General features: G+C 36.7%; 4 protein-coding genes and 1 long non-coding RNA gene across 7 annotated transcripts in view; 4 read left to right on the top strand and 1 right to left on the bottom strand.

The window, feature by feature from the left end:
• LOC126827675 (uncharacterized) overlaps positions 1-7,993 on the top strand; it is an 11,918-nt gene extending 3,925 nt beyond the window's left edge. Inside the window, exons 4-8 of the mRNA XM_050557125.1 lie at positions 1,398-1,530; positions 2,828-2,856; positions 3,344-3,380; positions 4,000-4,123; positions 4,954-7,993. Coding sequence (XP_050413082.1) covers positions 1,398-1,530; positions 2,828-2,856; positions 3,344-3,380; positions 4,000-4,123; positions 4,954-5,156 — 526 coding nt within the window. The 3' untranslated portion in view covers positions 5,157-7,993. The remainder of the gene's footprint in view (positions 1-1,397; positions 1,531-2,827; positions 2,857-3,343; positions 3,381-3,999; positions 4,124-4,953) is intronic.
• Positions 7,994-10,001: 2,008 nt separating this feature from the next.
• LOC126827873 (uncharacterized) lies at positions 10,002-12,618 on the top strand. Its single transcript, XR_007682893.2, has 2 exons — positions 10,002-10,135; positions 11,684-12,618. It is a non-coding gene; the product is annotated as an uncharacterized LOC126827873 (long non-coding RNA).
• Positions 12,619-20,170: 7,552 nt separating this feature from the next.
• LOC126827925 (uncharacterized) lies at positions 20,171-21,230 on the top strand. Its single transcript, XM_050557506.2, has one exon. It carries the CDS (start codon positions 20,171-20,173, stop codon positions 21,194-21,196), a length of 1,026 nt encoding a protein of 341 aa, XP_050413463.2. The 3' UTR covers positions 21,197-21,230.
• A 16,801-nt stretch (positions 21,231-38,031) lies between these two features.
• On the top strand, positions 38,032-51,628 carry LOC126827381 (eukaryotic translation initiation factor 4E type 3). Of its 2 annotated transcripts, XR_007682684.1 has the most exons (8): positions 38,032-38,213; positions 41,734-41,806; positions 43,120-43,214; positions 43,740-43,800; positions 44,995-45,061; positions 45,484-45,639; positions 46,441-46,732; positions 47,836-51,628. XR_007682684.1 is itself a non-coding variant. In XM_050556675.1 (7 exons), exons 1-7 carry the CDS (start codon positions 38,065-38,067, stop codon positions 46,491-46,493), a joined length of 654 nt encoding a protein of 217 aa, XP_050412632.1. In that variant the 5' UTR covers positions 38,032-38,064; the 3' UTR covers positions 46,494-51,628. The 2 variants fall into 2 exon arrangements, 1 of the variants encoding a protein (XP_050412632.1); XM_050556675.1 differs by having other exon boundaries at positions 46,441-51,628.
• A 1,703-nt stretch (positions 51,629-53,331) lies between these two features.
• LOC130010274 (cytochrome P450 2B9-like) lies at positions 53,332-65,292 on the bottom strand. 2 transcript variants are annotated; one of them, XM_050558799.2, is made up of 11 exons: positions 65,221-65,292; positions 64,467-64,698; positions 61,499-61,576; positions 60,892-60,990; positions 59,930-60,023; positions 58,943-59,098; positions 58,037-58,248; positions 57,716-57,841; positions 56,828-56,932; positions 55,952-56,092; positions 53,332-54,756 (listed from the first exon to the last, which is right to left on the bottom strand). In XM_050558799.2, the coding sequence occupies exons 2-11, from the start codon at positions 64,672-64,674 to the stop codon at positions 54,404-54,406; spliced, it is 1,572 nt and encodes a 523-aa protein (XP_050414756.1). In that variant the 5' UTR covers positions 64,675-64,698; positions 65,221-65,292; the 3' UTR covers positions 53,332-54,403. The 2 variants fall into 2 exon arrangements, with proteins under 2 accessions (XP_050414756.1, XP_050414755.1); XM_050558798.2 differs by lacking the exon at positions 65,221-65,292 and having other exon boundaries at positions 64,467-64,821.
• Between the last annotated feature and the right edge of the window lie 6,797 nt (positions 65,293-72,089).

Genomic DNA, 72,089 nt, shown 5'->3' with positions numbered 1-72,089 from the left:
TTCCCCTTGTCAGTGGTGCAGAACGGAGGGCCTGACAAGGACAGCTGTCTAGTCATGTGGATGAGACGAAAAACCGAGGTCCCGTGTATACATTAGAATGCACATAAAAGATCCCTTGGCAGTTGGAATTCGATATAAGAGTAGGCGATAGTGCCGCTGCCCGGGCAAAATTTCCCTCATAGCACACTGTATGGCATATGCCCGTCTTCATTAGCCCAGTATAGGAGCAGAACAGTAGGACGTTAAACCCCATTTCATTTCATTTATATTGACATGCCATATGCTATTGTTATATTCCATTCTGCTGTTTTTGATGTAAATTATACTATGTTGACCTCTATTCTCTTGTTTCATTGCTAGTATTATTTCTTGGTTGACAAATGAAATGAAATGAGATGGGGTTTAACTGCCTACTGTTCTGCTCTGACTGGGCTAATGAAGAAGTCCATACATCATACAGTGTGCTATGAGGGAAATTTTGCCTAGGCAGTGACACTATATGGCCTACTCTTATATCAAATTCCAACTGCCAATGGATCTTTTACGTGTATGCCAATGTGTACACAGATTTTGGGTTGATGAACACAAATAGTATTTATTATGAACTTATTGTAGAGCATTGAACAGTGTTAAGAAAGAATGTTAAAATAGCCTGCCTCAAGTCATTCCTTTTGTCTATTCATGGAACCTGGGTCTTGTTTCTGGATATTTTCATGGAACTTTGTACACACATCAACCTATTATAGTGTGGGCTTTTTTCTAATTCAGAAATTTCTCGAATTTAATAGTTTTTGTGCTTCCATTTTGCAAGATATCTTTATCAAACTTTGTACTTGCCACATGGAAAAGAATTAGACTTAGTTTTTGGGGTTACTAGCTAGGGCATCAAAAGAGTCTTCCTGATTGATTTATGGTATATTAGACTTTACAAAAATCTTAGGACTGTTATTTTTTTTTTTCCTGGTTATTTGGGACATCAGTCACATTTTTAGATATGCTTATCTGTATGAGGGGGGTTGGATGTCCGAATGGTTAGCACGTGCGCGCTGTATCATAAGGCCTGTCATTGAGTCAACTGGCATGGTTTCGAATCCCCGGTTGTACATGAAAAGGAGTAGTGTCACCTGTCCAACCTTGTGGGTTTTCTCCGGATGCTCCAGTTTTCCTCCCACTGCTACAGATCCCTACGTGCAAGCGAATTATTGAAATAAAATTAAACCATAAGTTAGTCCCAAAATGACCTAGTTTGTGTCGATTGGACGTTAATCCCCATCTCTCTGTCTCTCTCTCTCTAATCCCTCTCTCTCTCTCTCTAATTGGTAAAAATGTGCTCCTAATCTACCCAAAAATATGGTAGATCCATTCACGAATAAAATGTATATTTTGTCTATTGCCAGGAATTATTCTTCATACAATAATGATAGACGACCATTAGGTTATGATAAAGCTACAGTATATTTTGATAAAACAGACCATCCTGATCCATGTATTAAAGTTACTAACGCTGCTGGTAGAATGTTTGAAGTCATGGTGAGTTTTTGTAAAGTGAAATAATGTAACACCCTAAATTGCTGTCAGATTAATTGCTGTATTTTGAGAGATATTGAGGGAGATGTTAGTATATTGTTGTTTCAATAATTGTGTGTGTATGGGGGTTTTTAACAATGGGAGAAAACTGGTATAAACCTGAAAACAAATGGAGTAGACTTTGCGAGCGTTATGCGACATAACCATCTTCCAACCACATTAGAAATGAAATTGGGTTTAACATCCTTCTGTTCTGCAGCTCATGTAGAAGCAACCATATACATGTAGAGTAGAAAGAAATGGGTTTTAACAGGCATTTGACACAAACTAGGTTATTTTGGGACTAACATACGGTTAGATTTTATTTCAATAATTCGCTTGTGCATAGGAGTCTTTAGCAGTAGGAGGAAACCGGAGGACCCGGAGAAAACCCACAAGGTTGAACAGGTGACCCTACTCCTTGTCACATACAACCGGGGAATCGAAACCATGCCATGACTCAATGACAGACTTTATGATGCAACAAGCACACACTAACCATTCGGTCATCCACCCCCCACCATACATGGTAGATTGAGTGTCTGTTCTTCAACAGAAATTTGTTTATATAGTTGTGTGGGAGTGGGGTGTATGGCAAATGGCTTAACATGAAGCTGTAGAACAGTTCTGTCATCGGCATATGTTATGAGTGCAGTATGTATCAAGGAGTAGGTATGGCGGTCAAACCTCGTTGATAGTGTCTGGAATCCTCCCACGTCTGATCACTATGGAATATTAATTACCATATATTAATCCTGGAATGACCTAGTTTTGTATTAAGAGCATTTTATGGTCAGTTTTTGTCCAGTGAGTAAGACGTTGGCTCTGCTAACCTGGAGGTCCCATGTTCGATCCCTGAATTAGCTAAGAAAGTTCAGCAGGATTGTCATGTATGACTCTCTTTGGTCAGTGGTGCAGGGCAGAGGGCCTGGCAGAGGAAAACATGTAGTTGTTCTGATGGGATGGAAAACAGAGGTCCCGTGTACACATTGGCATTCACATAAAAGATCCCCTGGCAGTTGTAATTCGATATAAAAGTAGGTCCTAGTGCCGCTGTCCGAGTGTAGTTCCCCCATAGCAAACTGTACGGTGCATGCCCGTCTTCATTAGCAGAGTAGGACATTAAACCCTGTTTCATTTCATTTCATTGGTTGACTTGTAAGCCAAGGAGCAATGTGTAAAATGGATATCATTGTTTATGTGTTTAACAATTTGACTTGGCTCTGATATTGTGTAATTATTTATATTTACTTATTTTTAGATTGAAACTGTGCCATCAACAAAAATATGGTTAGTTTATACTTTAAATTGTTTGATAATCAACTTACTTTTTATCAGAAAATTATAAACATTTTTTGAAAATACCAATCAAAATACAGAAAAAAAAACAAATCAGTGCCTCATATAGGGGAGGTTCGTGTGTTTCCGGAGTCCAAAATGACCACTTTATATAAATGAGAATTTTGTTAAATACTAACCCGAACCCTAACCCTTTTTTAGAAGACTTAACTTGGATTCAATTTACCTATTACCCCTCTTAAAAGGGTTAAGGTTCAGGTTAGTATTCCCCAAAATACTTATATATAAAGCGGCCATTTTAGATTCCGGAAATTACCCGAACCTCCCCAACCGGTCTAAAATTAGAATCTCCCTATAATTTAATGACAAGTACAAGAGGGATAGTGCCTAATAAAACCTGAATTTATGTCAGACATGATTTTTAACCGGTGCCTTATTTCTACGCTTATGTAATTCGCTTTTCCTTTTTATCTTTCAGTGTGAAGGAAAGGAAAATTGATGAGCCCCTGTGTGATGTAATTTTATTTTCTAATTTTTCATCTTAATTGTAATGGGGTAGATTTTAAAGTGGTTGATGTTGACCTTGCATTTTTCATACCATATCTTATTTTTAAAGCTTACTTCATGTTTAAATGTACACAAAATAATTATTAACATTTAATTAAGAAAACAAAGCTCGATAACTTGGAGGTTCCTTGTTCGATCCCTTAGTTGACCAAGAAAGTTCATCAGGGTTTTCTGTCATGGTTCCCCCTTGTCAGTGGTGTACACATTTGCGTGCACATAAAGGAACTCTTGTCATTTTGAATTTGATTTAAGCGTAGGCCGTACTTCCGCTGTCGGGCTAAACTGGAGGTCACATGTTCAATCCCATGCAGTGTTGACCCAGAAGTTCATCGGGATTTTCTGGCATGGTTCCCCTTTGTCAGTGTTGCAGGAAGAGTAGGCTATAGTGCCACTGTCCCGGAAAGTTTCCCTGATAGTATACAGTATGCAGTATGCCCATCTTCATAAGCCCAGTCGGTGCAGAACAGTAGTATGTTAAACCCTGTTTCAGTTTCATATCTTCCGAACATATTTATGATTGTTTTTCTTATCGTGCCTTTAACATAATATTTTACATGTTTATTATAGGAGGGTTTTTTACGTAAATGTAATACAGCAGTTGGTAATACAGTATACGTGGAATTATTATGTGATAATTGTGAAGAAACGGATGTTGATATGTGGTACAGAATAAGAATGAGTGAAGTTGGTGGTAAGTTAGCTTTAGAGTGGAGCAGAGTGTCTCATTCTAACCTATCAAAACAAACAAGGGTTGGTGGTGGTGGTGTGGGTGGGGGGTGGGGCGATGGTGGGTCTCTCTGTCAATACAACCATTTTGTTTTGTGGACAAGCATCTAGTTTACAAGTGTTCAGAAAACAGCAGTTGTGTATTGAAATTATTACATCCACCATTAGTTTTCTAAAAATTTAAATCCATCCCATTACAATGTAAATAGTTTTGATGGTTCATTCCCATATCGACGACTCGCCGAGTTTTAGGTGAAAAATTTTGGTCGGTGTTAAGGGGTTGAGTGGCAAAGAACAATAGACCCAAGATGAACGATAAAACTAATTAAGAAGATAATATTGGGAGCATTTATTTTTTAAAAATTTATAACAACCTTTAACACATAACATAACACATAATTTTAACTTTTTGCACGCATAAAGTGTCCAATAAAGTGTCCAATATAGTCCAAAAATTCTAACAAATTCATTCTTCCTTGTTCATATCTATGTTTCGAATGTGAGTTGAATTCTGACAAAATTCAAATTCATGTAATTTAAATGAAATACATGTATATTTATTTTATTAATTAGTGAGTGAGTTGAATTCTGATAAAAATCATTTTAAGTGAACTATATTAATAATGACTGGTCCCTGCCTCATTAACGCTTTTAATCCGTTTTTAACCCATCAAAGAGTGCCACGGTCGACTTTCGAAATTCTGATGAGTCAGCGATATGGGAAGACCCCGTTTGGATAAAGTAATTCTTTTCAGGAGTACTGAATACATATACCATAATTGATTTTATTTTCAGATAACGATATTGAAAACTGGTGTTCAGTTCTCGAAACAGAATATCCAAGTAATCTTTTGGTTGGAAATTTACCGCCAGGAAAAAATCCATTTCAAAAGAAAGATGACGGAGATAATGGCAGTTCTTATGTAAAAGTAAATTTAAATGTCATGGTGTTTTTGGTGATGATTGTATTAGTAAAGATAAAATTTTTACTGGAGTAAATAACCTTGTGTTCATATACAAACTGTATTGTCACTAAGCACAAAATTATTTAATTATGCACCAGACTACATTTCAGTTGAATTGAAATCATATAACTATGCACAAAACTGCATGTCAGTCGAATTCAAATTTAATCTTTATTGATGATGGAAATCCATATTAAGTATTTTTTTAATAATTGACAACTTTAATAACTATTAGATAAGCCTACTGTCTTGGTTTATCAGGGTATATTAATATACGGGGGGTTGGATGGCAGAATGGTTAGCATGTGCGTGCTGTATCATACAGCCTGTCATTGATTCAACTGGCGTGGTTTTGATTCCCCGGTTGTACGTGACAAGGAGTAGGATCACCTGTCCAACCTCGTGGGTTTTCTCTGAGTCCTCCGGTTTCCTCCCACTGCTAAAGACCCCTACGGGCAAGCGAATTAATGAAATAAAATTAACCATATGTTAGTCCCGAAATGACCTAGTTTGTGTCGAATGGACGTTAAACCCCATTTCTCTCTCTCTCTCTCTCTCTCTCTCTCTCTCTCTCTCTCTCTATATTAATATACAACGTGTACGTTGTGTCACTGTGCAATGTATGCCATTTAGAAGTAAGTCCCTAATATATATACCCCCAATTTTGTACTCTAAATACATGTACCTTATGAAGGGACAAAATCAATCTCCTTATTACAATAACACTCCTTATTATGATATAACACTCCTTATTTACAAAATCCCTCACCATGTTCAAATTGGGATAATTGTTTTTAGGAGATCTCTTTTTAGTTAACCAGCAAAAATATAGAATTGACAACAAATTGATACAAAAATTAATTCCTTTTTTTTTTTTCTCAACAAAACATTAAATTTTTATATATTTACCAAGTTCAAAGTATCCAACTCCAAGGTTGTTAATGAGTACAGTAATAGTTGACAGTATTTAATTTATTCACCATACATGTATTTCACTAAAACATCGACAATCACTAGTATTTAGAGGAAAATGGCATAAGTTGTGTATCTTCATATTAAAATAAATATTTGTACGAAAAACTGTAGCACTATGGCCCTTGAGACAATTTTGGCTCTTTATAAAATTGTCTCTTCAATTTGGTCTGTAAAGTCAAATCATAAGTACTAAATGAACGTGGTTATAGTTGTTTGTAAAAAACAGTGATGTTTTAGTTAAATTATAATCATTGTCAAAATAGTCCACAAATTCTAGCTGTTTATTGACCTATGGTCGGTTGACCAAAAATAGGTAATGTTGCCTGTCTTGGTTGTGGGAAATATAGAGTTTTATTCCTTATATGGCGTGGAAATTCACGTCAAGGTTATTAAAGACCTGGGAAAGTAGGGGGTATAAATTAGGGTGTAGGGGAGAGCTAGATTAGAGCTCACCCAGAGATTCTTACCAGTCATTATATATTTGAGAACGAGGAACCTGCAAAGTTATTTCCAGTTTACTAATAAAGCTGTGAAATCATTGTTGCTGTAGTAATATTTACGATCACAAGGAACACAACAAATAAAGAAGTCCGGTAGTACTACAAAACATTCATTCGGAAACCCAATTAATAGTGTGTATCTGTGTTCAGATGTCTTTACGGAGGATATGTGTTTTAAAAAGATGACAATAGATCATTAAAAATTTCAAATTGAAAACAAATTCTATAGTATTGAGAGCCCATTTGAAAGTATAATATTTTTATATATTTACCAAGTTCAAAGTGTCCAACTCCAAGGCTGTTCTTCAGCCATTGAAATAGATTACTTCATACAGGTTATTTCTGAATTGACAGTTGGAAACAAGTAAAGCCTTCTCCCTGTTTAAAACCCTGCTGTCTCTCTGTTAAACACTCCCCCCTATGCAAAACCCTTCTCACTGTGTAACCCCCCCCCCCCTCCATCCTACTCTATAATCCCTATGTGAAATCATTCCCCCAAATTATTTCCAGATGGATCAGCTCACTATATAGTTCTAATAACTTAAAAAAGAGTTTTGTACACATACATATAGTTTCATGATCTGATTTTTTTATACATTGAATTGATATTTTATTTAAATTTCATTAAGTATTTTAGCAGTCGAACTGTATCTGTAAATATATAGGATCCTACTAAAATATCTGGGGATTTTAAATGTTGTTCAGGCCTGGAAACTAAACTTAGTTTTATTTTTGAATTGATTCCCAATAATTGATTTTTTAACATAACATTCAATAAGCTTATATCCTATTTAAAGAAGGCTGGTCCTTTTTGTTTTTATAAAATATCACACATTGAATTTATTGTTATTGAATATATTTTTTATGTCATTCCAAAACTGTTTTTACATTTACATAATTTTGATTCCATTGCACAGATCTTATATATCTATGGATATATTACTGATAAACTCATTATCTAATTCCTTTCTTGTGCTCACAAACCTGTTAAAGTTTGATTATTTTAGTTTGAAATGTTGTTACAATTGTGATGCAAATTAGATATGTTTAAAAGAAGTACATGTATAGTATAATTTGTCATTTTACCTAATAATGTTAATTATCCGAACATTGATATGTATATGTACATAAAAGTTTTAGAAAAACTTATATTAACTTTATTATAAATTATATCAACATTATCATAAATTATATCAACTTTATCATAAATTATATCAACTTTATCATAAATATTCACTTCATTATTATTATTATTAGTTTGTTTATTACTCATTGATGCATAATATGGTCAATTTGATATTACTTGTTGTGTGCAGTCATATCTCCTAAATTTGTTTTCATTTTTTTTCGGTGACAAAATAAATTGCAATTTACCAACTTTTTAAAAATAATAAAGCTCAGTATTTTTTGATATTTTTTTAGGTGTGTGTTGTTATTTTAAACATAAAAGTTTTAATTTTGGATATACCTTTATTTGATGGGATAAGATTCTGCTAAACAAAAATTGTCGTCGCCCCTGTCCGTCCGGACGTCATTGCACAATTTGTTTGTGGTCACTCTACAGGTCACAACTTTTATCAGATTTTGCCGAAACTTAAAATATAAGTTTATATCCCAAAGATCTCGGTTCCATTCGATATTGGGGCATATTTGACCATAATTTCCTGGGTTATGATCGCTGATTGCATTAAAAATCACGTTTCTAGCTTGTGGTCCCTCTTGAGGTCACAATTTTTATTCCATTAAAAACCGTTTAAATATATTACCGTTACAGCATAATGACGGCTGAGTTCGAATTTCGTGAAAATCGGACCGAAACTGCCCGACAAAATGGCCGCACCTTGTACGCAAATCTGAATTTGATGAAACTTAAAATGTATGTTCACAACCCAAAGATCTCGGTTTCGATATTCGCGCATATCGGACCGTAATGTCATGGATTATGGCCCCTGATTGTTTGAAAAATCGCATTTTTAGCTTGTGGTCCCTCTAGAAGTCACATTTTTTATTCGATTAAGTATATCACCATTACACCATAATGACAGTTGAGTTTGAATTTCGTGAAAATCGGACTGAAATAGTATTTTGATGAAACTGAAAATACACGTTTACATCCCAAAGATCTGGGTTCCTTTTGATACTTGGGCGTATCGGACCACAACTTCCTGCATTATATAGCCCCTGGTAGTACGAATAATGACAGTTGAGTTTGAATTTCGTGAAAATCGGACTGAAATAGTATTTTGATGAAACTGAAAATACACGTTTACATCCCAAAGATCTGGGTTCCTTTTGATACTTGGGCGTATCGGACCACAACTTCCTGCATTATATAGCCCCTGATAGTACGAAAAATCTCTCTGTTTTGCTTGTTCTCTGTCCATTTCTTGCAAAATGTGGATGTATCTTGAATGACAACCACTTGTTTTTAAACACAGTATTGCAAATATAAGTAACAAATTTTTTAATTAGAATAACAAGCGAAATTTTTTAGTTGGGTCAACTGATTTCTGCCCCAGTCAAAAAATCCCAGGAACCGGGGATAGTAAAACGCTTTCATTCTTTAGATATTGGATGATCGAGTCCATAGCTGTAACCCAGGATTGTTAGGGTCAAGGTCAACTGCAGATTTCGTCGAGGTTGCGAGATGTAAAACATTTAAACACCAACTTTTAAAGCTTTCAAGACGTCTCTGTTCAAACGTTATTCTAATAGTATACTAGATTATGGTTTGTGTTCGTGTAGCCACTAGCTGATTCATTACTGGGAATTGCCGATTAGAGGGGTCACAATCTGAAAACACGATTTTTCGTACAATCAGGACAATAATCCACGAGGTTACGATCCGATACCTGTCAAGATCGAACCCATCAGAGATCTTTGGGTGACCTGTAGAATGTTCAAAAACAAATTTAAACGGCCGGACGGACAGGGACGACATCATAATACGTTCACGTGAAAAATGATGGACCATCCCTTAAAAGAGACAATTGAAATTCTGGGTCTAAAGGCCGATCGGTGTTACATTGCATATGTCAAAATCAGATGTGCGCAAAATGTGAGACAAATCCGCCAACCCATTCCAGAGATTAAGTGTGGGATAAAGCACGAGACTGAGGTTATGCTGGGGAAAGAAAGACTGGAGAAAATAACCCGAGAAAAAGAAAAACTGAGGGTTTTTTTTCTGAAGTCTTTCTTCCTCAGCATAACCCAAGTCGAGGACTTTATCTTGCTATGTTTAAATGTTCGTAAATTGAGAATATCCCAGAATTCCAGTAAGAAAAACCTTATATCATGTTTTCTTATGATTTCGGGACTATATTTAAAATATAAAATTTCTAGTTCCCAAATTTGCTACGACCAAATTTCCGTCTCCTACGTTATCACACGTGTTACCGAATGAATGGATGACGCATCACTGGTCTATTAATAGTTACATGGGTTTAATCGAAATTGAAGACATTACACGTAGAAACTGTACAAAGCATCATAATATTCGTTTATTCAACCAAATCAATGTTAAAAATGTCACGAGGGGTAAGTACGATACATGTTTTCTTCTTTATGTCTTGTTTTAAATCAAAATCGACGCTAATAACATTTATGGGGTGTTGCACGTTTATGACGCTTTGGAGTCCATACAGGAAGTATTTCATACTCCGTTCAAGGAAATTTTGTTCTACTCTGAAACACTACTATGATATTCCTATTCACTTTACTTTGGCAAATGAATATTTTCACCAAAACAAACAAACAAAACGTTTTAATTAAATATAAACACACCAAACCCAATTGAATTACATTCGCAACAGTGTGTTAGGGAAATCCCCTCATTTTCTACTGGGTATTCCCGTTTAGAAACATTCAATCGGAAAAACCTCGGTATTTTCCGTACCATTGCTGTACCATTGCCGATATAAACGAGAAAGCTTATTATACTTTACTTTCGAGTGATGCTAATTCAACTGAAATGGGGTTTAGCATCCTAACTATTCTTCACTAACTGGGATAATGAAGACCGAATGATGGTCAATATAACGCGGTATTAATTATGAATAGTTTAGTCAATATCATTTTGCCACCAAACGCCCCTCGAATGGAATTTTTGAAGACCTTATATAACGAACATGGTCTGCTCATTACCACCCCTACTCTTGATAGTAATTATGGGCGATGGTTTTTATTTGATTGTGTTCGAATAAGCAAAAGAACCATGTAACTTCTAGTGGTTCTGCTTCTTGCCATTATTAACCCCGTAACCATAAAATATCGTCAAAACGGACATCAATTAAGCGTTTCGTATATGCAGGGTATTATAAGGATCAGAGTCCAGTTTCAGAAAGCAAAGTAAATCTTACGTATATGTAAATCGATTTTACAATGAAACTGGGAGTAAAACTATACTAAGCTTACGAGTACCAACATTTATGCATTTCATCAAATGCGTCCCTAACGTGTGTGCGTTTGATCATAAGATCTGTCATGAAGTTAAGCGGCATGGTTTCGATTTCCTCTTGTATGGCAAGGAGTAGGGTCGCCTGTCCAACCTCCTGGGTTTTCTCCGGGTCCTCCGGGTTTCTCCCACAGCTTAACGTGCAAGCGAATTATTGGAATTTTGTTATGAACAAATTAAAAAATATCCTACAAGACAATGCGAAAGTAATTAATAGTGCCCGATTCACAAATGACAAAATAATAATTGAACTGTTCATGTATTTCGCCGAATATAATTGGTTTGAAAGTGCAATAATTTCTTTTAAAATTGAGCGCAAATCATTTTATATACATTCATATTACATCAATATGTGCTTCAGACCAATTTTCGTTTTTTTAAAAAAGTTCCAATAAATAAAGACATACGCCCTTAAAGTGCATTTTGAATTATGTACTTCGTTTATCCTATGAGGAGCATGAGCGCGATGATGATAAGGGACCTTTGCTTTTACTACTGTATCTGTGCATGGCTGGGAAAGTTCTCTCTTGAATCAAGGCTGTTATAAAAAAAAGTAAAATATTAAAATATACAATCTTTTATCTTTTATTGTCAAAGCATTACATCGAATAATTCTTCTTGTTTTTTTTCAGATTCAGAAAGTAAATATTGATGATGACAATGATGATGTTGATTTTATGGAAATCGATGATGACGATGATTCTGATAATAAAGAACGAGATTATATGACCATTGAAGAGCTACAGATTCGACGATTTCTGAATGAACAAAAACGACAAATAGACAAAATAAAACAACAACACGGTGGACTGGGCAAAGCGATAGGTGAAATGAAAAGAGATTTGGGGATAGGGAATGACCAAGATAGTATGAGCAGAAGGGATGAAAGGCGCCAAGATTTAGAACTATTGCATCGCAAAATGGCACAACTTGAACAGCGATTTGGAAGTAGGGGCGAACAGCAATTTAGAAGTAGGAACGATCGGCAATTTAGAAGTAGGGACGAACGGCAATTTAGAAGTAGGGACGAACGGCAATTTAGATGTATGATCGAACGACGATTTGGAAGTAAGGACGAACCTGAAACAACAGGCTGATGATTCAAGGTCTAAACATCTTGACTTGTGTGCCCTAATAATACAACTTAGTATCCAGAGATATAGACAAATGTTATTGTTTACTGCAACAATTTTAAGTTACTTATTCAGTTGCCATATTTCTTTTTGTTTGTGTTAGCATGTCCCAACATTTAGTTAATTTTCTTAAATATTAGCATAGCCCGATATTTAGTTAATTTTTCTTGAATATTGGTATCTTCTGATATTTAATTATTATTCTTCAGTAATAAAATTACCCGGTATTTAACCGTTTTAAATATTGGTACCTCCTGAGATTTAATTAGTTTTCTTAAATCATAAATTCACCCAGTATTTAATCTTTTTAAATATTTGCATTGTCCAATTTCTGCTCAGCTATAAATTCGTATAACCAAGATGATTAAATTATTAGTATATAAATTTTTATATGGAAAATGTGTATGGTATATAATAAAATATAAAATCTTTAATATATTCATTTATACACAATATACTATGGTCACACAGGAATCGAAATGAAATGAGGTTTAACGTCCTGCTGGGCTAATGGAGACGGGTATACGACAGTAAGTATACTATGGGGGAAATTTTACCTCAGCAGTGGATCTTATTTAAAATTCAAACTGCGAAGGGTTCTTTTACATACAAGCTAATGTGCACAAGGGACCTCGGATTTTCGTCTCATCCGAACGACTAGTCGCTGTTTCTTGTCAGGCCCTCCGTAGGAAGTGACTCCATGTTTCCAAAAAATTGTATTTTTAACCTTTAAAACCAATATTTTGATTCAATAACCATTATTTGTTACCTTTTCAAACCTTTCATTTTGAACCTAGAACAACAGATAGCACAAATAAAACACACAACAAACACATATCAAACATTAAAATTTTATATTGAATTGTTGCCGAAACATAGCCAATTTATTGACGACAAATTAACGTTTGTTTACACTAAAGCGACGTTTATTGAGAGATAACCAATGGCCATGAATGCCAATCAATCCAAGAATACCATTAATAAGTAGCCTACCAGAGCTTAGACTGTTGAATTTCTAAAGCTGAAATGAAATGAAATGGGGTTTAACGTCCTTCTGTTCTGTTCCTATACTGGGCTAATGAAGACGGGCATACGCCATACAGTGTGCTATGAGGGGAATTTTGCCCGGGCAGCGGCACTATCGCCTATTCTTATATCGAATTCCAACTGCCAGGGGATCTTTTACGTGCATTCCAATATATACACGGGACCTCTCGTATCATCCGAAGGACTAGACAGCTGTCCTTGCCAGGCCCTCCGTTCTGCACCACTGACAAGGGGAAACCACGTCGGAAAACTCTAATGAACTTTTTCGGCCAATGCAGGGATCGAACACCCGACCTCCGGGCAATATGCATATTCAACAGCTAGTATGATTAAGTTCAGATAAATGACGAGCAATACTAGGCTTATATGCCTGCTTACATATCATTAAAATTCAAAATAGTGCATATCTGTGGTGGCATCCGCAAGTAGATTAAAGTAGATTTTTCGGCCAATGCAGGGATCGAACACCCGACCTCCGGGCAATATGCATATTCAACAGCTAGTATGATTAAGTTCAGATAAATGACGAGCAATACTAGGCTTATATGCCTGCTTACATATCATTAAAATTCAAAATAGTGCATATCTGTGGTGGCATCCGCAAGTAGATTAAAGTATTTTATTTGATTTAAATTGCAGATAAACAAAATTAAAAGGTTTCTGGTCGTATTCGATCTTTAATACTTCACGGTAGAATATTATGCACTCTTGGTTGACCATTTACATTAGAGTTATGCACAATAAAAGAGTCTCAGGGCCTATTATATTATGTGACAAAGTGATCTGTACATCTCATCAAACTGAACGATCATTTGGGTACATAGAACTTAATGAACTCTGTTAGTTTTGATAATATATGATATTGACGTTTCACCTGTGTATAAACATCTAATTAATTCAATATGTCCTTTACAAGCTACACATGATCTGTGTATAGCACTCGGCATAACTTTAAAGAGAATGTAGTAGTGGTCAGTTTATCATACCTTGACCTGACTATATGATGATCACCCTTGTCTCTTCCCTAATTGTTGAACGCTATATAAGCAGGCGTTTACTGACAGTAAGTCAGACTTGGAATAAAGCTCCTCCCGAATTATGTCTATTTCATTTTCTTAATAAAGGTCTTATCAATTATGCGGATCATCTGTTATCTGTAGTGTTACATTTAACGTACCTACAGATCCGTGCTTCGAGACTCTAAAATCCGTGTTTTGAAAAAAAAATGCTAGGTATCCTTATGAATCTGAAAAGATTTGTTTGGAGGGGGAAACTAGAAGGTTAAAATTTTGAAAAACAGACTCCCGGCCCGGAAATGCAGTCTGGTAGTATTTCAGGCACTGATTGTCGAGGTAAATAGATCTGACTAGATACCGCCTGCCGTCTGACCACTAGTTTATCCGATCAGAGTGAAACGTGTCAAACGAAGGAACTTAATTCCCAACATCGGCGTAGCGCCATCATGAGCGCCAAAGTATCGAGCCCTTACGGTGGGTATGGGGACCTCCCCCAGAAAATTTGAAAAATGCAGTCTTACAGTATTCAGGCACCGATTGTCGAGATAAATAGAGTTGACCAGATACTGCTTGTCGCCGGATCACTAGTTTGGAACCCCCTTTTTTTTAAACTGGTTTATTTGCGACACCTTTGCGTTTAGAGGACATACTCAAGCAGGCTCAAAGATCATTGTGGTTTTTAAATAATCACACTATTAAACGGTCACCATGATATAAAGTTCTACCAATAAAGATAGTTGATCAGGCACAACAGCTGTGATATATATATATGAAAATCTATGATGATACTACTATTTCATACATTCACTAACGGGATAGTAACAAATACACAGGTAAGTAATAAGCCTCAACATCCTTATTGAAATATTTGTGCTTTTTCAAGACTAGGAGACATTGTAGGCTTTTCTGTTAAAGTGACTTTGCATAAATTGCATTTTTAGAAAAATATCAAATTTCTCATGGCTTAACCCACGCCAATATGTACCCAGATTAATTACATAGGCCCATATTTTCGAAAGTAGATGAGAGCTAATCATAGAGTTATTCTCCGATTTTCTGGCCAGTCTTATTCTGGAACGCTGACTAAATTTTAAACTAAAATTTGATTGGCTGAATCATTGAGTTAATCTTTGTTAGAATACCATAAAATGTGATATTCTGGAACATTGACTTGTACTTAATCTTTGACTAAGTTACCCCAAATATTAGTCATCTGGGGTGGGGGTGGGGGGGTAGTTGAAGGGAGGATAAAGTGCATGGATATGTCATTATGATGCATTTAGTTATGCAGTTATGAACCAAATAAGCATGAAACAACATTTATTATGAAATGAAATGGGGTTTAACGTCCTTCTATCTGCACCTACTTGACAGTTTGTCTTCAGAGTATTTTATCAAGGACAACAGCACTACGGACTTACTATACTTATTTTGAATTCCGACTGTAAAGGTTTCTTGTGGCTTCACGGGACCTCGGCTTTCGCGTCTTCTGTTCTGCACCACTGACAAAATCCAGATAAACCTTCTCGGTCAACAACGCAAGCGAACACGAGAGCCCCTGGTTAGCGAGCCAACGTTTTACCCACTAAGCTCCCCTTATTTATTTTTAAACCGTAATTCACACATTCTCTTCGTATACCCAACTTACGATATCTGTCTATAATTATATTTGCTTTCGACTCCCCCCCCCCCCGCCTCCGCCCTCATCAATTGTCGAGCCGCAAAGGATACATGTTCTTGATGCAACGACCTGGATTTACAATCATGATATGATGTACGGAAAATAGCCCGCGGTCCTCCTTGTTTGTGATTGACCCACCCACCAAAACTCTGGCTACGGGCCTGTTCACAAGAGTGGCTACATGATTTTTCAAAATGGCATTCGTTGCAATAAAAGAGAGGGAGAGAAATTGTGTTTAACGTCCTTTCGACACCAACTAGAGCATTTCGGTACTAACATATGGTTCAATTTTATTTCAACAATTCGCATGCGCGTAGGGGTCTTTAGCAGTGGGAGAAAACCGGAGGACTTGGAGAAAACCCACGAGGTTGGACAGGCGACCCTACTTCTTGTTACGTACAACCGACTCAATATTAGGAACTGAAATTTTGAGACAAGGTAAATACACCATTCCTGACAAATAATGATAAATTCGGATATTAATGGGGAAGAATTTTCTATTGTAGTGAAGACAATTACCGACTTTACGATTTACCCAATACTACCCAATACTACCCAATACCACCCAATACCACTCCACTATCACCACATACTACCCAATACTACAAATCATGGTGCCAAATGAGCATATTACTTAATAGTTGACATGAAAAAATGAATATAAACATTATGCAAATGTTTTGTTAAAGCATTAATTTTAAAATAAATACAAACAATCGAAACTAACTAGGTAATTTCGGGACTAACATACAGTTCAATATTATTTCATTAACTCGCTTGCGCCTAGGGGTGTTTAACAGTGAGATGAAACCGGGGGACCCGAGAAAACACACCATGTTTGACAGCCAACCCTATCAAATGGAAAGAGACAGATTGGTCATTTTGGGAATAAAATATGATATATCGTTATACTTGGTTTTCTTATTTTAAGTTTGTCATCTTGGAAACCAAATGCAAAGCTAAAGAAGATGATTAAACCGGGTAGCAATCTAAAATCTATTTACCGGTTGTATTGGGGTGGTATTGGGTGGTATTGGGTAGTATTGGGTAGTATTGGGTAAATCGTCCCACCCGACAATTACACGTCTGCACCTCCCCTTTGTGAACTCATTGTGGGAAATGTGACGGATAACAACTAATGAAATTCATTGTCCCAATACTAAAAATTTCTACAATACCAAACATTTCATACTCTTATTTACTTTGTGAACTCAAGGAGATCGTCTGTGGGACATGTGACGGATAACAAGTACTGAAATTTAATGTCACAATACTAAACATTTCTACAACACCAAAAATTTCATATTGTAATTTAATTGGATGTCTTTTTACACGGACCCGCCTTTTCTCCCTGCTTACACTCTACTGATCCCTTTGAACCCCAGATGGGGAAACACGGTTCTCAAACACAATGTAATGTTTTTGTAATCTACATCCTGTAACTGGGCCCTTCCGTCAATAATAAACAAAAACTCTTTAATCAATGATTATATGAAATCAGGGATTTAAATGTTTGATTTACAATCATATTTTAAAACTTAATCTTAATCGTTGACGAAGATAAATTCTAGTCTAAGGTTAGCGAATCTGACTTTTGAGAATGCCAAACTTAGTCAACTACTAATCCCTAATCCCTAATTAGCTAGTTACTGATTAGACCTAATCAAAATATAAAGGGTAGATAACCTCCGGGTATGGATTCAGTCGGATTAAAACAGGTTCAACAAATAGTCTTCGCGAAAAAGAGCAGGTAGCATCATAAATTGGTGGAATGTTGGTCCATAATATCTTTGTAGCTACTGAAAGGAATTGGACCATTTGTGGACCGGTATTCCTATTAGAGATTCAATGTTTGCAATATTGTAGTTTTCAACGGTACGGAGCCACTGTATCAGTATAACGGTTGGAAGGGCTAAACAAATCTACAAAACAAGGGAAATTGGGACATAGGCCAATCTAGAGTGTGATCAAAATATAATTATCACGTTAGGAATGTTATTTCCTTGCTCCGCTCAGCAGGTCATTTACCGATATAAATATGAAGCGCATTTTCGAGTTTCTGTTTTATACGTCCTTTGCTCGAATTCTAACTAAGGGTATAAGAAATACAAAGTTGTCATAGTAATAAGTTACCAATCTTACATGAAAACCCCAAAAGGTACAAACAAAATTTTTCTGTCGAAAATGCTACGTGTATAAAACCCCTTCGTGGGGAATCCTACGATATTGCTAGATGGTTGAATGGTGAGATAATAATATGATGATGTCCATGACACGAAATACGAATATCACAGTTAATGAATCTCATAAATTGCGCATGTACTCCACATCGGCGCGTGCTTTTGGTTTCTCTCTGTTTTGTTGTTGTTGTTGTTTTTTACTGGGGATGGGGACTTTGCTAAAAAGTCACAGAGATAGTGTAGTACCATGGGTCTTTTGTTAGAGCGGACAACAAACTAAAACCGGTCGCCACATCCTACGTATGACCCATGAATCGTTTCTTACTACATATCGTAGTAGCCTTGTGATCGTCTAGTATTTTCATTTGTCGCCTCAGCCTCCCCTTCTTTTTATCTATCTCAGTTAGTTAAGACGTTTGTCTTACCAGGAATAACAATACAGCAGTTCCTTTTTACATTTTATATATTAAGCTGCTTACATATGGTGCAATGCATAATATAATAAAGTCTTTCTTTCAAACCCCATCCAGCCAGACTCCCTGGGGCGAGTCTGCTGATAGAAATTGCTACATCTTATGGTCTAGGAACTCAGATGGTAATCTCTCCGGAATCTAATGAAAATCTGTCTTAAAGTTTTGTCAGGATTTCTTTTATAGCACCCATATTGACATCACACACAGACTAGGCTATTCATGACCCTGAACCTGTACAATTACTGATATGATTGGTTACTTAAGCCAAATGATGCAATTAGTAAATTTCCGATCACGCGTGATCTGGTGATATTTTGTTGACACATAGAACCAGCTATGTTTTGATCCTATAACTCTTTTTATGTGTCAACCTGTCACTCATAGTTTTAGTGCATATTTAGTACAATTAGCCAAAGACATTAATTAATACAATATAATGCCATCATTAATTATAAGAACAAGAATTCTAGCAATATTGTTACAATAGCCATACAATGCGTGTAAATACACCCATGTCTCGACAGAATCTTATGCGAAAGGAAAAATTTCAGCAGCTAAGCCTTCCGGCACAAGGCAAAATCTTTATAGGTATAATATCGTTGCTGAAATTCAATGGGCCTCTTCGCGCTTCACTAATTTAAATAATGCTCATATTTTTCATACAGGGCGAGAGAGAACTTTCGTCATTAGAACGTTCACAATGTTCTACAAAGTGCAAAGTCTTATAAGGGCCAAAACCCTTGAAGTTAACGGAAGTTGTTGAAATGCGATTAAAAAGCGGCGTATAAATCTCACACAGATCGGACGATCACAAGTTTATTGAAATTCAATTGGGTTTGTAATCCTGTGACCCCAATGCTTCATTCCAAATTATGAACTATTTTGTTAAAAACCGTTGCTCAAAAGGGGTTTTGGAAGACGGGGTATATTAACTCGGGCACGGAAGGTCGTAGAACGGTAGCCTTCACAGGCCAATAGTTAACGAACGTACGGACAGGGTACACTCGATGGGACAGTTTGTGAGCGTATAAAATTGGTTTGAACCCCGTCAATGTAATATGGATAACTCGCTAATATAAATCGCATACTGTTGGATTTGCACCTAATTGTTTTTTCCCTGGTATTTATTTTCTTTATCTTTTTTTCAGTGGTAAAATATTTCGAATTCGCAAGAAAATATCCATAAACAGAGTCACGTTTGGAAATTGTATTACTGCCATAGAATTATGTGTCGCCGGAATGGAAAGATGAGATCGTTTGCATTTGTATCTGCTGTTGTCTACATCATTATAAACACGGTCTTATTCATGGTAGTTGACCGAAATGATTATCTGGGGGATATCAGCAAATTAGACCTATACGTACACAGATATGTTGTCAATCACCAACAACCAACATGGCCATTGTTCAAGCCTTGCACGAAAGAACATGGTCAAAATCAGACTAACCGAACGTATGTTTGCAAGTGGATTAATGACTCTCGTTCAGATTCAACAGGACATTACGTCATGTATGGGAGCGAGTTTGCTGTACTCCATGACGTGATCATTGATCCATTTCGTGCAGCTGGTCGAGCGGGCGGCGAAAATATGTCTTCTTTGTGGAATCAGAAAGAATCGGAAGAATATTTCAAACTGAAGAAATCTTATTTTAGATTAAACTGTCGAAATTTGCCCCACCATCCGTTCAAGGGTCGAAAACATTTAAACGATTGGTTTAAGAGCGTGACGTGTGTTGCAGATCTAAATTCGACGATAGCAAATCAAATCAACGGAATAACAATCGCCGTGCAGCGATATGAATATGTAAACCTCTATCAAACAATGACAGATTTTTATAACGTGTTTCTAATTATGATACTTTTTCAAATACCCCCCGACACTATTAATATATTATACATAGATGGCCACCCTGCTGGTACCCTTGACGTCACATGGCAACGATTATTTGGTAAAATATACCGTGCAGGTCGTATGGCAAATGAGACTAAGTTTGCGAAGATGATATGGAATATACAAAGCTATAACTGCCCCCTTCAGAACTGCAACTTGCGATATGTGCCGTATTTAGAAAGATTTAGAGATTTTTTCCTTTTTCAACATGAAATAACTAACGCGAAGGTGCTAAATTGTTCTAAGCTATCTGTGACGATAATTTGGAGAAGGGATTACGTCGCTCATCCTCGAAACCCATCCGGTGTTATCCAGCGAAAGATCAAAAACGAAGATGAATTCTTGGAAAGCGTTACTAAACTATTACGAGGCCACGAGATTAAGGCCATACAGTTAGATACACTTTCAATGGCAAAGCAATTAGAATTGGTTTCGGAAACAGATATTCTTGTTGGTATGCATGGAGCGGGGTTATCCCATACATTATTTTTACCTAAACACGGAGGTTTAATTGAACTGTTTCCGGCTTACCATAAACAGTGGACTAGTCATTTCCACGCCATGACTAAATGGCGTCGTCTACATTACGTTTCGTGGAAAAATGAAGACCCTCGTAATGAATATCCCAACAAGAAGACTTATATTCCCACTACTATAGCTATTAGTCAGACAAAAAAAATGGTAGAAAAACTATGCCCACAAAAGTTGGTGTACGATCCTTGAAGCATCATAACAAGTTTCCATCTTGAAATATAGAGGGGAAACAATTAAATAGTTAAATGACAAAATCACATATATCTTAAAAAAAAAACTTTGTCTTTTCATTCAGTTTTATCAACATGGTAATGGGTCAAATTCTGAAAGACAGCTACTAGTGCACCTTTTGAAAACTGTCTATCTACCTCCGATTTATATTGGACAAATATAGGTATGTTTAATATGCACGTATTAAGGGCAAGGTAAAGTGACAGAAATTATCACAACACCTGAAATAGAGGGTCCACACAAAATCATTCACAACAGCCTTAGTGCCTGTATTTTGGTATCTAAATGTGCTTGAGATGATACTGAACAATAAAAAATGAAAGAAAATCAACAATAATGACTCTGGAATTTGTAACTTGGAAAATATAAAGCAAATATACCATTCAACACTGCGCAGCTACAGGGTACACAACACAAGATGGGAAATCACAAAGTCTCACACAGATGCCTGAATGAATACACTCCAACCATCAAGAAATATTGAAAACTATCTTTGTTTTAGCACACCAAGTCCATATAATCAAACTTTTCTTTCATTTTTCTCCAGTTTTTTTCAAGGGACTACTTTAAGATTTTTTGTATGGAGTACGTTCATAAACATCATCTGGATGAAACATTTCGGGTCTATATGGAAAATAGTAAATACTGTATCAATATTTCATTGAAACTGCTTTTGTTTTAAGCTAGTTTTATAGGCTTAATGAATACACATTGTTAATATTTTTATGACTTCTTAATTTACCCTTCGAAACTATGTGCCAGGAAGCATAAAGATACACTGACAATTAAACATTGGACGTATTTACTAAGTTTTACAATAAAATATTTTATAATAAATTCTATTCAATATTTATTTATTCGCTCATCACAGTGTTTAATCCTTGCTAAATTGTACACTAATAGTCAATAATTGAATGGGGAAATGTACAAAATAAATCAGAGTATCAACAGAGAGACAATATAAAGTGATGAAATTGAAATTTTCGTGTACAGTACATGATACACGCGGGTGTACGAATTAAATGGGTATTGATAGTGTATTGTGAGTAATATAATATGTTGTTTTTAGTGTTTAACGTCCGCTTCCACCGAAGGTGATATCACAGACAAGTCTTATTTTTCATATCTTATTGCACGCGCAGGGATTTCTTTCAAGTGGGAGGAACCAGGGAGGAACCAGGAGTACCCGAAGTAAACCAACGAGCTTGAGAAGGTGCCCCAATCTCCAAGTCACATACGCTCACACCAGGGATCGAAACCACAAACGCAAGCCAGAAGTGGGAGGAAACCGGAGGACTCGGAGAAAACCCACGGGGTTGGACATGCGACCCCACTCCTTGTCACGTACGTGCAAGCACTTTAAACCATTCGCCCCCCACCCCCTGAACCACCCAACACACACCGAATAACACATTATATAACTTTAGTTCAATTATTGGCTAGGGTAGAAAACCATGATTACAACATACGAGGTTAGGTAGACGATACTATTATTTGCTACTTTCAAACCTGGGGCTGACACGCTTCAATTTTAAAATTAATAAGGGTTCAAATCGCAAAACCAACTGGACTAGTTTCTTCTGTAGTATTTCAGTTTTTATTCTCTCTATAGGTAGAGAAATATAATAGCCAAGGATTTCATATCGCATTTCACATTACATTGCAAGGGATATCTGGATTATATAGCCAGTTATGCTTGTCAGTTAATGATACAGAGTTAGGAAATCGTCGTCGTAATTGCCCCGAGCAAATATAGAGGACTGTTACAAATTAAAAGTCTTCCTAAAATTAGCATACTGTCCCAAAATTTATATTGCTTTTATTAATTTCACTCCACATTTGGTTTGTCTTCTCGTTATTTGCGTTTTATTCGTCTGATTTATTATCTAAAACACTATGGTTTAAGAGCAGATAAAATGGTCATATCAAAATCGTTTGTACTTAAAGCCAGTATATATTATAAATGAAATGAAATGAAATGGGGTTTAACGTCCTACTGTTCTGCTCCGAACTGGGCATATGCAATACAGTGTGCTATGAGGGCAATTTTGCCCGGACAGCGGCACTACGGCCTACTCTTATATCGAATTCCAACTGTCAAAGGATCTTTTAGTGCACGCCAATGTGTACACGGGACCTCGGTTTTTCGTCCCATCCGAACAACTAGACAGCCGCCTTGTCAGGCCCTCCGTCCTGTATCACTGACAAGGGGGAATCACGCCGGAAAATCTGGATGAACTTTCTCGGCCAATGCAGGAATCGAACACCCGACCTCTAGGCTAGCGAGCCAGCGTCTTACTCACTTAGCCACGTGATCCCCGTATATATTATAAATACTTTAGCCAATTGTACACCAATCTGATTAATATTATGATCGTGCGGCGGCGTCCATGATGATCAACAAACTAAACTTGATTACCTAATCAACAACCTTAATCTCCTCGCCACAAGATGCTTATCAATTGGTGAGATTACCAGGAATTATTTGTCTTGACAAATCTAGACCGAATTGAAAAAAAACACCTACAAATACAGGATCACTCTAAATTAAGTTTTCTTCCATTTTCTGAACAGTTGGTAAAAAAATGTTATTTTCTTGGTGATTGATACGTGTTTTATCACCCAAAATAACAAAATATGTCATATCATATCTTACAGTGCTAGCTTTAAAATGGGCATTTTATCATATTCAACGCTCTTAAAAGAGTTTGTTACATTCTTTGCTTCAGTTTCATATGTGCATACAACATTTTCGATAAAGATATGTTAGGAGTTCTTGAAGCTTGGTCTATGCAAATATACTTTTCACGTTTTTATATAATAAATGTCATGCTTCCATATACCTTACCAGTGTCGGTATTACGCGGCTTTATTAAAATTTGAATTATCCATAATTATCCATGAAGCGAATCGAGGACAACATATTTGGGGACTTTTTTTTAAAAAAGGTAGTGATTTTTAGATAAATAAAAACCCCGGGCAATTTGGTGCAATATTTCCGAGAAAGAGATACAAGAAATGAAAGACAGTCGTGCAGAACGAACAAAATAAATTTCTTTTAGCTATTTGAAACTGGGTAAAATGCAAACTTTTATTACGTTTTAATGGTTATTAATTATTAATATGCTCAATGCACCTTATGATAGTTTATATAAATGAAACTCAGTTGTACACAAATTGCACATCTATTGTTTATAAACAATGACGACCAGCTGGGCGAAGCGATATCCAAAACATTCTTAAAAATAATAGTTATATTTAAAAATTTTGAACTTGTCAGGGTAGGGAACGTGTAGTATTATGACAACCCATAAATGAAATGAAATGGAGTTTAACGTCCTACTGTTCTGCTCCTCTGGGCTAATAAGACGGGCATACGCCATACAGTGTGTTATGAGGGAAATTTTGCCCGGGCAGCGGCGCTACGGCCTACTCTTATATCGAATTCCAACTGCCAAGGGATCTTTTATGTGCACGCCAATGTGTACACGTGACCTCGGTTTTCCGTCCCATCCGAACGACTAGACAGCTGTCCTTGTCAGGCCCTCCATCCTGCATCACCGACAAGAGGAAACCACGCCGGAAGAGAACCCATAAAGCGGAAAGCTAACTAAACAATAGCAATATTGCAATTTTATACATAATTTCGGTTATTAATCTGAGAGACACCCCCCCCCCCCCAACCAAAAAAGGAAAAGAAATTGCCAATAGGAAAGCAGGGACAGATCCCCTCTATATCCACGTATAGCGCGATTTGGTTTGTTACATAATTCCCATCCGTCGGCTTTTCGGGTAGAAATCGTGGAATAATTTTGAAGGTTTTGATGTTTACTGACAAACAAACCAGTGTTGACATTTCTTTCTGAGTAGGGGATCACGTGGCTAAGTGGGTAAGACGCTAGCTCGCTAGCCTGGAGTTAGGGTGTTCGATCCCTGCATTGGCCGAGAAAGTTCATCCAGATTTTCCGGCGTGGTTCTCCCTTGTCAGTGATGCAGGACGGAGGGGCTGACAAGGAAAGCTGTCTAGTCGTTCGGATGGGACGAAAAACCGAGGTCCCGTTTACACATTGGCGTGCACGTAAAAGATCCCTTGGCAGTTGGAATTCGATATAAGAGTAGGCCGTAGTGCCGCTGTCCGGGCAAAATTTCCCTCATAGCACACTGTATGGCGTATGCCCGTCTTCATTAGCCCAGGTTAGGAGCAGAACAGTAGGACGTTAAACCCCATTTCATTTCATTTCATTTCTTTCTGAGTAGATCTTCATTGTGGTGGTTGTTAGGCATGGAAGCGTATAGGGGTCAATAGCGCGATAAATACCGCAATATTAAGTTGGTAATATGTTAACATATTGTAATTGTTATGAAGATTTTATCTCTGAAAAGACAATTTTGCTATGGAAACGTATTTGGGTCACTACTTATTGAGATAATATCGCAACACATCGAACTAAAATATGTCAACTTCATGAGTTATATTACAAAAAATCGACTTAATAAGTCGACTCGACACATTAAATTCACCTCTAAACGACAAAAACTATGTCGATATGTTTACATCATGCCAATAGTCGATTTGACTCTAAATCAACAAGTCATATTTTAATGCAATATATAGACTTAATAATGTCGCCGTTTTCAGTTATGTACCACGTGCTTAATTTCATTGCCCGAGATTGCTTATTCATGAAAGTGCAGCCAATGATGGGGTTTAACGTCCACTCGACACACCTTCTAATCACGGACCTGTGTCAACCGAGGACGTCCTCGGTTCAACCCAGGACTTTTTGAACTAAATCTAGGACTGTAACGATGTTCAGACGCCCGGATTTAATATCCCATTTGATTTTAAGGTCGATCTGAGGTGATCCGCGTTAAGCGGTATTCTACAGTTGGGGTGTATCTTTCGTGTGTGTGATCTGAAAAGGGAAAAATATGATTATGTGTATCAAGTCCGCAGTGAGTGTTTATTGGACACGGAGTGTATCAAGTTCTCAGTTAACCGATGTCTACCATACACATCATATATGGTCACGTGGGAGAAGTAAGTTATTATTTATACCATATCTAAACTTAACCGTTTTAAACCCGCACGATATTAAAAATCTAGCCATCTAGTCATTATATTACTTAACTGGCGTAACTTATATTACTTATTTTTACCTGGCGTAACATATAAGATTATTGCCGAAATGATAAAGATAAAATAATGAGTAATCAACAGTTGAAATATTAATAAGTCGCGCAATTTCAAGTAGTGTTATATAATGCGTAGGTTTGAGATTGACTTTAGTATTGTAATCTATACTAATGCTTATACGTATCCAGCTTGATATATAAAATGTAAAAACGAACAGTTGCATTGTTATAACTACTGAGAAGACAAACGTCTTAAGAAAACAGTAAGAAGTAAATACACAACGTGAAGCAGAAGTAAAGACAGCTAGAGGCAAATTCTAGACGATAACAAGGCTACTAAGATATGTAGTAAGAAAAGATGCATGGGTCGTACGTAGGATGTGGCGATCGATTAGGATCTCCCGCTCTCCACGTCTGACAGAAGGTCCATGGTGCTACAGAGGTCACGGAAGAACTGCGAAAAGTTTCAATGCTTTCATTGTCAGGAAAATAGATCGGGAGGCATCCCCAGAGCTTTCCAGATTCACAAGGACATTCCGGGGATGCTTCCCTGGAGCTTCCGCGAAATATGCTCCGGGGCATGACCGAAGCATCGGCGATGTCTTGCTGATGTATCAGAGGACCTTTGAGGATATTTGAATCGGGGATGCCTCGGGGAAAAAGTATTCTTCAAGGAAGAATCTCGGAGCTTCCCCGTCGGGTAAACATGGTTTCATATGGCCCGCGACTACTCCGAAGCATCGGCGATGTCTTGCTGACTTATCAGGCGACCTTTGAGTATATTTGAAGCAAAATATTTCGCTGAAGCTTCACTGCTCCAGGGAAGCATCTCCGGAGCTTCCCCGTCGATATGGAAAGCTGCCGGCATGCCCTCCCGGCCTGTTTTCCAGACAAAACGTCGGGAACACATCGGAAGAAATTTCAATGCCAGCTTTGAAATTTTTTGCAGTTCTCCTGAGTCCTCCTAATGGTTCAACATTGCTCATGATGACCCCGAGACTTTCCCTTCACACCGGGCGCCTCGGGGGATCATCAATTTCAGTCGGTAGTATATCGCCGATGCAAAAAATGCCCAGTAGGACCTTGGCATATGTGCCGCCGATTGAGATCTCCCGACATGAATATTCACCCGATGATTTTGATTATCGGCAAAGGTACCCCGGAGCTTTCCCGGTTATTGGGAGCCATCCTCGATGATTCGTGGCAATTGCTCGGGGCGGGGCATTCCCGGAAGTTTGTGACCATAGCCTAAGCATCAGTGCACATTCACCAGACCACTCCCGATGCTTAATAAGTTCTATTTCTGACGGGACTACTTCGTTTCTTTGGGCAAAAACATCGGGACCCATCGGGAGAAAATTTAATATCTTAAAAAGTTAAGTTCTTAAAAGTTTAAATTAACGCTGTAAACCTCAGAATGCCTCGTTCGGCAATTTTGTTCAAACGTGGCAAAAATGTGTTATAATTTTTGCCACAATTTTGCCACGTTGTGGAGTATAAAGGCGCGTTCACACTGGAGGTTTAATCTGAATTGAACTCAGAATAAAGTCTTATTCCGGATTTAGGTGAAATGAAATAGGGTTTAACGTCCTACTCTGCTCCGAACTGTGCTAATGAAGACGGGCATACGCCATACAGTGTGCTATGAGGGAAATTTTGCCTGGGCAGGGGCACTACTTCCTGATCTTATATCGAATTCCAACTGTCACAAGGGATCTTTCACGTGCACGCCAATGTGTACACGGGACCCCCGAACGACAAGACAGCTGTCCTTGTCAGGCCCTCCGTCCTGCATCACGGACAAGGGGGAACTAAGCTGGAAAATCTGGCTGAATTTTCTCGACCAATGCAGGTATCGAACACCCGACGACCTCCAGGAAAGCGAGCCAGCGTCTTACCCACTTAGCCACCGTGTCCCCGTTGAGGATGCAAATATCGATTTAAGCCGATAATGAATTTTGTTTCTAAATGTGCAGACATATTTATATCGATTTCTGCATTGATGTTGTTATACTTTTCCTCATACATGAACTTAATCGACCCATAAGCCACGTTTATCTTGAATAACCAATCACGAGCAAGGATTTAAACACTAAAGCACCAATATAAAATATTATTTTCGGGAAAAAAATGAAAGCAACATGTCGACAAGAAGTTGATAGCTAAAACCTTTAGATCTAAAATTAACGACCACATAAAAGTTACTGATTTTATTTCCAAACACAATTGATGCATACTATTTACAGCGAGAACCCCCCAATAATTATTTCTTTTTAACGCAAGGATACTTCCCACAATTAGACTATTGAACAATGGAGGTTATCATTTGTTTTATACACAAATAACTGATCACATGACGTGTTCGTTTGAACATGAATATAAAACATATAACGTTGCCATCTCATCATGATGGTTTAAACCACTCAATGTTCCAAATACCAGTTAACTGTTTGATTAAGAAATAATAACAACTTCCTAAGTTAATCTGGCAGACAATAAGCCGTCGGACTAACAGTAAGTAATACCCTGACATTCTTGTCCAGTGCCTGCCCCATCCAGTTTTTTTCTAGTAAGACTGGGCGTCTCTACGTTCATATACCAAATTTGCCATACTTCTATTGGAAATAACTACCCTATAAATACTTTCGTGGGAATGTATCTTTCATATCTTAAAAGTTTACGTTAATATCTTACAAGATTAAGTTCAAGTTGAAATTTGAAAATGTTAGTACTTTAAAAGCTCAAGTTAATATCTTAAACGGTTATATTTTAAGATATTGACTTTAAATTTCCCCCATTTACACTCGCTGCGCTCTCCCGTCTTCCCTCCGTTTCAGTTCACTGTCCTTCTGGTCTCATTTACCAAATAATTCCTTAATTAATAATATAGAGTTAACTAGAGTTTATAATTTATAATTTTCTCGTGTACCCTCACCCAACGCCCCCAGCCTTTCTTTTACTACTCCAATCATTTTCAGACCATTACAAACTGATAATGACGATGATAATGTTAATTTTGATGCTGATGATGAATTATGTTACTGCCGCAATGTAAATTTTGGAATTACATATTAGAGATCCAGATTCCCATGTATTCGATTGTGTGCGAGTCATCGATTGTTCAAATACAGACTGTAAGACCTCACTTATATTGGTTCCGGAAATTAGAAGTTTCAGTGGTTGAATCAATTAAAAAAATATTCTTTCAATGAGCTACTCCTGTGGACAAAGGGGGCCTGTCCTCGAATATAGAGTGTTGAGCCCACTCAATTTATATTTTTGATATACATCCTCGGATGTGAGTGTGTGTGTACTCGGTTGTTGGTGTTCACCATACACAAAGTCCCCATTTGTCCGTATTAAAAGATAATGTACGTTAAACATGCATTATGCAATCTGCTTATTACAAGTCTTTCTTTAGGCCTGAAATGTTATCTAAATTATCAATTAGACATTAATTAACTTATCCAGACCATAATAAACTCTCGATGTCAAGGCCAGCCTTCGATGTTGGCTGGATTAGATTCCTATATGCCGCTAACGGCTATTGATAATTAAATCAGAAAAAAGTGGATAATCGAGACTATGCTGTTTATATTAATGATTTTAGTAATGATGATCGAGACTATGCAAAAATTTCACCCGCTTCTTTCTCGGCTCATAGTGGATCAATTTGACTGAAATTTCCAGCAAATTACCTTTACACTATCTAGTTTTTAACTATTATAGCGAGAACTGCCATCTCTTTATCTTATCTCCCATAATGTATCTTTAATAAAAAAAAAACCCGTCTTCTATCGGGATATTGCACCGCAAATCAATTATAACGGTTATGTTGTCTTTTTTCCATGTGTGATCAAAGGGAGAACAAAAACGTAGTTATTTACGGGTTAAAGACCACAATAAGTGTCAAGAACACAAGTCCTCGATTGTTCACATACAGTCTGTACGACCTCAGTCAGACTGGTTTAGAAAATTAAAAGTTTTATGTGGCTGAATCAATAAAAAAAATATTCTTTCAGTGGGCTGATCATGCGGTCAAAGGGGACCTGTTCTCGGATATAGAGTATTGATCCCACTCAATTTATATTATTGATATACACTTGTAACGTCCTCGGATGTGAGTGTGTGTGTACTCGTTGTTGGTGTTCAACATACACAAAGTCCCCAATTGTTGGTATTAAAACATAATATGCGTCCTCGGATGACCACATTAATAAAACTTAGTTATTTACAGGTTAAAGGCCACAATAAGTGTCAAGTCCACAGTATGGTAGTATAGAGCAAATGACCTCGTTTGGCGGCGTTCCCAACTTACACCATGCGTGTCCTCGGTTAGGCGTAACGGACTCGGCCGGTCTTGTTTCCCCAATTATTTGCAAACTCCTGCATGTCCGCATTTCTTCCGTAAAAGGTCAAATGCATAAAATATATAAATTGAGGTATAAATTATAACTTTTCATAATCGTTTAATGTAATAGAGTTCAGGAATAAGGGTGGTTTTCAGCTACATGCAGTATTTATCAAGACCTCGATTAGGAAGATCCAGTCTAAGTCCTCGATTTACACCATATACATGTATGCGTGTGTGTGTGTGTGTGTGTGGGGGGGGGGGGGTCTGCGTCTGTGTGTCGTCTACAAGCCGTAATTCTTTACATTTCGTAACGGATCCACTTGAAATGTTGCATACTTATCCTTAAATTCTAAGGATCATCAGCATACCAGTCATTTCAATTACAGGGTTGCACCTATTTATTTTATTCAATCTCCAGACCCAAGTGCAGAGCCACGCCCAATTTTTGTGTTTATCGTCTACAGGTTGTAATTTTGAATGGATCATCTCGTAACTGGATGGCTGAATGGTTAGCACGTGCGCGCTGTACCATAAAGTCTGTCATTGAGCCAACTGGCGTGGCTTCAATTCCCCGGTTGTACAAGGAGTAGGGTCGCCTGTCCAACCTCGTGGGTTTTCTCAAGGTCCCCCGGTTTCCTCCCACTGCTAAAGACCCCTACGCGCAAGCGAATTATGGAAATAAAATTGAACCATATGTTAGTCACGAAGTGACATAGTTTGTGTCGTGTGGACGTTAAACCCCATTTCTCTCTCTCTCTCTCTCTCTCTCTCTCTCTCTCTCTTGGTGCATGCCCCGACCCCCCTGGTCACACCCACGTTTTTGTTAATAATTAGTCTGTAAATTTTGGCAAAAGAAACCCAACACCTAGCCTTCTTTGCCGCGTGTCATATTACAGTTGTTGCAGCCATTTCATATTTTATTCTCTTCATTTAAAAAAAATACCATAATATCAATTAAAGCAGGAATGTGGACGTATATTTCAGCAGTAACGTTGCTCTTGTTGCTTCATCGAATTCTAACTGTCAAAGGTTCGTTTGCGTGTAACTACATACCCTGCCCTCATAAATTCAAAACCAAAAGAAAACGGAAATGGTTGATAACACTCGAATCCGATGAGATTACCACCAGGGTATGTGTGGCTATATGTCCTTCAGCGAAAGAGCCCTCTCGTCTAAAAAAGTGTCCTCATGTCTGAAAAAGATCCCTCAAATTTCGAAAGGGCTACCTCAAATACTCATAGATATGCCCGCGTCAATGTCACGGTATTCCCATTGCCCCAATGAGAGGTTTGGATTCGCTTTTGCATATTGTTGTATAATCTATATATATATTTGAGACTGTCGTTTGTCTGTCTGTCTGTCTGTCTGTTCGGGGTTGGCGGCTACACTAGGTCTGCCGCGAGTCTGAAATTTGGGGTATAGGGATAGCTCGGATCGGGGAGTAACATAGGCCAGGTGGCGTTAGTCTACCACTTCCGGTTTCGGAGTATGACCCCCCGAGCGACCCCGGTCTGTTTCGGGTTGGCGGCTACACTAGGTCTGCCCCGAGTCTGAAATTTGGGGTATAGGGGTAACTCGGACCGGGGAGTAACATAGACCAGGTGGCGTTAGTCTACCACTTCCGGTTTCGTAGTTATGACCCCCCGAGCGAAATCTGTCTGTTCGGGGTTGGCGGCTACATGTGCCCCGAGTCTGAAATTTGGGGTATAGGGGTAGCTCGAACCGGGGAGTTACATAGGCCAGGTGGCGTTAGTCTACCACTTCTGGTTTCGGAGTTATGACCCCCGAGCGAAGCGCCGGTCTGTTCGGGATTGGCGGCTACACTAGGTCTGCCCCGAGTCTGAAATTTGGGGTATAGGGGTAGCTCGGACCGAGGAGTAACATAGGCCAGGTGGCGTTAGTCTACCACTTCCGGTTTCGGAGTTATGACCCCCGAGCGAAGTCTGTCTGTTCGGGGTTGGCGGCTACACTAGGTCTGCCCCGAGTCTGAAATTTGGGGTATAGGAGTAGCTCGGACTGGGGAGTAACATAGGCCAGGTGGCGTTAGTCTACCACTTCCGGTTTCGGAGTTATGACCCCCGAGCGAAGCCGGTCTGTTCGGGTTGGCGGCTACACTAGGTCTGCCCCGAGTCTGAAATTTTGGGTATAGGGGTAGCTCGGACCGGGGAGTAGCATAGGCCAGGTGGCGTTAGTCTACCACTTCCGGTTTTGGAGTTATGACCCCCGAGCGAAGCCGGGTATCCTGCTAGTATCAAATAATTGCATCAACTATATTTCGTATTATATCATATCCACATGGGGGATCACGTGGCTAAGTGGGTAAGATGCTGGCTCGCTAGCCTGGAGGTCGAGAAAGTTCATCCAGATTTTCCGGCGTGGTTCCCCCTTGTCAGTGATGCAGGACGGAGAGCCTGACAGGGACAGTTGTCTAGTCCTTCAGATAACACGAAAAACCGAGGTCTCGTGTATACATTGGAATGCACGTTAAAAGATCCCTTGGCAGTTGGAATTCGATATAAGAGTAGGCGATAGTGCCGCTGCCCGGGCAAAATTTCCCTCATAGCACACTGTATGGCGTATGCCCGTCTTCATTAGCCCAGCATAGGAGCAGAACAGTAGGACGTTAAACCCCATTTCATTTCGGTTTTATAATTTATTATATTTAATTATATTTATTATATTATAATTTATTATAATTATGTGATTGGCAGTTCAGGTTTAGAAATGAAATGAGATTTAACTTCCTCTTTACTGCACCAACTGGGGTAATGTATACGGACATTTGCCATGCAGTCTGCTACGAGGACAGCGACGTTTCCGCCCACACTCCATCGATTTCCAACTGTCAAGGGTTCTTTAACGTGCTTGGCAAAATCTACACGTGACCTAGGGCTCTATACCGATCCGAGCAACTAGACGTTTTACCTTGTCAGGTCCACCGACCTGCATCAGTGTCATAGAGAAACCAAGCGGGAAAATCTCGAGGAACTTTCTCAGGCAACACCAGAATTGGTGAACCAGTGCCCTAGGTGCGGAAATGAGTATGGTTTCCATTTTTTTTATGGCTGAAAATTTGAAATCGGTCAACTTTTTAGAACAGAATCGAATGAAACTTTATGCATGTTTTTTTTTCTTTGTTCGCAGGTCGTTTATAGTTCTTTATTGTTATGTTCATGTTCAAAATACCCCTATGTATGGTATGTCATGCATGGCTCATATATATGTTGAGCACAGATTACCCTCCTCGGACAGATTACTCCCGCGCATGTGCGAATCTCCGTCTAATTTCCGATGAGTAATCTGCGCGCGCGAAGTGAACTTTGTCCGGACTAAAATGGATTACCGCGATGATAATCCGCCTAATCTTACTCGGTATTCACTATGGATCAGTGCGTTAGTATTAGTCATTTTAATGAATTTTGTGACCGTCAGTTTACTGGTCGAGCAAATCGGAGCAAATCGATACGGAAAGAAAAGTATCACCGCATTTGACTACCAGAAAAGAGGAAGTAGTAGAAGGGCTTTTGAGTTAATATAAAGCAGTTTCCGTCGAGAGGTCTACATGACATACTTTGTGAACCTACATACGGGTCTCTAAGACTTCGTTACTAAAGTAACTACGATCGGTCAAAGTATTACTTACACTACAGCAAATATTTTGGACATTCAGTCACGTGGTCAGCACCGATTATTTGATACTGCTGACTAGAATTTAAAATCTTATTTTCTAAGCACACACGGTAATTATGCAGTGATTTTGAAAATTATATCTCTACAAAGACCACAGGAGGCAGGTCATATATAATATAATTTATAGTTGCGTCTGACACACTACAATATCTCTAAAAACATCGTGGGGTAATCAGCGCAAAGTTGGCAATCTGCGCGCCAGCTTCATAAGCGCAGATTGCAATCTGCGCGCGCGGGGTCCAATCTGCGCGCGCGGAGTGCAATCTGCGCAGGATGACAGCGCAGATTGCAATCTGCGCGAGGGGTGAAGATTGCGCCTATCATATACATCAAATCGATCCTGGCATGTGCCACAGAACCAAATATTTCCCGGCACGACCCTCCTCCCCTATCCCAATAAGTGCCCTACGTTTGGTCTGCCTATTCTACCTTGGAGGCCCCAGTACGCCCCTGATCCCATAATTGATGTGTGTGTTGGGACTGGGAGTGGTGGGGGGAATTCAAATTTAAGATCTATAAAATTCTGAAATTTGATAGCCGTCTGTATGAATTTAAACAAAAAAACTTTCATTCACATTGCGTTCAAAAAGATTCACGGCGAAAGGGGAGATAACTTCATTTAATGACATTAGGATGCAGACAACCATTATTTTCTCCATTCACGTAATATTAATTCTGCTCGCTTTGCCCGGCTACAACTTTTCCCATATTTTCGTTGGGCTGAAAGCTTTTCACTACAGACAGCAACAAAAGGTCATTCCATTGTTCCCCTTTTTGGATGATGTACGTAGCCAATGACATTCTGAGATACGCAAACTTGAAGTAGCATATTAAAAACATGTAACTATTTGCCTTACATATCACCGTAACCAACCCCTTAGCTCTGTTATCCTTCCGCCTGTAAATCATAAATATTTTTACCAAAATCTGACAAAAATTCTTAATTCAAACCAACAAATCAATAAAAATGGACTGTTTTGTTACCAGGTTGCAGCTCGGATCCGTGTACCTTTTGTTCTAGACATTAGGATTCGTTCTTAATTTTGTCAAAATTTGAGTTAACACAAACATGTAAAGAGTTTCAAATAAGTCGCATCGAAAATATTCAAAATATTGGAATATTTTTCAAAAATTGACTTTCTTTTATCGAGATGATGAAATTCAATGGTGATCTCCATTAGGATCCAGACTGGCCTAAAAAAAAATTTGGAACATTCTGATGATCTTAAACTTCACAACCACAAAGAACCCAATATGCCAATTGCATCTGATGAAATATTAAAGGGAAGTCAACTTTTCGATTTTTTGCTAGGTCTGGTACAAGGAATCTGTTTAATTCCTGTTCCGTCCGACTCAAAATCATGAATAGTCACAAAAGCCTGGCAGAAAAAATGGAAATTTACTCTTCCTCGATCTTCGACCAAAATGTCAAGATAAAATGCTTTGCAAAAGGACAAACGGGAGAAAGAGCGAATTGCGATAATTTAGGCACTACATACATGCACAACAACATCTATGTTATATATTTTTGATGATCAGGTCATAATATAAAGTTAAACATATGGGCAACATAATTTCCAAACCGAGGTTGTCTCACTATATATATACGCTTCAAAAAAGTAGGGGATATTGAAATGCAAATACCTATGCAGGTTGTGATATAATAAATAGTCATGGACACTTGACATGCTTTGAGGGTATGTTCACAGGTGAAGAACTTATCGCCCCAACAGAACCACTTGCGACACGCAATAGCGCCATACACGTGGGAGGGGTTCGTTGTCAAATTTGACACTTTAAGGAAGGGTTGATGAAAACTGCCGCGTGTTGGTTTATCTATCCATGTTAGCATTCCTATCGGTTCTTGCATAAGATTTACTGTTTAGCGTATCTTTGCTTTAGTGTGTTACGTTTAATTTGGCCGTGGCACTGCAAAGGGGGTGGGTCAGATTGCCCCAAATCGTGATTGAACGGTTGATTAGGAGCATGCCACGACGAATTGCTGAATGTCTGTGGATTGGTGGAGAAATTCCTCATTATTAAGAAAAAATAAAAAACGTCCATTTTCACTTTTGACGGTGTATCTCTTTGCGAATGAAATGGGGCCGTCAGATAAGCCGCCCATATGAACTGTTTATGTTCATGTGTAGGCAATTGGCCTGTTATTAAAATACACTGGTTACCTCTAATTTCCGCAGTTTTGTATTGTTTCTGAATATCCCCTACTTTTTTTGAAGAGTATATATATATACCTGGTTGAAAATCCTAATAACATATACTTTTTGAACCCACAAACAATGGAAAGAACAATTTATGACCAACAGTTGAGTAGAATTTTCAAATTTCTTGTATGTAGTATTCTAAACCTTTTGGGGGCTTGTCCTGTATTATCGTAAATCAATGGAATTACATAAAGTCCATTAAGATTTGTTCCTAATGATGTCTACATCTGCTGTCAGCGTTAGCTTGTTTCAAAATAATCTGCTGTTCATGTTTACCGTTCAAAATGAATTGCTTATATCACAATTATTAAACAATATTCGATGTGTTTATTTTGGACGAAAGTCGTCTAGATTTTCCTTCTGAATAGAAAACATACCCCTTCTATCGCTTTTTGTTGATAAAATATATTATAATTCTGTCAAATTTCCAGTTAAAATTGTCTAAATATATATTCCTGCATTGTGAACTTTGTTAATAGTTTAATCTTTACAGACACATTTGAAATACAAATTTAACAATACAATGGAAGCCAGCGAGACATAAATTTTAAATACAATGGGAGCAAGCGAGACAGAAATTTTAAATACAAATATTAGTGTTAATGGGAGCAACAAATAACATACGTGCCTATACCTGACTACCTATCAAATCGGGACACGATTTGAAATCTATGTTCTAAATTGCCCCTGCTGTCTCATAGGAATTGAAATTTGGTTTAGCGCCCTACTGTTCTGCTCCTATTCTAGGCTAATGAAGATGGACACACGCCATGCACTGTGCTATAAGGATAATTTTCCCCGAACAGTGGTGATACAACCTTTATATCGAATTCCAACTGCCAAGGGATCTTTTGCGTGCACGCCAATATTACCACGGGACCTCGTTTTTTTGTCTCATCCGAACGACTATACATGTCCCTTGCCAGGTCAGGCCCCCTGTCATGCACCACTGACAAGGAGGAACTACGCCGGAAAATCCGGATGAACTTTTGGCCACGGCAAAGGTAGTGAGCCAATGTCCTACTCATGGAGTCACCGTGGTTCCCGTGTGCTATATGAATCTACACCTCTGGTGGACCAACAACCGAATTCAAATTAATCTTCACAGAGAAATCGTGACTCAACTGTATTTTTTCTAAAAATCAAACAAAAAATCGAAAGAATAATGGTAGACTACCAATTCTACAATAATTTTTTTTACAACAATTGCTATTTCATTCATAACATTTCTATAGCAAGAACAATAGATTAGTATGTCTATGCAAAGAACAGATTCGAACGATGCATAATAATATGTATTTTTGCTTCACGGCGAATGTGAAACGCCCATGACAGTTAATACACACCTCCATGACCACACCCACTTTATTCCCGCAATATGACCTCATTTGTTATTATCACGTGACTGGGTCAGCTGGTGTGCCATGGCGGCCTCAAATGTTGACACCGTGAAAGCTTTTTCTGGAGAAAAGAACGACAGCCCCAAGCTCGCCAAGAAAGCGCTCCATGAATTATATTCAATAGAGGAGTCGGGTGTGCCACTGAATACTCCATGGACATTCTGGCTTGATAAGTAAGTCATTAGTTATTTGTTGTTATGCAGATACATCTGCGCAGAAATTCCGCCGGATTCGCATTTCTTGGATGTCACTTTTGAAGCAAGCTAACGACTCAAATGTCATTCGTAATTTTAGGTTTTTGTAAAGTATTAGGGCATGTATGTTTTGTTAATCAACATCTTTATCAAGGTGGGATCTAATTAAAACTGATGCAATGTATAGAAACTACTGCCATAATGGAAAAGATATGAAATATTTAACTAGATTGTCTAGATCTCCTGTCTTGACTCGAGGCCATGGGTTTGTTTACAATCCATCTCACAGATAACCTTGACTAGGATCTTTGTCAAATATTTATTTTTCTAAAGCATCAAAGTCCAGTGTAACTCCTTCACAAATACAGTGTGTGCTATTGAACTAAAGGTGACATGTGATACTGACTTTATATATACTGACACTGGCCTGTGATATAGTAGTTCAGCTCTGAGGGTAGGTCTCACACTCGCCCTGTGCCTTCAGGAACCGTCCTATTGATTCCTTGTCGAAAAAGAATCATCCCCCAGTCAATTTCACTGGGGAACTTTTACTGCTAAATGGTCGTGTGTCATTCTCAGTGAACACCAAAACAATGTAGAATAACATTTTAGTGAGAAAATAAGACCTTGCTTATACCTCGCTAGTGTCAGTATGTGCAACACAATTAACATGCTGTTAAAAATATGTCCCCTTCTGCTAAACGGCTTGGCAGAAGCCACTGAAATCTACATATATGGTAACGCAAAAATTTACGTAACTTGGCCATATAAAAGACGAAACTGAGACGCGACCGTTTAGTAGTAAAAAGTTGCCCAGTAAAATTGACTGGGGGTTGTTCTTTTTCAACAAGGATTCAATAGGACGTTCCTGAACGTACAGGGTGAGTGTAATGAGACCTACGTTCAGAGCTGAACTAGTGATATAGATATTTTCGAAGCCGTGGAGCGTAGCCTACTGCCAGAGCTTCTGGGTTGGCACCTTTTAGATCAGTTTGGGAATTGTTGATTTTTTTATTGTCGAATTAATAAATTTTTGTGATATATTCCATTGCTCCAACGCTTCAACAAACTTACATATACATGTACATTACGGTCCTTACTACTACTATAGGCCAATATAGAACATATTATGCACATGGATAGTAGTATACACATGGAAAGTTCTGTATTCAAGGGCTAGGTTTTCGCTTTTGGTGTAGGGTTAGCAAATAATGAGAGAGAGAGAAATGGCTTATCATGCAGAAATGAAATGGAATGGGGTTTAACATCCTACTGTTCTGCTCCGAACTAGGCTAAGGAAGACAGCCATGTACGCCATAGAGTGTGCTATGAGGGAAATTTTGCCCGGTCAGCGGCACTATGGCCTACTCTTATATCGAATGCCAACTGTCAAAGGATCTTTTATGTGCACGCCAATGTGTACCTAGGGGACCTCGGTTTTTCATACCATCCGAATGACTAGACAGCTGTCCTTGTCAGGCCCTCCGTCCTACATCACTGACAAGGTGGAAAATCTGGATGAACTTTCTCAGCCAATGCAGGGATCGAACACCCAACCTCCAGACTAGCAAGCCACTGTCTTAGCCACCCTGACTCCAGCTTATCGTGCACTAGACAAAAACTAGGTCGCCTCAGGAACAACACACAAAAAACTAATTCACTTATGCGTAGGGGTCATTAGAAGTAGGACAAAACCGAAGGACACAGGAAACACACAAGGTTGAACAGGTGACCCTTGTACTCCTTTTCACATACAAATGGGGAATATGTTCAACCCAACTAGCAAATAACAAACATGGGTGGCGAATTACTCCTTGTCAGTCAGTTGCAAACTACAATATTTTTACAGTTCAATCTCTGAAAGGAATATCAATCCAAAAATGATTCAGCTCTGTATGTACAATGTTAGATCTAAATATTAAGGCCACCTGCAGATTTCGTCAAGGTCATGTGATTGTTGACGAGGGTTAGGTTTAAGAATTTGGGGGAGAGGTTAAGTCTCCACATAAGCACTGACCTAGGATGAGAAAAATTTAGTTTGTGATATTTTCTAGTTTTATAAAAATACATACAATACATTAGATTTATATACAAAGGTGATTTCACTGTTTTTTGGTGTTGGTGGCGCTGATGGTCTTCCTTGGATGGTGCTTGTGGTATTCTGGTATTTTTGTTTCTGACATTAGTGTGTTTCTTTAACTAAGAATTGGATTTTCTAGAAATGTGTTTATTCCACTATCACCGGCTTAGGGCTATGGATTCTTATATCTACATGTAGTTGATTTTATTTACTAAAGGGTGTGATATATGGCTTGTTTTGGGTTAGGGTGAGGACTGGTCTTATTTAATCTAATTGACTGTGCACTAAGATTACGTTCAGATTTTTATTTTTAGAATATGTAATAATAAGTTTCTGTGTGAAGATTGTCAGGTGATTTTCCTGGAGATCAGTATACATGTAGAGTTATCTGATGATTTTGGACGCACTTGCTGCTGTTGCACTAAATGGGACTACAAAAGAAGTTATTGCGTTATCCGTTATATATATTCAAACCTAGGGAGGCTGTTGTTTTCAATTTGTCAATCCAGAATTTTTCTCTAGTTCGCCTAAATGTTTTAATTTCTTCTGGAGTTTCAAAGTCACTCTTAGTCTTAGTCTTTTATATTGGTGTGACAATGAGATCAGAAATGTCATGATTTGGTTGGTTGAAGTGAATTGAGACCGGTTTGTCTCTTTTGGTGACTATGTCTGATCAGTGACAGTTAATTCTTTCCCTAAGTGCATTTTGGGTCTCCCCTACGTATTGTTTGTCACATTGTCTACATGAAATTAGATAAATTATGTTTGAACTACTGCGCACGAAAGTTGGTCTAATATTGGGAATTGTGTGCCGAATGTTTTGTTATGGAACTGGTCAATTGTTTCTTTGGTGGCTAGAGTATTGTTTTTTTTATTCGTCTGAGATAGTGTTTCGAGTACCCCCTTTCTCCTAGTTTGCTAAATACCAGCGTACATGCTGACTCAAAGTCGGTTCGTATTCTATAGATGCCTGAGAACATATGTTTTAGGTAAACTTTTGAACAATAATTGATGTGTATTGTTTTCTTTGAAAAATACTTTAGTTTCCAATTGGCCAGTGTTATTGGTGTTGCTACTTTTAAAAACGGTGGTGTAATGACTTACATTAGCGGTTAATTTGACAGATGGATGATGATTGTTCGCTTAGCTCCTTACATTCTGATGCATGAAAAATATCTATATATCTTTTACCACCCAATTTTGTCAATACACAATATTAGCAACAATCATACTTGTTTTTTGACATCAGCTGACGATTTATACTAAGTCGGAGATTTATACTAACAGTAAATATTTATGTTTTTGAATGTTTCATTACAGAAATGAAATGAGTGAAGCATCATGATTTCATTGAAAGTCAATCATTTGCTGGACAGAAACTGTTTTAAATTTATTGACCAATCAAAATGTTTGTTTCAGGACAATTCGAGGTACAACAGCAGCTGAATATGAGGCCAGTTTACGTAAATTATATACAGTTAATACAGTAGAGGTAGGTTTCACTATACTACACTGTGTTAGCTTATAAAGCATTTAAACTATGCAAATCCTTACTTGCTCATCTTGACCTCTCCTAAAAATTTAACCCTTGTCGGTGCATGTGGGGTCTCCGGGGACCCCATGCACATGTTTTATAGTGTTTCGTAATAACTACTGGACACTGCTTTCTGAAATTTAGTGACTTTGTCTCCTATACATTTTTACACGTAGCGAAGAGTTCGGTATTCATCTGCTTCCCACATGCAGAGTTCTGTTACATGCAAATCAGGCCCAACGCTTGAAGGGAACAAGGGGTCCGATTGGACCCCTAACTTTCAACTCACAGTAGGGATTTTGCTAATGTTTTTGCTGCCTGATACCATATTGCGGATGCCAGAGTATTCTCTCTTTTAACATCTACATGTTACAAATACCAAAAATTAAACGATGAATTCCAAATATTCAATGGTTTTTGTATCAAGCGTGAATTGTCATTTAACCTCTTTATCACATAGTACACAAAGTAGCAATTTTGTGAGAATTATTAAATCTTTTCCAAATGTCACTAAAATGTTTTTGTATAATAATTTAGTTGTTATTTGAATACAAATAAAAACTAAACTGCTGCCTTTTAATTTAAATATATCTGTACGTAAAAACTTTGAATTATAACTGGGGTCCATATGGACCCCTTGATTACTGCTATGTGATTCTCACAACGTGAACCGACAAGGGTTAAAGGTGCATCATGTAAGCGATAGATAACACTATTTTTGCTGTAATAGTTTAAAAATAAATAATTGAAATTGCATAGATTGAAAATACCAGTCACATTACTTTATTCTGAATGAACGAAGCTATGACTGTTGAAAGTTTTATCAAAAATAGGCTAAATTCGCCGATTGACAGTTTATATTCTCGATTGTGAAGTAACATTGCTACAATAATGAATGAGGTCTTGGTTTTCAGACCTTCCAACGCCAGTCTCTGATTGGGCTTGTCATTTGTAGCCACAAAAAGACCTGCAATAGAAAGAATTAGGCAATTAGCTCTTGCATAATAATACTGAGATTAATTCTTGTGTATTAGATGGAGGTTATACGAGTGAAAGTGCATTACATAAGTTTGATGTTGGTAGCAAAACAAAGAGCTCACCTGAAGGTAATGGACCAGTATAAAAAAGGATGGTATTTTCTACACTGTTTTCTTTCCATAATAATTCAATAATCATTGATAGAAAGACATTGATATTACATCACTTGTAGGTTTTTGGCATGACTTTCTCTAAGTTGAATAACTGATAATTGCCAATATGTTATATTTCAGGGATTTTGGAGTGTGTATAATAATATTCCTAACCCTGGTATAATCAGCACTAGATATAGTTATCATTTAATGAGACACCAAATACGACCCATTTGGTAAGTTACATGTGTGCTTTATTAAAGGTGACAGACTTAAAATTGATACCGGCTTATTGTGGACATTATTATCAGTTAAAATCTGTGTTTTCTATTTATGAGTACTGCAGTCTAGCAGGGTTCATTTGGCTACTCACAAGATCAGTGGTGGCAATCCCTAAACCCACTGTCTGTAAGTACACACACAGCCCCAACAAGTAAAACAAATTTTCTGTATGCAGCAGTATATGAGGCATGTAGGAAAATTGATTTCCAGGGTATTTTGGATAGATTATTTCAATAAGTTTATGAATGGACTTACCGGTGTCTGAAATTTCTATTTGAAGATGCAAAACACAAGACTTTCAAACAGAAAACAGTTTTATGTGTTTTATTTCTGTGCACTAAGACTAAATTTTACACCATGGATTACAAATTAGAATTTCCCTCCTGCTCTAAGATGAAAATGTCATTTTAACAGTTTCTAACAAATTTTTTTTAAGAAGTGTCCTAAAGGAAAACGTGCATTTATTTGAATATTTTCAGGGAAGATGAAGACAATTCTGCTGGTGGTAATTGGAGATTAAAATGTCATAAATTTGACACAGTATGTTTCTTTTATATTTATAATTAGGGACAAACTAATCCATTTAAAGGGTCTATGACATGCATCGTATTTAGCTAATTTATGTCACATTTAAACATACATTATACAAGAGCTAAATCTGCTGCATAAATTTCCTTCGCGATTTAATGATTAAATGGATAATCGAGACTATGATTTTTGTCGTACTGACTTTAGTAATGATGATCGAGACTAGGCGGAACTTTCAACCGCTTAATTCTCGGTTCATAGTGGATCAATTTAACTGAAATTTTCAGCAAATTGCCTTTACATTATCTAGTTTTTATACGCCCACATTGAAATGTGGTCGTATATTGTTGTAGCCCTCTTCGGTCCGGCGTCCACAATTGCTTGTGGTCGCTCTATATTCGATTGACTTTAAATTTATACACAGTGTTTAAGGTCATGAGACGAAGAAGCCTATAGATTTTCAGCGATTTGCGATAATTACTGCCAGAGTTATGACCCTTGATCTTATGAACACTCTAGAGGCTAAAGTTAATATCCGATTGACTTTAAATTTATACACAGTGTTTAAGGTCATGAGACGAAGAAGCCTATTGATTTTCCGCAATTTCCGATAATTACTGCCAGAGTTATGACCCTTGATCACTTTGAAAAATCTTGTGGATGCTCTAGAGGCTAAAGTTAATATCCGATTGACTTTAGATTTATACACAGTGTTTAAGGTCATGAGACGAAGACGCCTATTGATTTTCAGCCAGATAATTACTGCCAGAGTTATGGCCCGTAATCATTTTGAAATATCTTGTGACGCTTTACTATAAATGTTAGCATAGGGCAGAACTTTATAAAAACCAAACAAATTCTAATGGTTTTCTGATAATTACTTAATGAGTTGTTACTCTTAATCAGATTTTAATGTATTATAAATGTTTCATTACCGAAAAAAGTAAAAATATGGGACAACTCTTGTTGACTGCCCGGACGATATAGCTGCTGTCGGCGAATGTTTCGTTGCCTGGCAACCTATCTTTAACTATTATAGTGAGAACTGTTAACTCGTTATCTAATCTCCCATAATGTATCTTTAATACATGTTATTAAAATTCATTATAATGTACCAGAATAAAACTTTTCCAATTGTGTTCATAAACTTGTAGCATATAATAATAACAATATATTTGATAAAGAATGTATTTTATATATATTTAGGTTGATGTCTGGAAAGAACTATTACTTGCTGCAATAGGTGAACAATTTTCAAATTGTATGGGTGATGGTAAGTAACTCATACATGCAAATATTGGGCCAGACACTAATTCCAATATTTGGCTATTTACTTACCAAGACCCTGAAGAATTAACCAGGAGTCAAGTGTGATGTCATAACAGCCATCTTGGAATTGTGAAGTCATATCAAAATCCACCAATTGATGCACAATTGTCAAAGGAACAACCATGCAAATTTCATGTCAATCATAATTAGCCTAGCCTTGAAGACCGTTGCCAACAAGAACAAGAAGAATAGTAGCACTTAGGGCTCCAGGTCCAGAAATTAAATTATCACAATATGATACATATCACAATATGATACATATCACAATACATGTGTCACAATATGATACGTATCACAATACATGTGTCACAATATGATTCGATCATGATCGATATTCAGGTCACATATTTTTTGTATGTATTATAGGTGATGAAGTCACTGGTATAAGTGTTAGTCTGAGAGATAGAGATGATATTTTACAAATTTGGAATTCTCGAGCTGATTTAGCTGAACAATCAACTATCATAAATAAAGTTAAATCTTTATTGCCTAATGTTACATTTACAGCAGTATTTTATAAAGGTTGGTATAAACCACAGCAAAATATAGTCAATATAGTCAAAGGAGGGTGAAATATAATGTTTGAAATATTGAGATCGGTCATATGTAGAGTAACTAACGTGGCCACAAATGGTGATATGAACTACAAATATGTCATCAAGACAAACACTGATATCAATCTCAAAACTTGAAGTGACACCTCCCTAACTTTTGGGGTTTTCTTCAGGTGTTTTGATTGCCCCCACTGTTAACTCTTTTCATATGCACTTTATGGAAGACTTTTGAATTTCTATTCTGTTGTATAATATCCAGATTGCTTTCAACACCGAGATTGAATAGAATATGACCTGATTCCTAACCGGTACTCCATGTTTTTTTCCTAGACTCCTTATATGGTTGCAGATCCCTTCACACCAGGACTCCTCCTGTGATGGCTACAGAGTCCTTTACACCTAAGGTTAGAGCTCTGAAACATGACTAAAATGTCCTGGGTTTGAATCCCCAAAAGAACCTCTGGATTTCTCAAGAGGTACCATCTGCGGGGCTGACAAGTAATGTGCTGCCTAGTCTTTCTAATGAGACAAAAAACGTAGGTCTGCCCATGTATACATTAAATTGCAGGTAAAAGAACCTTTGACAGTTTGATTTCGATGACGAATATACTATTGTGCACCATTGACAGCATGTTACAAAGCAGTGTAGCCCCATGGTGAAGGTAAAAATTTCCCTCATCACACACTGCATGGTGTAATCAATCTTCATTAGCCTGTTTGGTGCAGAAAAAAAAAACTTTAATCCAATGTCATCTCTTAAACATTTCAGCCTTTGTACAGCATGATGCATTTGAAGGAAAGAAACCCCATCAACATCGATGATGAGAAAATGTTAGTCCAGCTAGAACAAATTTTGTATATATTATGACTTGAAATGTATCAACGATGCCACGCCTATGTATGTGTGAGCTTGTAATTGTGATCAAAACCTCATATCACAACATGGCTAAATTCTCGATCGATCCAGCCAAGCAACTACAGGGCAAATCATTGGTCCAACTCTCACTGGTCTAATGTTCTGTGGTTCAACAAGGATTTCATTACTAAATAGTTACTAGTAGGTATGTATTTTAGATTAGCCGAGTATCAAATTTTTTAAATTCTGTTGTAAGCTGTGTGATCTCCTCAAATGAGAAGTACCAGCAATAAAACATCCCCCCACTCCCTTTTCAGACCAATTGAGCATTGGGCCAGTGAGTGTTGGACCAATGAGAGGACCCCGACGGAAGGTCTCAAGAAGTTTATATACCTACAGCATTGGAGAAAGGTTAGCGGAGACAGCAAGAGAAATTGTGTTCTCTATTATCATAGCTCTGGAACGAAACATATTAAAATTGTAGTGGTATCTACAACGTTTATAAAGAAATTGTAGTATCACTTTCTACAAATCTTTAAATGAGATTGTAGTATCACTTTCTACTAAATTTGTAATGAAATTGTAGTATCACTTTCTACTAAATTTGTAATGAAATTGTAGTATTACTTTCTACTGATTTTATAATGAAATTGTAAGGTAGTGATCACTTTCTACCAAGTTTGTTATAAAATTGAAATATGGATGGTTATATTACTCAACTAGATGATATTATTGTAAATGAAGACCTTACTCATCAGAAGTACAACAGAATTAAGCAGTAGTTTATAATACATAACATTTCAGGTCTCACAACTCTATTGCAAGTGATAAAATGTTATGTATTAAACTGCTTTATTCTTCAAAAGGTTGTTGTATTTCTGTTAAGCTGGAACTACTCTACCTTCATAATGGTGTCTTCTTTTTATGATCCCATAGTTACACAGATGTAATTGGTTTGTCCAACCTCTTTGACTCATTCAAAGAATGTGTTGGTGATTGCCACTGTATCCTCATCAAATGCAGGATTGTTAGCAGTGGCCTTGACTGAACTATTGTTCATCAAATACACAAAGACTGATAGTTGTGGAAAGATTTATCACCCAATTTTATACTTAAAAACAAGATTTAATACATTATATGAAATTCATGGCTCTCATCTCAACATCTTGCCAGCTATTTAGTTGATTTTTAGCTTGATTTGATTTGTCTTGTCCAGCAAGACATTTAACAAAAGTATGGCAACTTTTAACATTATCTAAGTTGTAAAATGAGCTTTTTACACATACAACTTTAAATTGTTCTATATAGGTCATGCTTTATGGTTGAATTCTTGGAAAGACCTAATTTGATGGTATGTTAATTGAATGACAGGTAAATTCTCCAACCAGTCAGTGCCTCTGTCAGTTAGTTAACACTATTAGACATGTCGGAAACAAGAGCCCTGGTGTAATCTATAACAAGTTGTACATTCAAGTTCTAGTCTCTGTCTTGGTTAATCTGTAAAGCAACTGTTTAATCAAAGCAATAAAAATTAACCCTGTGATTCAGTAGAAGATAGGAACTGTCTGTTAAATCAATATGATTTTAAAACGAACTTATAATGTTGGTAACACTGGGAAAATAAAATAATGGTGCTCTGCATCATATTAATGGAGTAATCCTCTTTAACTTAGGTCAGAAATAAAGGGTTAAATAGGGTTGATTTGACTTACATTTCTATAAGTGATGGGAAAAGCTCCATGAAATTAAATATTTATTTTGGTTGTCTTAATTTGTCTGATTATCATGACTGTCTTTGTTTAAAGAGTATGCAGTTTGGATTTCAAAAGACATTTATGATACAGTAATCTTTTGTTTTATATTATATATTTTTGTATGTTAGGTCATGTGTTCCATTTGAAAATTTGAGAAATTCTCTAACATTCTAGAAAATTAACATTTTCCGTCTTTACAATTTTTGTATACATACCGGTATAAATATATAAAAAATGAATATATTACATACATGTACATATTATGAATTTGTTAGCACTAGGCCATTTATAGAGATTTATTAACTGCAGTGATATTTTCATAAAGAAGAAAAAAAAACTCTTGCAAAAGGGCACCAAAGTAGAAAGTCAAGTTCTCTTTGGCAAATTTTGAGGTTGACCCTCCATTTTGATTGAATATTGGGTGTGTATTATTATTAGAACACCCAAATGTTTAATAAAAACAGTTCATGTATGTATGTTTGGTAGATGTATTAGATGTATATGTGTATCGTATAATGAGGGAGATATAATGTTTTTGTTAAAATATCACTTTTTGCCTAACAATATTATAATGAAATGATATTGAGAGAGGACTAGCAGAGGTATTTGATTTAATGAAATAAAAGACATTTACCATTGTCTCAGAAGCTTTTTTTCTTCCTGTTCCTCATTCATTTCTAGGTTAATCAGGCCTATTTCTTACAAACATGATTTATGTTATTGATGATACAAACATGATTTATGTTATTTGTGATATAAACATGATTTATGTTATTTGTGATATAAACATGATTTATGTTATTTGTGATATAAACATGACTTATGTTATTTGTGATATAAACATGATTTATGTTATTTGTGATATAAACATGATTTATGTTAATTGATGATACAAACATGTTTTATGTTATTGATGACACAAACATGATTTATTTTTTTGATGACACGAACATGGTTTTATATTATTGATGACACCAACATGATTATGTTATTGATGATACAAACATGTTTTATGTTATTGATGATGCAAACATGATTTATGTTATTGATAATGCAAACATGTTTTATGTTATTGATGATATTGTTATGGGTGATGCAAACATAATTTATGTTATTGATGATATTGTTATGGGTGATGCAAACATAATTTATGTTATGGATGAATTATTTAGAGGTTATCTTGTTACTATTACACAGTCTTCCCAGTTGGTGCAGAATAGTGCGAGGTTAAACCCCATTTCATTTCATTTTTTACTATTGCACAAGAAAGGAAAAGATCTCTTTGATTGAAGTCAAAATAAAAAGTGTTGAATTATTTAGTTTCACAAGATGGACATCTTACTACATTTTGAAATGAATAACTGACTCTCTTTCAACAGTTAACAATATCAATTTAAAAATAAAGAAGTTTAAACGACTCAACCAAAATGAAAAGATGTCATATTCAGCTTTTCCCATACATCAACACAATTCAGCATTTTAATTTTTAGTAAATCAAAGATGATCTTCACTTTATCTGTGTGTACCACTAATTGCTTTATAGAATTTTTTTAAGTTTCATGAATTATGTTTTATTAAGAAATAGGCCAGTGATTGTTGTTATTATTAGTTACATATTATGGGCTGTGATGATTGCTTTGTAGATATTATGTATTATATAGCAGGATATATTCATTGTTAAAATTATTTTTTGCAATAACCAATTCATAATGTCATAAAATGGCAAGGATCAAATTATGTTGAATAATGATAGTTTGATTGAAAGACAGGTTGATATCCATATCTAAAATGAAAAGTCCCAGAGAATTTAAAAATTTGTATAAAAATTTTCCAAAGTATCTGAGAATAAAAGTATTGGATATGTTTTGCTTTATGTTTGGGCAAAGAAAGAGGCCATGATAATTACATCATGTGGTGTTGCTCTTAATCACTTACCAGTGTCTTGTACATGCTTCTCTTAACTACAAAAGAATAACAATGTGACAACCTTTAGTATTATTCAAACAATATTTTATTCATTTGAAAAGGATTGAGAAACATGCAAAGATCTATATAAGTTATTTCTAAGGGTACAGAAAAGGGTTTTAAAAAATATGTCAAAAATATGCATTGGCTTTTCAAAATAAGATTCAACATTTATGGACAGCTCAGGCGGCTTAGCTGTGTGTTTATGTTTCACTGCCTATCAAGCTATATTTCTTATTCATAGATATAGATATTTTGATTATCTGATATGTATTCAAACCAACATTAATTCAGTTTGAGCAATTTTATTGGTATTAGCAGATCAAAAGTTCAATAATGTTGCAATTCTCCTATCAATTGTCAATATTTGATTCTAATGAGAATAATTCTTAAAAGAAAAAAGAGACATAGTCTGTATTTATTTCAATCAGAATGTTATTAGATTATTAGTATGTTATATTTTTTTTACAGATGAACTGTCTAGTCATTAAGATGGTATGAAAAAATAAAAGTTCTCTTAAAGTCACTGATGTCATAATTTGATAAGTTTTTGGCTTGTTTTTCTTAATTCAATCTTAGGGTTAGGCCTTGAAAAATTGGGTATGTAAATTCAAATGACATTAGCAGTTTTGATAATTCAAACTTTGTAATTATTTTTTTATACACACTTTTCAAATTTTATTGGTTATTACCAGAGAAATCTGAATTACTTACTTAAGTCTGCAAGTAATAATTTGCAAATATTGTGTTGGCAGTTGAGGACATATTTTAAAAAAATCATTTTTTAAAAAACCATTATACTCCAAAATAAAATATCAAACCAATCATTAGCAAAATATTAAAATTTTATATTTGGCAGTCTTTTAAATCGTCTGTCATCCTCTAGAAAAATGTTACAACTGGACATGAAAATAAAAAAGATCAGCCATGCACCTGATAAAAAAGCATTTGATGTACATTATTATTGTCTGTAAATAAAGCACCTGTCACAGACATTGTCAGACACAAATTCAGGCTTTCTCAGGCACAAACTCTGGTGCCTGTTATTTTATAGTTGGCTGATTTATTACTTTTCAGTGTTCAGTAATACCGTTAATACATTTTAGTTCATTATATTCAGGTTTGAGTTTGTGCACAATATTTGACCCGACTGGTTATCATTGACAAGTTGTTATTCTCCATAGATAATCCTTATTTGTTATCTCATTCTTTCCGGCCATTACTTCATGTACTTGTAGTGTATTAAACTAGGTTGAATTAGGCTAACTAAATAAACTATGTAAAACAGTTTGAACTTTAATAGCTTTTATGGTTTTTTTTCATATCGTTTTTGTTTTGTTTTGATCTGTATCAGCCATTTATTAAAATCATCAAACCATTAACTTTTGTTGTTTTTTTTTATTTTATGATTCAGTGCTGATTGGGAAGAACAAGCCGGGTGGGTTGGTAGGGGAGGACACATCCATCTGTTAAGATTACGTAACCCTGCGTGTGGAAATTTCCATCCTCCCAAACAGACCGGAATATAGAATCGCCTTGCTTCGCTTATCTGCTGTTTAAATGATAGTAAATGTGTCCTGTCACAGTGACGAAAACAATGATATTCATTTATTAAAATGGGAAGGGGGTGTGGGAGGGGTCGCCTACCTACCCACGGGTTCAAAAGTCCTGCATCGCTCTGCTATAGATCCTATGCGAATGCGATTATTAAAATATTATTTAATTGTGCGTATATTTAGCGCTGATTTCCTTATTGGTCGTTTAGAATCCCCCAAACGTACATAGTTTGCACTGTTGGGCACCTTAAATTAAATGAAATGGGGTTTAACGTTCAACTGGGCAAATGAAGACGGGCATACGCCATACACTGTGCTATTAGGGAAATTTTGCCCAGACAGCGCCGCTACGGCCTAATAATATCGAATTCCAACTGCCAAGGGATTTTTTACGTGCATGCCAATGTGTACACGGGACCTCGGTTTTTCGTCTCATCAGAACGAATAGACAGCTGTTTGTTAGGCCCTCCGTCCTGCACCACTGACAAGGGGGAACCACGCTGGAAAATTTGGATGAACTTTCTCGGCGAACACCGGGGTAGAACCCGCGACCTCTGGACTAGCGAGCCAGCGTCTTACTCACTTAGCCACCGCGACTCCTGGGCACGTGAAAGCTGACCGGTTAAATCTGATAGCCAGCGCCCGATTTACGACTGTTTAATTCCCCAGCAGTGTTTAAGATTATGCGGTCCACTTAATTATGAAAGGTGATCATTATTATTAGCTTAACCGTCCAGTTTCCTGAGTGGTGAATCATCCAAACGCACATGTTTTGTACTGTAGACCACTTTAATGCTGACCGTTGAATTATGATAACAAGCGCCGAATTTACGAGCTGTTAATTTCTGAGCAGTGTTTCAGATGAGGCGGTTAACTTGGGGCCCGTGTGCATGTAAAAAAATCCTGGAAAGTAATCGGTTGTATCAATCATAAAACAGATGTGTATGTTCAGTAATTAACAACATTTCTTTATATGGTTTAATCTCACTGTGCCCCCCAATCAACTGGTGTTATAGGGTAGTGGTGTGAAAATTTAAGTAGACAAAGGATTATAGACTGTATCCTTATTAGTACTGTTCACCAAGTTAAAATTTAATTATTTTAATGATTAAAATATATAAGTTAAGTTCACGTGTCATCGGTTAACGAGTATCTTAAATATTATTCACCTACTTTTCATTCAGACAGTACTCATAAATCAATCAAATATATGATTAGAAACTCACTATCATTATATAAGGATAGTTGTCACCCCCAATTACATTATATCTTTTAAAATGGCTCAAGTTCGCATAGGGTTAATTCCTAATTCTCAAGGAGGTCAAAATTTAGTTAATTTAGGGTATAAGTACAGAGTAAAAAATACAAAACCCAATAGCACCAGCAGACTTTTACTGAAAATACAATAGTTCAGTTGGATAACGGGGGACGATTGCCCCCTAAAAGACGAAAATATAAAAGAGTAGAAGAATCTATTAATGATCTAAAAATCAAACTGTTAAATGGAGTAAAAAGTGCGATTGAATATACTGACGCCATATCACATTTAGTAGGGTTATGATTTATGTTTGATACATGTATTTGTTGTTACTTTTATGAAATTTATTGTGAATAAAGTTGTTAATTAGTTTAAGACTAGTAGTTTAAAAAAACAGACTATACTTTTAACACCATTGTATTCGATAATCCCCTTGCTTGATTAATCCCCCCATGAGAACAATAGCAGGGGGCACAGTGAGATGTCCCCCTTTATATAATTATTGACAGTATTTTATACAATTAAATGGAACCAGATGTTCCCATACAGTTAGAATATACATAAAGGCTGCTGTAAAAAAAGAGACATAACAAACAATAAGTATCACAGACGATGTAAATTTTGAAAAGTATAAAACACTAATTTATTACATACAAAAAAAATATGATTTCTACTAGTTAATGACATGCTTTCATTAGTAAGAGCTAACGGCATATATATTCATTTCTGGGAGAGAGAGAGAGAGAGAGAGAGAGAGAGAGAGTTTAACGTCCACTCGACACAAACTAACATATGCTTTAATTTTATTTGATTAATAGGAGTCTTTAGTAGTGGGTGGTCCCGGGGAAAAATCACGAGATTGGGCAGGCGACCCAATCCTTTGTCACGTACAAGCGGCGCGAATTGAAACCACGCCACTTGACCCAACGACAGACCTTATAATCTAAAGCGCACGCATTAAACCATTGCCCCCCCCCCCATTTCTAAGAGCCAGTCGTTCAACGTTTAACAATATTATCAGACATTATAATTTAGGTATTCTGGAAAGTGACTCCATACCGTGCTTACAATGTCTGTGATTTGTTTCGTTGGCATCGCTTGTTGCCTTGTTGTGGTCTAGTTTGTTTGATCTGTGTGTGATCTACCTGCTACCTGCACTCATGGTTAAGAAAAACTCAAATGTTCTGGTTGAAAAAAACCCCAAGTCTTTTAAGTTCAGTGAAATGGGTAATTTTGGTTTGCTCCTTCGGTGCGTTTGTTTTTTTTTTTTAAAATCATCATCTTATTTTTTTTTACAAATATATGTAAACACAAGCAAATATTTTTGAAAAACAAATATAAGTTTAAGGGTTGATTCGTGGCTTAACTACGATCTTGTATGGATGGGGGCTAATTACAAGTCCATTGTCCATGGGTTCCAAATTCATTGTCTTTCCTGGTTCTGGTTCTATGACCAATCTCTGACAAAAACCTGCTAGAATTAAATGCAGTTCTGGTTTAGCCATTGGTTCTCCAAGGCAAACTCTTCTACCAGCACTAAATGGGAGCCAGTTTTCGGGTTTTGGTGCCATTTTTCCATCACTATCTAAAAATCTTTCTGGTTTAAACTTGTCCACTTCTTCCCAATTATCTGGATCATTCTGAATTCCCCAGTGATTGATGAAAACCATGGTATCCTTAGGAACCTCATATTTACCTGCATTGATTAATAAATACAATTCTTATTGGATGAAATATTTTAATAAACAGAGTAAATGATGGAACAGAATCAGTTCATTAACACTTCCTGGCTGTTTATATTTCACTTGTTTCAGTTTCCTTGGTGTAAACACGTGTCTTTATTGGGAACGTCCAACAAGACGTGGAATATAATCGGTCAACTCAAGACGAACCTACCAATTAAAACCTTTGATGCAGCAAATTTGAATGTTTTACTTTTCTGGCTACCTAAATCGCTATATAGCAATCGGCTCTAACAAATTCTGTAAGGTAGACGACTCCAAAATTTGTGCAAAAAGATCGATTATTATTTTAAGATCAGTAGTGGAATACCGCGTTTTATCAGTGAAATAAAAGTGTTATTCCACTGGCTAACAGTGAAATAAAACTTGTTATTTCACTGGCCGCCGGGAATACTTTTTTTCTGGAGTTACACTTTTTAGTGACAAAATTATGAAAACAATATGGCCGACACGCCGACTTGTCGATCGTTACATTCTCAAAGGTATTCATACACCAGAAGCAGATAAAGATGTAAAGCGGTCTAACCCCCCGCGTTGTCAAAGCGGACAAAGTAGTCCATGTTGTTTTTACCTAAAATGATTGTAAAATCATAAAATAAATAGAACATTTGTCGTTTTATCGTGAATAACATATTTTATTTCATCTCGAAGCAAGAAAACGTTTATATTTTCACTCATGCTACGCATTCGTGAAAATATAAGTTTTCTTGCTTCTCGATGAAATAAAATATGTTATTCACTCTAAAACGACAAATATCCTCTATATACCTGCGACATCGTGTGGGAATATTGACATACCATCCCACAAACAATACTTTAGCAAATTAGCAATCTGATTAAAATGCAGATCTATATTTCGTTTTGTTTTTTTATACTTTCGATGGCCTACACTACACGAAGATCTGGCTGGTTGTAGTGGATGGTCGCGTCTGGTGTCATATGAGCGGCTCAATCAGCGTTGACGTTTCTAGTGATTTACCCACAGTTTCGTGCACCTCACGCCAAAAACTCGCCGTAACAGACCGTTTCATTGGCTAATCCCTCACATCTTTCAGAACGCGGGTTATATAACAACTCTTCCAGGTCCTAGTGTAGTAAACCCCATTTCTCTCTATATATGGATAGATATCCAACAGTTTAAAGTCCTACCATTATCTATCGTAGTATCACAGCTTGTCATGTGAGGAACTCCTACTGGTACCGCTGTTCCTAGTCTCATAATTTCATGTAATGCAGCATCTGTATAAGAGAGATTTTCTCTATCTGATGTGGAAGGGTATCTACCATTCCCTGTAATAGATTTATTTATTGGAAATTTAAACTAACGCCTAGATTACTGGATTGAGATTCAAAATAAAAAGTATCGGAATGAGGTTTTCTTCCGTAGATGTATAATCAAGCCTATTAATCTTTACCTTCCCCAAGTTTTATCATCCCGTTAGCATGGTAAGCGCATGTCCTCAACCCTTATTGGAACTACACTATATTATATACTAGAAGAATGCCCGGCTTCGCTCGGGGGTCATAACCCCGAAACCGGAAGTGGTAGACTAACGCCACCTGGCCTATGTTACTCCCCGGTCCAAGCTACCCCTATACCCCAAATTTCAGACTCGGGGCAGACCTAGTGTAGCCGCCAACCACGAACAGACAGACAAACAGACAGACAGACAGACAGACAGACAGACAGACAAACGACAGTCACAAATATTAGTATAGATAGATATGGTGGGTTAATTCAAAATAGTACACCATTAGATCGCGATGTCAAAATACATAGATACAAAGAACTAACGGGGTTCCAACAGAGACAGTGTGAATATTAAAAAGGCAACATTAAAAACATAAAATTATAAAAAATGACTTGGCCTTCGCCATTATTTTCGCCCTGATTCCAATATAGCAGCCACCAAATCATATAAAAGTCTCCCGGTGACCACATATACTTTAAAATGTTCATTTTCATTTAAATTTGCAACGTCGGGCGTCCAGCACATATAGCATAATTATATAAATACTAATTACCAACGACCGAATCCACTTCATCTTGTATTTTCTTCTGTACATCTGGAAGGCCAGCCATATACATTAAAGCCCAGTATAATGTTTGTCTTGAGGTATCATTACCAGCTGAAAGACATGCAGTTTTTATATCATTATCTTATATTGTAAATTTCCAGCGAAAACTGTGGAAGCTGGTAGTAAATGAAAAGTTCACAATATATTCGCTATGTGGTTTTTGATTGGAGTTTGTGAAGTATGACATGGGTTAATTCATGATGAATCTGGGATTCTTGACCTTTTTGTAGGTTTAGTGGAGCTTTTTCCGATCTGAAGCTTTGGTTTTATCATTGAATTTTAGTTTATTCAAATTCATCTATGACATTTTTAGCATGTAAACTGTATCGCGCGGTAAAACCCAGTCACAGGGAAGAACTGAATATTACAGTTTTATCGGTAAACATAATTACTAATATTGTGCTGTCGTATAACTAGCCTTGTAACATGAAAAGAGGTGGACACAAGATCGACCCTTGTTGTAACCCACAATAATTATATGGTCGAACTATTCAAATACAACACTGAGATCTGCGTCATAGGTATGTTAACATCTAATACATATCAATAAATAAATCTGCTTTCATATTGTATAACCCAAAATCGGCAATGACTATCATCTACCATCAATATTGACTGTAGCTAAAATTTTATTAATTTTGGTTAATCTGTCTACACTACTTAATTATCAGTTCTCTGTTATTTTCATTTCTAATTTTTGATCAATCCAAATCTTATCCATAGGTCAAGCCAGTTCTTGTTAGACATTAATTACTGTAGTATGGAGAAAGAGAAACGAGTGATTTACTTTGATTAAGACTGCTTCAATATTGATAAATTTATTTCTTTACATACCTAAAAACATGTCAAATACTATCAACACTATGTGGTGATGTTTAAAGTGGGTCATATTCTCTTCGCCTTCTTCTCGCATTTCTCTTTCGGCTTGAAGAAGACTTTCTGTGAAGTTGGTTATTTTACCTGAAATGAGCCAATGGCTGAGTATAATTATTTCTAAACGATATAATTATTAGTTTGATAACATTGTGAGAATACTCTTCGAAATGTCGCCTAAATAAATCAGTAGCTGTTTTTTCCCATAAGTATGTGTTACAGTTTAGTGATATAATTATTGTCATTTAAAATATGTGCAACTAAATTACAAAACCTACATACCTGGTACAAATTGACCTTCTATCCTTTCGATATTAGATCTCATAATATCCAAAAAATGTTTAACTAGTTGGATAGCACGTTTAAACCTTTTTGACGGGAACCATCTGGCCGGTGGGAACATATTTTCTAGAAATACTCCCTCTGAACTAACTCTGGTAATCTCCTCAAAGCTGTTGAGTAGATCTAAGTAATTTTCATCGTTATATTCATACCTTATGAAAGCCAAAACATCAGAAGAATTAGTCAAAGTGTTTCAACTTTATTTCACAGAAGAAGTTATTATATTTTTTTATTATGCCTCAAAGAATGTGAGTAAAAAGTTAATGATCACGACCTGCCTTGTCTTTACTGTCTACTTTGTACTTGTATTATCCATTTAGCAATCAGATTTTGTCTATTTGTGGTTTTATTAGAATATTCCGTATGATATATTCCAATTGTGATCCTACTTTTGCAAAACACTAAAGATATGGTCCACTGAAGACGTGACGTGTATAACTCTGTTAAAATTTCATTATTTAAATCGATCATGTTTACATTAGTTTTTATTTTATTAATTTCTCGCCTCATTCTCAGACATATAAATCAATAATGCTGCTATGTTATTTCTAAAAGACTACCCATCCTTTATTTCTAAAAATAGGATGGGCTTATTGTACCTAAAAACACCTGTCTATATATTGCATTTGTGCATATTTTGACTTTAGGATGTGACCAATCTAGCTTGTCGAGGATTTAATTAAATTGATTTTTTAAATTATAATTTTTCACCGTTTAGTGAGTAAATTATGCCCATACTCCTCACAGTGTCTCAAACCATTGCTTCAGGAATATGATTATGCCAAGTGATCCTTTCCGTTCTTTTTTGAAAATTTAATTTCATTCAGTAAATTGTTATATACTTACTTTGCGCCGAAGACCATGCCCCCTAAAATATTTAAAGTTGTAAAGAACATATAGGGTTTAGGATCAAAAGGCCCTTTCTCTTTTAACATGGCTTCCACTGTTTTAGATACAGCTTCTTCTAACTTTATATTAAAGTTTCCACTAACCATAAATAACCTAAAATGGTATATTTTTATTTGTACATTGATTGTTTATATAGGGGTTTAATATAGGCTATGTCAGTTCTCCAGTTCCTATTTAGATAAAAATTCTGAATAAAAAAATATTGTTTATAGAAAATAAACCGAAATGGTTGCAATACCTTATGATATTAAAATGAAATGGTATAAATAAGCTACAGTAACTAGATATGATAACAATAACGTTAAATTATCTTAGTCTGGTAAGAATAAAGTTAAATCAACCTTATCTGGTATAGTAATAATAACGTTCAATTAACCAGAAATGGTAATAATAACGTTAAATTTACCTCATCTGGTAACAATAACGTTAAATTAACCAGAAATGCTAACAATAACGTTTAAATATCCTCACATGGTAAACATAAATTGTAATATCGAAACAACTCAACGTGATGCACCATATGTAGGTAGGCTTAGACCAAAAATGCACCATAGGCGTTATCCTCTAGCTAATCTTTATACGTCTCACCCATGCCCGTCCGTCCGTTCCGTTCACTGGCTCATCAACGAGATAGTGACTGTATACAGTTCTGCATTTACCGCCCCTTTGCCGAAAACATTCTTGACGCGATACTGTGTACAGTTTTTAAAATATTTTTTCAGATTTGGTTTTGAAGAATTTGATAGTAAGATGACGAATCCTATTGATATTCAGCGTTCAGCGACCTTACATTCGGGAGTTACACCCCCCCCCCCTCATTCCGATAATCTGCTGTCTATGTCTATATTTTCAAGACACAGTTGCTTTCTGAGGGGATCTTTTACAATGCTGTGTCCGCTGACTTATCTAGCCTATATCATTTACCTCATAGCACGACCTGCTATCTTTCTTCTTAGTTTCCATCCAGTGCCGTATCTACCGTTAATAATATCTTGTCCTCCCTCGAAAAGAATTTCATCTGGCAAAAGTAATAAAAGTCTGTATTAGTGAATGGATTGGGGCTTAATGTACATGTTTAATTTGGGGGGATTTTCCCCTGGGTCTTTGTGGATTCTTTTTCGATTTCCAACTGCTATCTGATCTTGCACTATCAATTTTGACAAGAGGGCTCTAGACCAGACACACTTTTCTTATCACCAGCAGAAACCATCCATAAAGACACGCTTTATAGGCCGATTGGTGCTGACGTATCATTAATCTCCATTTGATTTCACCGGTCCGGCAAATCTTGAAGGTTCTTCTCGATTATTCCAGTGTCCTAACCACACACACGCAGTACATATTGAATCGAAATGTGTACTTGTGTATTCTGTGATGATGTCTTGTCAAATGCTATTCACAGGCTAAGCTGTATTATGCATTTAAGAAATTTCAGTGAAATAAAAAAATGGGTTTAATATCCAACTTCTGTGTACAAACCGGGATAATGAAGACGAACTTACACCAGGCAATGTGCTATGAGGACAATACTTTAGCCGGACTGTCAAGAAGTAAAAGGGAGAGAGCGAGCGATAGCGATAAAGCGAGAGAGAGAGAGAGAGAGAGAGAGAGAGAGAGGTGGGGGGGGGTAATGTCCACTTGAAACAAACTAGGTCATTTCGGGACCAAGATGGTTTAATTCTATTCCTTCTATGGGAGGAAACCATAGAACCGGAAGAAAACACACAAGATTGAACAAGCGACCCTACTCCTTGTCACGTACAAGCGGGGAATCGAACCGACGCCACTTGACCCAAGACCTTATGGTTTCACGCACACGCATTAAACCACTAGACCCCGTCCGCTCCCGCCCCCACCAGCCAAGGTAAAACAAAATGTTTACTTACTAGAATAAATCGGGAAACGATCAGAGTAGCTAGCTCCCTTGTTGAGCAAAGCTTCATTAATAACATCAATACGGTTTAATATAAGACAGCGTATTGGTCCTGAAATGTCAATATACATGTCATATTAATATAAGACATCGTAAACAGTACTGAAGTATTAATGATTGGTCTTAAAATAATGTCTGTGATATCACTTAGATGGAAGTGGACGATAAATAAAGCTTTGTCACACAAACGTGTCATCAAATATATTAGGATGTCGAGAAAATGTAGTTAAAAGGTGAAATATTGAAGTTGTCTTCTTGTTAGTGTCTGGGCGAGTCACGTTGGATACATGGCAGCTTGAAAATGAGGGCATGGCAACATTTTGTTACTGGGACCTCAGAGAAGCAGCATTGTTTCTACACAAATTCCAGACTTTTCATATCTTTTTTATTTACTCAAACGGTCATGCGAGTTGCGTTGAGCTGGATTTTTGTATGGTCCTAAATTTTCATTATCAATGAATATTTAATCAAAACTTTCGTGATTTTAAATGTAATCGACACGTATATAAGTTTCTGAAATAGAGAATACTATGAAAAAGTTGTTTATCTATTCCTCTTACCCATGTAAAACATAAAAGCTGGTCCATATTTTTTCGACATTTTGAGGAATTTCTTTGCCAGGTTACCTTTTCTATATACTGAAATTAGATTATTATACAATATTAAACATTCGTATTCGTTTTTAATCAATGTAATAATAATTTTTGAACACCATATTTGCCATTTTAATATTTACATTTAAAGAAAAAGCAAATGTAATGACTTCAGTGTGTTATATTACGTTCATATTATCACGCCAATATTTAAGATCTATACTCAGGCGCCTGCGGAGGGGCAGTGAACATTTTAGGGCGATGGTCTCTCCCGCGGAAAAAGGGGGTACCGGGGTTCTCCCCCGGAAAAGTTTGAAAATTAGACGACCACAAACGTGTTTTCCAGCCAAGAAAATCGTTCTCTAGCGAACTGTGAACAATGAACTATTGGGCAAATCAGTACAAAATATATGGCAGATAGATATCAGAGCATAACCAATAACATGTAATGTATAATAACGTCCCCAAATCAATACTCTACATGATGATCACTGCTGTCTATTACAAGTAGGTATTTTAGAACTATGGTCGGCAACTTTTTTCCCAATGGCCGGGGGGGGGGGGGGGCACTGCCTCCGACTGACTACGGGAGTGGTCTAGAAGGACATTGCCGTGGTTTTAATCTCAATCCACTCTAATTATTTACATGTATGCACCTAATGGTTCACAAATTGTCTCAGATATTCTGATTTTATAAAATTAATTCGCTGTTAATTGTCTCCCCCGCTCATATCCCTGAACACGTCCCTTATACTGTTCAGAGGGGCCATACTATATACCGGAAAACACCGGAAAACAACCGGAAAACACCGGAAAACACCATTTTATACTGAATACCGGAAAACACCGGAAAAACACTAAATTCCGGAAAACATCCTAAATACCGGAAAACACCCTAAATAGGTAACCCGGAGCCTGGTCCTCTGTGTGCGGTTTTAGACCAAGTGAGCGCCGATGAAGGAAGGTCAAGGTCATTACGATGTTCGTTTTACAAATAGCCCCCCCCCCCCCCAAAAAAAAAAAAATTAAAAAAATTCCGATTTATTTTCTCTAAAATTTTGTTGATGCCTATTATGTTTTGAATGTTTTAAAAGACGCAATTAGTCTACCTCCATCATTGAACATATTTTATTTTGTATTTTAATTTTAGTTTTCATTAAATTTCAGTAGATTTCAGTGTTTCAGTATTTCATTAGATTAAGCACTGCCCTCGGAGGGCCCCATTATATGCCGGTTGCGCCGGTCTCCTGGTTCTTACCAGTAACGCTGGCATCAGGGTGGTACGAATTAGTGGAAGACACGACTAGGCCAACTCCTCCCTAGGTAACAAAAAATCGCATCATAAAACAGCAAGTATCATCAAAAGCGAGTTAATAAATCTCTGAATAGTTCGAGTTGAAGTTCCAGGTTTAACCGCTATGTGTCCTAATCACCAAACGAAATGGATGCCACGCAATTCTCGGACAGGCTGTAATCTGAAAAGTGTTTATCCTTTCCAAGAGCTATCCATCTCGTTGGAAGGGCTAAAAATCTACTTGTTTCTGAGCTTACTTTCATTCCATGGTCAAATATAATCACTTGAACCGTAATAATATTCAACATATTCCATCATATTCCGAGGGCCGCACACATGATTTTTTTCTGGATTACTTTTCGAGCTGTTTTCCCCAACCTGTTGACCAGTTTTCCTTGAGAAAACCCCAACTTTCGCCCAATTGTCCATGAGAAAACTACATAATCTATCTTACTGCATTGACGGGAAGTGGTAAGCTGGACGTCTGTGAAAAGGGTTGATCGATAAATTTTCAAGGAAGCAATTGTTGTTTTTGTTTGTGAATTAGAGGACTCTAGCCGATGGGGCTACTTTCCCCCCGAGAATCTCAGGCAACCAATTTGTTTTATGTACTACTATCGTAATAAAACATTACTATGTTAACTACTTCCTGATGGCTGAAGACTTACACCGAATGCGTATTCGGAAAAAAATGTCCCCGAGAAAATGTTTTTTCCGGATCGATATTCGAGATGTCTTCTTTTGCACAAATTATGCTGCACTGCTGCGTCCTTTGATCTGAAGATTGTAGATGGAAAAGTATCATTTGCACTATTTCAAAGTAAACCTGCATTTTCGTATATCATCCCGTAATTTGTGATTAATGACAATGACTGTGGAAATAATATGGGTTGAGGAACGGACTGGACAATTTCACCCCCGTCCCACCCTGACGATGATCCCTCCCGGAGCGGCGCGGCGCGGCGCGGCGCGCTCTCTAAAAAAATCTCGGGCACAGTTTACTCTTCTAAGTTTTCCGGTAGCTATTTAGTAACCCGGAGTTTGGTCCTCGTGTGTGGTTTTGGACCAGGTGAGCGCTGATGAAATAAGTTCATTAACATACAAGCGAGCGATCGCCTACAGTCAAAGAAAAATTTCTTTTCAGATTTTTTTTAACAATTTCTTCTCCTAATTTCTCTCAAAAAAAATTTTTTTTCCAGTATTTTTCTCTGTAAAATTATTTTCTACGGATTGTTTTTTTGTAAAACCAATTTTTCGGGAAAATTCGAATTTTTTTTTGTGACAGAAATTTTTTTTCGTCAAAAACATTTTGGCGAAAAAAAAATCGGAAATTTTTTTTTTTTGGGGGGGGGTGGGGTGGTGGGGGGGGGCGTATTTGTAAAACGAACATCGTAATGACCTTGACCTTCCTTCATCGGCACTCACTTGGTCCAAAACCGCACACAGAGGACCAGGCTCCGGGTTATCTATTTAGGGTGTTTTCCGGTATTTAGGATGTTTTCCGGTATTTAGTGTTTTTCCGGTGTTTTCCGGTATTCAGTATAAAATGGTGTTTTCCGGTTGTTTTCCGGTGTTTTCCTGTGTTTTCCGGGGTTTTCCGGTATATAGTATTGCCGTGTTCAGAGTATTGATAATACTCACCTTCTGTATTTCCAATCAGGGGCCAAGCAAAGGGTCCTGGGGGTAAACGATATCTCTTCTTAAAGATAATATAAGCCAGAGCACCTGTTGCGACACCAATCAATATAGATCTACTAATTTTAGATTCTGGTATATAATCATACACTACATCCGGTATATATTTAACTAGTTCTTCTAGTATATGTTTTATGGAGTCTATTATTGCCATCTTGGAAACTGGAAACTCGGTTATCTAGATATGAAAAAAGTGCATATTGTATAAAATTCAATATTATTACATAACTATTGTATCCATTCTTCAGTAGCAGTAAGACGCTAAACCCCACGTCACATTTCATTTCCATTCCTATTCCTCAGCAATTTGCCAGGCCAAAGGGACGATTCGTCACATAAACGTTGATCATATAGACGATTGGTCATCCTAACGTTGAAACTTGGCGCTGATGGCTGAGACGATTTGTCACTCTGACCTTAAATCCTCTAGACAATCGAATTAACGCCAGCTGACCGATCACTCTGGTCATTGGTAGCCGAGATGATAGTTTTAAAACCAATATTGTTACTCTTAATCAGTATGGACAAGCGAAAGTAAAATCATTAAGGTAATAGCAAATGGGAGCTGAGATATATGAATAAATACAACCTGCACTTTCTAAGCTTGTTTATTGAATGTATTATGATACATATCACCATGTCTGTGAAATTCCACTGCGTAACAACCTGATCTTCACTATATAAGATAAATAAAACTCACCTTTACGCAGTTATGACTTCCAGTTCTTTTGCAACAATGTAGACCGTAGACTGTCAAGTTCTACTGTACGAGTTGTCATCTATAAAGGATTGTGAAATGTTTATAGGTCATGTACATATATATATAGGCTCTAATATCAAATTAGGTCATGATTCACCGTACATAGAAAGAGTATCTAGAACTAATATTGTCACTGACGAAATAGAAATAATGGATTGCAAATATTTTGACACAAAACGTCCATTCAGCCAACAACTCCATTGACCCTGCACTATTTACACAGTCAATAAATCAGATAACGAAACATTTATTTCTCTATTGCGGCAGAACTATCCAGAACATAAAAACGTCAAGGGGAAACCACTGCAATCCCTTCCCAGCAACCTGATTTAAAGTAACTAAGTCTCTAACTCAATATTATCCATTGAAAACCCGAATTATTAAGTCAATTTAAATCAACACTGATGTTGTTATCTTACTTGGAAAAGATGGGCTTCTGATATCCAATATTTAAGACAAAATAAACATTTTACCTTTGGTACACGAATCGTGTACCATAATGCGTTTCAACGCCATTTGTAACAGGGGACTCGAAGAACGAGGCTAGACATATTCCACGAGTCATGTCAAACGGTCACGCCATATTCTCATCTGAAGAGCATGCACGATAAATACTACCTGTGTAGACTGGAATAACCAGACGTTAGTGATTGCCATTCGATTGAGACATCTGACGTATTTCGCCGAACATAACTGATTTAAAATTAGAATAAAAATCCGAAACGATTGAATGTAAATCAGTTTATTTACATTCATGTTACATAATTATTTGCGTTGCGACCCATTTGTGTCAATTCTTAGGTTCCAAATATTATAGATTTAGCTCCTTTAACTTCTCGCGCAACGATTTATTGATAGGTGAAATTGAGCGAGTCCCCCCATCCCCCTCGATGCACGATTACTCTGAATTACCACCAAAAGAAAGCCATGAAACTTCTTAATTGCGCCAACATGTTTGTTTTAAATAAAAAAAGTACCCCCCTCCCCTTTCCCCATCCCCACCAAACTCGGGCAAGATAACAGTCTAAAAACAGAAGCTTTAGCTAACATTCATTAGTTTTATTTCTATTTTATCTACACATTTTAGGTCAGGTACAATCTAACTTTAATAAAACTCTGAACCTTTTTTTTGTTAAATAAAATACAGATAAGTACATTAAGTTCGATATATTGGCGAAGTATTACACCAAGTACATATCAGCCATTTAAATCACGTAGCCTAACAATCTAGGTCGATGTAAATCAACAAACATAAAACTCTATTTACACTTGTTTATAAATAGAAGAGGATTCTCCGTGACCGAGTGATTAACATGATGGCTCGCTAACCAGGAGGCATAGTGTCCGCTCCCGGTGTTGTTTCCTCAGCGGTGTACAAGAACCTAGGTCCCACGTACACGCGTTCAGATTGACGTACACGTTGACGTGACAGTTGGAATTTGACATAAGAGTAGTATGGGCTGTATTTTGGGTTCACTGTTTTAGTGTGGCTGATAATCACTTAAATGTAGTAATTTTTCACATTTATCAATGCAAATTTTCTTTAATAATTCACACTAAATTCAAACAATATTTATTAAAATAAGATTGATGTGATAATACACACATTGTAAAAAGTGCTTATATTATTTCGTCTCCTTGTTACTAAATATGCAGCAAAATGTTAAAGATAAATTATGGGAGATTAGATAAAGAGTTGGCCGTTTTCACTATAATAGTTAAAAACTAGATAATGTAAAGGGAATTTGCTGAATTTAGCGATCATCATTACTAGAGTCGGTAGGATGAAAAACATAGTCTCGATTATCCATTTCATGATTAAATCACGAATGATATTTGAGTAGAAAATCGGATCCTAATCAAGTAAATATCGCAGGCTAAAGATGACATCGAGAGTTGATCATGGTCTGAATAAGATGATCAATATCTAGTTAATAATTTAGATAACATTTCAGGCCTAAAGAAAGACCTGTAATATGCAGATTTAGCTCTTGCATAATGTATGTTTAACATATGTAGACTAGATATAACTTATTCCCAGTTTAGTATGTGAAAATGTAAATGAAAAGTTAATATCGAGTAAATAAATATGCCAGGGGCATAAACAAGCGGAATTTATTTTCCGAACCGTTTATCCTTTTCGCTGCAAAGTTAAATGAAAAGGCAAATAAATATTACTTTAATTTAGCCGCTTGACTTCATGTACAATATACACTTAAAGGACAGTGTTGGTGCCAGGCATTACCACATATGTAATAATATCTGACACCAACATTGTCCTTTAAAAGCCGTAACGGTTTATATGATGATCTAAATACATTCTTAACTTTCATTTATCGTGGGAGTTAACAGAACAACTAATAGTTTTTTTTGAAAATTAAAATGTAGCTCAGCTCAGCTAGTCCTTAATGCGCATAAGCATAAAATACACATATCAATCTTTATTCTATAAAAGCGTAAAAAAAAAGTGTATTTGTATATTATCAAACTTCAAAGAGCTAGAATTTGGTTGGGTCCGCTCGGGGTTTTTCGTTTTCTGTGCTGGGAATGATAGGTGTTCGAATATATCGGTTAGACGTCATATCCACGTCACGGATAAACATATTAAAATGAATATAACGTATAACAAATTGCAGCTTTTAGTCAAATTTCTCGTAAAAATCGGAAAAAAAACGGCCACAAAATGACATACCTCTTTTAACAAATCCTTTATCCGTATTGGTTCATTCCCCCTTTCTGATTTGTTCTAAATAATAAATATATGATTGGAAATTGTATTATAGAGTGAATGCGAAATTGCTTCGCGTGTGTGATCGAAGCAAGAAGTTCCATAAAAGAAATGGAACTGATTGCGGACACCGGGGCCGCACATCCCTACCCCACGCTCGCCCATCCCGTATAGATTAGAAAAACACAAACTTTACTTACAGAAATGATTTTAGTTTATCCAATCAATAATTCAGTCAATCAAACAGTTTGATGAGTAGCTGATGTCATTTACAGAAATGATTCTTTGTTAACTATAGCAAATCAATAGTTCAATCAATTTAACAATGTGATTTCAATCAATTTTTCTCCATGCACTTTGAATAATAAATTATACAATAAGGAGATAATCTAAGATAATATATTATAAGGTTATAGAAATTGTACTGTTTGATCTTTTTAATGAATGATCACGGGATATATTCCACCTGTTACAGTTTTAAGTTGTATGCTGCTTGTTTGATCTTTCTCATTCTGTCAGCGTTTTGTGTCAGATAATATTCAATTTGTTTTTATGACTAGAGTCATATTGATCTTACTTGATTCAAATGACATTTTAAGACGTTTTTCTGCAGCGTGTTCGATCTTTGTAATTGTGTTAGCATTTTGTTCTGAATATAGTCTGTTTTTATGACTAGAGTCATATTGATTCAAATGACATATTCTATATTTCATTTATATGCTTCAAGTATTTTCTTATACATGTTGGTACACATGCCTCAAAATAAATAGAGTTAGCAGGCGTGGTTTGCACAATTCGTTCCGTTTCTTTGATCAAACTTCCCCAACCTATGATAGCAGACACGAATCAATTTGGCATTCACTCTAGGATACAAATTCGAATCACAGTCTCATAATAACAGCTTTTCGTCTTTAACGAAATTATTAGTGAGCTGAAATTCGTTCATGCATCTGTTATCGCTCGTTACTTCAGTCAGTTATTTAGAAGGATAACTCTTGTTTTCCATTTTTGCGTCACTTCCATTTCTTCAAATCTTCGTCACGCATCTTTAGACATGGCAAGTTTTGCCATCAATGGCCTTTTGCGCAAAATGTGAAATTTGTTCACAGTTTGTAGTCCCTACAAAGCTTTCCTTCTTGATGAAATTTCAAACATACAGGATTAAACAAAAGATCTCGGATGATTTAATATTCTTGCCAACTGGATCTTCCGTTCTCGAGTTATGTCCCGCTATCAGGAAACCATGTGAACGCGATAAAGGATATAGTTTTCTACAGATGCTGCTCAGATTTGGTTTGAGGCATTGCTGTCAGGAGATAACAAAACTTACCGATAAATAGGTTTCCGTGACCTTTTCTTCGAGATTTATACCCCCTTACACGAAAACAATGTGAATGCGATAGGGGTTACATTTTTAAACAGATCTTTTTTCAAATATAGTGGGAAGTATTGGGTCCTTGAGAGAAGGAAAACGTTCAGTATTCATTGTTACTCAATCCTTCGTATAGACCCAAGCACTGCGTAGACAGTGTACAACTAGATGGAAATAATTTTTGAGCGACTGGAGTTGATGGAAGTGGGTCGATCTAAGCGCTCTTACGACTGACTGGAATTGGTTTTTTACCAATTGCGCATGTTTTACTTTTCTGAAAACTACATCTGCCAACTTGTTTACCAATTTATCTAGGGAGGAGACTCTGAAGATTCTACGTAAACGCATTGATTGCTTAGATAACCCACTGGAGACCTTCCTATCAAGTGACAACATCATACCCCGACTCCTTCATTTCAACGGCAAAGACTCCTACCAAATCAAAAGACTACTAATGCAACAACCAGAAAAAGATGTAATCTTCACAAAATGTAACAGATCCAAAGATATTTTAAGAGAAAATTGTAAACTAAATCCAACTCAACCACTACAACCAAAGGACTGTGTTTATCAAATAGTGTACAATTTGAAAATTCTTACATCGGGGAGACCAAATACTCCATTAAATAAATGGATAGATGACCACAAGCCGAAAAGAGCAACCGACAACTCGGCTATAGCTGAACACTTATCCATAAATCAATTTGTTTTACTTCCAGGTAAAGAGGGCTATGTCATATTGGATGTTGTCATTCGCATAAATCTTTCATAATTATATTACCTTAAATAAGTTAGGTTCCCTTCAAGGTAATTAGAAGGGTGTCTCTGGTTGGTCAGCATTAACCATGTATTGCTATTTACATGTATATATTGTCTTGTTATATTTCATATTTTATAATCAAATTGTCCATAATATCATATTTTAATGTATTGGACGTTAAATTTGTAATAAACAACAAGAACATTCATATTTTGTCATTGTTTGATAATGACTAGAGAAGCCTAGTTGAAACGTCTCTCAGTAATAAGCAGTTTAATATATTCCGTAGAATTGTGACCTAGTGACGTCATCTTTTGGTCGTCGACGCGTGGAAAGTATATACGCATATCTTATCAAACAGTTGCTGATTAACCAGGTATTGGAAACTGCGGTGTTTCAAGTATAAATTTATATGAAGTTTTATCAATCTGTAGGAGAACGCCCCCTACCCAATCCCCTCACCCCATAAGATACGCCACTGAATATACGCACTCCTTTTATTTCATTGTCCCATCATCGATGTAGCGTGAATTTAATAAACAATAAAATTATACAATCAATATAGATTTTTTTAATCAACACGACGTTTTAATACGATGGAATCAAAAGTGCTGATGCATTGTCAAGGCAAAGAGCACTCGAAACAGCCATCATGGAATGTGTTTCGTCTATCGTGGTTATACTGATACTGCACCTATATACAGTTTCATCTAGCATAACATCAACTTACTTGCAGACAAAGATGTTTCAAGAAATTCAAACTTGTGGAAATGATCACTACCACCGCCCTATTAGCGATCACAAAGTTCCCTCACAAATAGATTGTAGTCGGCTTTGTACGTCTATAGAGGAGTGTCGACAATTTATGTTTGATAAACAAACCAAATTGTGCTCTTTGTTTGAAGCAGGTGAAAATTGTTTCTCGGCAGGAGATATCCAACATAAAGTGTGTTATAGACAGGTAAGGTATTCAACATAAATGATGTTATGGACAGGTAAGATATTCAACACAAAGGATGTTATGGACAAGTAAGATATTTGACATACATGATGGTATGAATAGGTAAGACATGGACAGGTACTATATTCGACATAAATGATGTTAGGAATAGGTAAGATAATTGACATAAAGGGTGTTTACGGTTTGTAAGATATTCGACATAAAGGATGTTGTGGAGAGGTGAGCACATGAAGGATGTTTAGGACATGAAAGATATTTGACATGAAGTTTGTTATAGACAAGTGCGGCATTAATTAGAGAGAGAGAGAGAGAGAGAGAGAGTTTAACGTCCATTCGACACAAACTGGGTCGTTTCGGGACTAGGAGTTTTATTTCAATAATGACCTTGACCTTCCTTCATCGGCCCTCACTTGGTCCAAAACCGCACACAGGGGACCAGGCTCCGGGTTACCTATTTAGGGTGTTTTCCGGTATTTAGGATGTTTTCCGGTATTTAGTGTTTTTCCGGTATTCAGTATAAAATGGTGTTTTCCGGTTGTTTTCCTGTGTTTTCCGGTTGTTTTCCGGTTGTTTTCCGGTGTTTTCCGGTATATAGTATGGCCCCAAAAATGTAAATTTACTGTCTAGAAAGCAAATGACCTTGATTAGCATGGATGTGACATTTACTTTAGGTATATCAGATTTAAAAAGGAAAACTGCCATTGCAGATACACCAAGCATCGTTTTGGGGGATTAAATCAACACATATTCACATATTTTATTTGAACAGGAATGTTTAATGTTTTTGAGGGGTACCATTCAATTTTTTGTTATTGTTAATGCTACATGAAATTTGTAATTCCGAAGAAATCACAGATTTACTTGTATATCTGTCAGATTACACAACATGAAAGTAACTCGAAAGCAAACACATAACGTTGTGGTTTGTTTAAGCAAGTTCCCAGACGTTCAAAAAAGGTCCAGATAAATCTCGTAATTCTTGCATCAA

Source organism: Patella vulgata, chromosome 7, assembly GCF_932274485.2.
Source record: "Patella vulgata chromosome 7, xgPatVulg1.2, whole genome shotgun sequence".
In the NCBI taxonomy this organism is placed as follows: domain Eukaryota; kingdom Metazoa; phylum Mollusca; class Gastropoda; family Patellidae; genus Patella; species Patella vulgata.
The sequence above is the reverse complement of the archived record's forward strand: the minus strand, read 5'-3'. Positions and strand labels throughout refer to the sequence as shown.

Excerpts from the sequence above, each read along its gene's own strand:
- LOC126827381 (XM_050556675.1), top strand. The coding sequence starts at position 38,065 with ATGGCGGCCTCAAATGTTGACACCGTGAAAGCTTTTTCTGGAGAAAAG. Across the intron at positions 43,215-43,739 it reads CACCAAATACGACCCATTTG|GGAAGATGAAGACAATTCTG; the intron begins GTAAGTTACATG and ends GAATATTTTCAG. Across the intron at positions 43,801-44,994 it reads AATGTCATAAATTTGACACA|GTTGATGTCTGGAAAGAACT; the intron begins GTATGTTTCTTT and ends ATATATATTTAG.
- LOC126827925 (XM_050557506.2), top strand. The coding sequence starts at position 20,171 with ATGTCTTCTTTGTGGAATCAGAAAGAATCGGAAGAATATTTCAAACTG.
- LOC130010274 (XM_050558799.2), bottom strand. The coding sequence starts at position 64,674 with ATGGCAATAATAGACTCCATAAAACATATACTAGAAGAACTAGTTAAA. Across the intron at positions 59,099-59,929 it reads ATAGCAGGTCGTGCTATGAG|GTTATTTATGGTTAGTGGAA; the intron begins GTAAATGATATA and ends ATACCATTTTAG. Across the intron at positions 57,842-58,036 it reads AGAAGGTCAATTTGTACCAG|GTAAAATAACCAACTTCACA; the intron begins GTATGTAGGTTT and ends GGCTCATTTCAG.